Here is a 72,089-nt window from a genome sequence, read left to right on the forward strand (position 1 = left end):
CATTATTCTTAGTCGTTCTTAATGATATCAGTTTTGGCCACATATAAAAACCTAAACTAAACTCGTGCAAGACCGAAACAAGTCAAAAATACCGAATTTTTTGTAAAACCTATTGGAAAATAAGAAAATGAAATTTAAACTAGATATAAAAGTACTTACAGTTTGGTTTCTTGGTCGACAAAGTGAAGAAAGAGAATAGGAAAATGTTGAATTAAAAGGTAGTGAGGCCCAAATTCGGTTCTCTTATTTATACGTAAACGTCGGGAACAAATCTAAGTCATACAATTAGATTAGTTTGAGATCCAAGGGCCCGAGTTAAATATCCCAAACAACAGCAAAAGGTTGACCAGACAACTATCACAGTACTCAAAACCCAAACAGGCGCCAGTGAAGAGCAGACACGTGTCCCATACTCGAGTGAGTATGTGTGCACGATTCCCCATAACAAAAGCAGAAACCTGCTGTGCGTGTCAGACATGACATCATGCACGAGTAGAGACTTGGGGGGAAAATTTTGTATCCTAAAAATACGAGCTGAATTATTCAGCACGGGGTACAACTGGTAGACAAGTGTATGAAGAAAATGTACATATAAAAAATATCTTGTTAACTCTGGAGTGAGCACCTCGGGCTTACTTAATAGCATACAACAACCAGAGAGTCTCTCGATCGCCTCTTACGCAAACAACTTAGTTCGAGGTACACATCGCCTAGATCGCCCTCGTGAATCTCTGAACATGACTCGAGTCTCTTCACATTGGTCCTACTACACCCAGCTCAAGGAGTGTGTTCAGCTCGTGGACACCTAACTATGATACACAGTGAAGGATCCCAAAATACTCGGAGATTCCTTATACGCCTAATAAATGCATAGATTTTATTATGTATTTATTACCCAATATAATGGGTATATAATTAATAGGTAGTTATGTATTTATGTAAATGAGAAGTTACCCAACACTACTACAAAAACTAGCTTTTAGGACACCATTTTAGGGCACTCACTTAAATGCGAGCCCTAATAACATCTCCTAGACCTTTTAGGACACTCAGTGAGGGTCTTTAAAAAATATATTTTAGGACACGCAGTACGAACCCTAATTACTGACGTGAGTCCTAAAAGACTATGAGGAAATTTGGGTCAGTGGAGATTTTCAATGGCACACTTTGAGTGTCCAAAAGAGTATTGATGGCATTCAAAGTGGGCCCTAAAATAATAATAAATAAATAAATTAAGTTTAGCTTTATTAAAAAAAATAATACAAAAATTAGAAAACCCTAAAATTGTACCAGCCCCTTCTTTCTCCTCTATTTTCTTCCAGCCGCCTCACACTCTCTCTCTTTATTTCTCTCTCGCATCCAAGATCTGCTAGCCCCAACGACCACCATGTCGGCAGCCACAAGCTACATGCGCCACCCCAGGAGATGCAGCACGCCACTGACCTCTGATCCCCGCGGGCCCTCCGCCTCACGTGCGACCTAAGGCGTCCAACGAACCCCCGAAGTTGCAATGGTAGCTCATCACAAGCTCTCTGCTATCCATGACCGGCGGCTCTTCGGCCACTGCCTGCCTACATGCACCACCCAGGCGTGTTCCTCGGCCCCGAAAACCCCCAACCCCGTGAGCCCAAGTCGTACGCTCCATCTAGCCCTCTCGATGGTGCCTTCAAAGTTTGATGACTTTGTGGGTTTCCAAAACTTTGTGGGCATTTTCCGACCGCCTCGAGCCACCCTAAGCCAAATGACCACCACCATTGCATTCCTTGTGCTTTGGGTTTCATCACCCAGTAGCTATTTTTCCCCAACCATCACCTTTGAGTGGTGGCACCACAGCCGCCGTCGCTGGAGTTCTGCCGCGGGTCTCTGCCATAAATATTAATTAATTTTTTAATAATTAAAAATATAACTTTTTAGGGCTCACAATGTGAGTCCTAAAAACAATCTTTTAGGACTCGCAATGTGAGCCTTAAAATACTTCACTTTTTAAGGTTATCAAATAGAGAACTCGCACCCCGCGAGCCCTAAAAAGTATTATTCGTAGTAGTGCAAATTTGTAAGTTACCATATTGATGTACATTACCCAAAACTGTCCATGGTAACCTCTTATAAAAACAAGGATAACAGACAAAAAAAGGGATCGACTTTCTATATGTCAAAACTCTTCTGAAATTGTCATAAACAATTTCATCAAGAGTCCTAAGCAGATCAATAAGAATGACTCGTGGACTGGGTATATTTTAACCATTGAACCACGTAAAATCGTGTGAGTATTTTGTGTTCTATCTTTTTGTCATTTCTTTCTATTTGGTTTATTAAAAGTGTAGTCTCTCTATTTTTGGATTTCTAAATCTCTTGTTAGTGCTAAAGCGGATGATTATGTCATGGATATGAGGGTTGAAAGGGTCATAAATGGTTATGAGGATGTAGAAGGAGAAGAGGGTAATGGTGAAGAGGAATTTGTTATGCATATGCCTGATGATTGGGGGGAAAGTGATCAAGAGAATGATGAGTATGATTCTGAAAGTGTGGAGGATGATGAGGATAGTGAAGTTGTTGGCAGTGATGAGGATGAAGAAGATGTGTTGATTCCGGAACGTGAGGAATGGGAACAATTCAGAGATGGGCAGGTTTGGCCAGAGATGATTATGAATTGGGTGACATTACCCAAGTTGAAGTTGAGATGGCCAAAGCATCCCAGCCACACCCTGGCAGCACAAGTAAGGGTTCGACCAACTTTGTAGATGAGCTTGACATGGGAAATGAAAGTCCAGTGTTAACTGATGTTGATTTAGGCCACACACCAAGCCAAACTCAGGTCCATGAAGATGCTGATTTGGGCCAGAGTCTAAGGGAAACCAACCAAGCCCATGAAGAGCTTGATTTGGGTCACACATCAAGACATCAAGCCAAACTCAAGTCCATGAAAAGCCTGAATTGGGCCAATGTTCAAGGCAAACCGAGCATAGAAAGAGTACACAAGTGGAGGTCCAACCAGATGCTGATTTGGGCCAAGGAAACTCTGCTGAAGACAAAGATTCTGTTGAAGAAGAGTATGCCCTAGATGATGAAGAAGAGAGGCAATATGAAGAGAATATTACTGAGCCTAGCCGATGGTGGGGTTCTGTGAACAAAGTGTATGGGCAGGTCCAAGCAGACAACTCAGATGGAGATTATGTGGATGAAGATGAACTGCAGAGCCTAGACAGTGACGATGGTGAAGGTGGATCTAAGAAAAGTAGAAAGCAATTTTTCCTAAGAGATGAATGGGCAGATTTCAAGTTTGTTCTTGGATTGGAGTTTGCTAATGTGAACCAACTTAGAGAGGCTTTAAGGGAATACTTCATAAGTACAGATCGAGAATTTGTATATGCTTTCAACAACTAGACAAAGCTTAAAGCAATTTGTAGAGAACAAGGTTATGGTTGGTGCCTATATGCTCGGGTACAGAAAAGGGACAGCACAACTTTCAGAGTGAACACATTAGCGGATGTTCATAACTGTGGCATTGTTTTTAACAACAAACATATTGATGCACCTTGGCTAGCTAAACATTTCTTGCCTCAGTTTCAAATGAATCCAAATATGTATTACATTAACTTCAAGGAGCTAACCTCCAACACTAAGTTCTCCCGCACAACCAGACATGTTTTTTACAATGCAAAGGCTAAGGCAAAGAAGATACTAGAGGGATCTGTGGCTGAACAGTATGCTGTATTGGAGGATTATTGCAAGAAAATTCTTGCCTTGAATCCTGGGAGCACAACCATCATTAAGAGCAACATAGTGAATGATAGAAGGTTGTGTGAAAGAGTCTACATATGCATGAAAGCTTGCAAGGATGGGTTCAAGGAGAACATAGATACATGGACTTGGTTCCTAAATTTGTTGAAGGAGGATTTTGAAGGACTAGATCATACAAAAATCACTATGATTAGTGATAAACAAAAAAAGGTTTAGGGAATGCTTTAGGTTTTGTATTTGAAGGTGCTGAAATATTTTGTGTGAGACATCTACATTCCAACTTCAAGAAAGAGTTTCCTGGTTTTTTGCTTAAACAAAAGTTGTGGGCATGTGCAAGGGCTACAACACTCGAGGACTTCAAGAAAAAAATGACATCCCTTAAAGAGGTTAATGAGAAGGCATATGACTGGTTAATGAAAAAAAATCCAAGTGAGTGGAGCAAGAGGCATTTTAGGTTTCATGTAAAGTGTGACATGTTATTAAACAATTTGTGTGAAAGCTTCAACTCAGCAAAATTGGATGCAAGGGAGAAGCCTATCATTACCTTGCTAGAAAAGATTCGGTTATGGTTAATGAGTAGATTATGTGTGAAAAGGGAGAGTGTTTCCAAATGGGTGCATCCTGTAGGAAAGAGGGTTAGGGAAGTCATTGAGAAGAACAAGCATGTGGCCAGACACTGTGATGGACCCAAAACGGGTATGTTTAAATATTTATACTCGCAAGCGCACGAATCGTATTTATAGAATAGTTTTCGTGTAAGCACGAGGTCGAACCCAAAGGAGTTGTCTAAAATAAAAAAAGAAAACTATTTTAAATCAAAAGTAATAAATTCTAACCTAGCTCCAAATATTAATGAGTTTTAATGTTATGAAGATAAAATAAAAGATTGAAAAATAAAGCTATTTAAGAGAATAAAAATAAAAGCAATAATGAGTTGACAATAAGTGTTAAAAGAAAAGATTATTAAGATACTAGAATCCACAAAATGTAAGTTTAATAATATTTATTAGTATATTGATTCTCAAGTTTTAGTGATAGTTAAAATAATTCAAACTATCATTTTCCAAGAAAGATTTATAATTTTAAGCACAAATTTCTTCTAAAAATATAGGATTTTTCTTCACTTTTCAAAATTATAATTTCAAAGCATTTAGTGTAAATCAAACTAATGAAATAACAAATAAATCAATGAACATTATTTATAAGGCAAAACATAATATTTTTGTTCTAAGCATGGATGTGTACAATTTAATGACACATCTTACACAAAGAATATTATGTTTATGCACTAATGAAGAACAAAGTGTAAATATGTTCTAACAATCTAAAATACAAGATATTTAAGATGAAAGAAATATGTGAAGAAGAAAAATCCATAAACTTTGTTGTATTACAAGGGAAATCAACATACAATATAAATATTACCTAGTTACAAGTTGCTTCATCATGATCTTAATAATCTTATGAAAAAGATTAGAAGCACATAACTAGAGTAGAAATTACAAAATAAATGACATACATACTTGCAAAATGCTCTTGAAAAACCCAAATGGAAAAGAGAATGGTAGAGAGAAAATGGGAGAAAAAGATGGTAACCAAAACATTAAGCACCCTAAAATGGTCTTGAAATTCCATATTTATAGCCAAAGTGAGATTATTAAAATAATCAATTAAAATTAATTAAATTGATTAGATTAATTAAATAAAATAAATATGGTATGTAGAGGTAAATTATAGGGTGTAATGATGATGTTGTGGTAAAAATGTGTAGACAAAATGGTAAAAAGTTGGCATTTTGTCATAGGGGACAAATGAGCAAATTGATGGGCTCAAGGGGATTTTGGTACGGCTGGGTGCTGGCGCAGGAGGTAGATGGCCGGGGACTTGGGCCGTGTGGTTTGGAGGCCCAATTGGCTTCAAGAGGCGTTGGGCCCAAAATCTGGGCTGGCGTTGATTTGTTGAGGCTCAACCGAGTGAGGTGCTAAACTGGTGGAGAAGCTGCTGTTGGTGGAGTGGCCAGGCGTGGTGTACGGGGCGTGTTGGCTGAAGGGAAATGGGAGAAAGGCAGGGTCACGTGGCTGGAGGAAAAGAGTCAGTAGTGGAGCTGCTGAAGGCAGCTAGAGTTGGGCCGGCGTGGGCCTGGTTGTGAGGCCCAATCCGTGGGACTGAAGTGAGATGGCTTTTTGCCAAAATTTGCTATTTTCTCTTCACAAATGCCACTTTTATTTCCTTTTCTCTTCTTTTTCAAGCATAAAAATTGCAAAGTACATCCTACAAAATAAGTAAATATTAAATTAGCATCAAATATTTTCAATTATAAAATATCTCATATTAAGTTCATGAAAATACTAATTGAAATTTAATTTATTTTGACAATTAAGTTCAATAACATCACATTTTTTTAACTTATAATCTAACAACACAAATTTCAAATAATTAAACTACAACATATTATAATAAAATATCTATAAAAACATATAAAAATCTAGAAAACTACAATAAGACTAAAAAATTAAAATTACATAAAAAATTAATAAGTTAATTAAAAACTCAAGAACTAAGCAACAATTAGCATGTAAAATATGATAAAATAACTCTAATTTGTAGAGTTATCACACTGCCAGTCCACTAAAGCAAACTCACACAAATTCCAAGTACATTTTCGTGACTCAGAGTGGTTCTCTGTGAATTTGGTGGATAGGGTGTGTACTTGAAGAGGTTACCAGTTGACTGGTATACCTTGTGGCAATGTCTTGGCTGCCATTTGGAGCTCCAACTTAAATGTGATGGATTTTGTGGATTCAGCTTACAAGAAAGAGGCTTTTATAGCTCAATATGCTGGTATTATAAAGCCAATGCCATCACCTGATAAGTGGCCAGATCCAGGACAGAATCCTATTCCACCTACTGAGAATGTCTTGCCTGGGAGACCTAAGAAATCAAGGAAAAGAGAACCAGATGAACCTCCTGCCCCCAATGCAACAAAAGCTCGAAGAGTAGGTCAGGCAAACTTTTGCAACAACTGTGGGAAACATGGTCACTTTTGATGTACTTGTAAGAGTCAACCTACAGAACAGGTATTGGGGCAAATTCTATATTCCTTTTGTTTTGATATGAACTGAAAATTACAGCTTATTAATACTAAGGTATGTTGTTTGCAGCCTGTTCAACGGAGAAGAATGGGAAGACCACCAAAGAAAAATCCAGCACCAGAAACTATCAAAAGAAAGAAGAGGAGGGTGAGACAAAAGGCAAGAGAGGCAGCACAAGCTTCATAATCTCAGCCACATCCACAAACCACTAAACATTCTTAGATTAGATAGTTGGAACATTTCATTTTGAGTCCTGACTTTGTTTTAATTAACTACAAAAACCCTTTGTTTTGACATGTTGGCTTAATTTTGATTTTATGTATAAGGTATAACCCTTAAATTGTTGCCAACATGTACTATGTATATGCTTAATCTAACCAAAGACACCACCTCAAACTTGCTGAAAACTGGTTAATGTTGTATTGGTCGTTATGTTGATGTTCAAATATGATGCCTAAGTTATTGATATTATTTTGCTATTATGTAATTTGTTAAATGCACCAATACAACCAAGTGACCTCAACACAATTTAACATAAAATTGTCAATCAAAACACATCAATTTTCACAAACAAAAAAGCAACACAATTTTATTTCAATTCCTTTTTCATTGTTACAACTCATGAGACCATTATATTTGTAAAACTACCACTCTTCAGCAGCAATACTAACACAATGACAACTACAAAATAAAATAAAAAAACAGTTTCCCCCAACTTATATTCAACCAAAGACCACTATTTGGATGAGCACACATTGTATAAACTTGTTTCCCAATTTCCCTATCACCAATATCTACATGTCTCTAATCATTACCCACATTTTCTTCCCCATTGCAATCTTCACCTTCAATTCTTTTGACCCAATCTGGAATCAAACCCTTTCCACCTTGACAAGTTTCTGGATCCACCCAACAAAAAAAATCACACCCCCCTCTGACTGTAATAAGGCAGAAAATATACAAGTTATTTCAGGAACACCATTAAAACCATGAATAATCAAGAACACCAGAAAATTTTAAAAAACTTACTTTCATTCTATAGCATGTTCTAAACCTTCTACCAGGATTTCGATTGGTCCAAAAGGTCCTCAATGCCAACGTTAAGTCACAGTCACAAGTTACTCCATCATACCTCACTGTACCCCTACCCCGATACCTCCCTCTGCTGTGTACTCGACCAGAAGAGCAAAATGAAACTTCACCCTCCATATTCCCAATCCTTCTTCTTCCTTAGCTCTTCTAAAATGGTTCCTTCTTCCACTGTCGACTTCTTCCTTGCAGCCTCTTCGAAAATGACTTTAGGTTTTGGGGGGTAGGTTTTAAAAATAAAATAAAATAAAATAATAATAATAATAATAATATTAATAAAATTAAATTTGAAAATATTTTTTTCTAGTTTTAAAAAATTAAACCTTTGATTAATCTGGAGCCTACACGTGTCCATTATAGCCCACTAACGGAGACCCTATTGATGAAATTGGATAGAATTACAGTTTTAGGATATTTGGGTACTTTACCTGCTAAAAAAAAGATTGGGTCCATACTGGGTATTTTCCCCAAACCTTGGATACTTATGCCACAAATATCCCTTTAACAAAACTTTATTTATAACGCTTGTTGTCATTGGTTGCGAAAACTTGAAAATGTTCCGTATCCAAAAACAATATATAAAGAATCAAAATATATTAAAGGTTGTTTTTTTTTTTTAAATAACAACATTGACTTTTAAAATTTTATGAAAATAAATAAATAGGTATATGTATTGGTATTATTACGTACACCCTTTATATTACTGGTCTACTCATCCTCAATTAATTTTGAGATCGAAACACAAGTGTCTTATCAAATCCCCACTTTATACCTATGTAACCTTTCTTTCTCAGCTCAATCTTTAAAATCTTCTCCTCCAATCTAATATTCATCACACTATCAAATCTTACATGACATCTTGTTCTTCTTTTTCCAAAATCAATTCTAATGATCAACTTCAAGTCTAGTTCTTTAGCCCTCCGAACCTGTCTTTGATACACCAACAACTTGAGTTGAATCAACCTGCTAGAAACCAAGTAAACCAAACACAAACACCAGCAAGCAATTGCACAAACACTACATCAACACAATTGTTAGAGAAATGCTTAAGAAAGTATTGAGAAAAGAGACAACAAAGTTATACAGATTCGGTCCAATATCAACCTACATCCAGTCTGAGTTTCTTTACTATATATATTACAATATACAAGTCTTTACAACACCTCACACCTCCATCTCTCTCCCATTCTCAACTCTGCACAACAATGGCAGAGCAACTCGGTTTGCTATACAAAGTAAACCTTTACAAAACTTTACACTAGTGTACAATCACTCTCAAAGATCTCTCACAACTCAATCAAACTCTTGTTGATTCTTGCGCGCACAAAATAATTTCTCGATCACTTGGAAAATGGTGACTATTAGATATATATGTATTTCAGTTGTATAGTTTCTGTCTTCTTTTATTTTTCGTTAGTTGCGTGAGTTTGTTGCAACTGTTTCAGTAACTGTTTCAGCTATATATACATAGCTCAGCCTCTGTAATCAGACTATTCGATCAATACAAAATCTCTTTTTCTTTTCCGCATTATGGTATCAGAGCCGGAAGGATAAGCCTTCCTTTCGATCCCTCTTCTTCTCCGACGATCCTTCTCCTTCTCCGCCGATCTTCTCTGCCGTTTTCTCTGTTGTTCGTACACTCTTCTCCGGCAACACGTCTTCGAATATGTCTAACACCGGTCAATCCCCATCTCCACCAGATGACCGTGATACATCCGCCATTGATGACTCTCCGCTTCCTCCAATCTCCTCTAACACAAGAACCCACCTTGAAGATCCATCAGATCCGTACTACCTTCATCACTCCGACAACCCTGGAAACATCCTTGTTTCACAGGTTCTTACAGGTCAGGATAATTACTCTTCTTGGAGTAGGGCAATGAAATTATCCATTTCTGTCAAGAACAAAATAGGTTTTCTTGATGGTTCGATTTCAAAGCCTTCCCCAACCGAGACTTCTTTGTACAATTCTTGGTGTCGCAACAACAACATCGTAATCTCTTGGATCCTCAACTCAGTTTCAAAAGACATTTCAGCCAGTATTTTGTACGATGATTCTGCCGCAGAGATTTGGAAGGATCTCCAGGTTCGATTTCAGAGACGCAATGGACCGCACATCTTCAACCTTCGAAAAGAATTGATGAACCTTAAACAAGACACCCAATCCGTGAGCATCTACTATACGAAGCTTCGTGCGATTTGGGAAGAGCTCTCCAATTACAGACCCAATTGTACCTGCAACAACTGTACCTGTGGAGGAATTAAGAAGTTCCAGGAGCATCATCATATGGAATACATAATGTCCTTTTCAATGGGACTCAAAGATTCTTATTCCCAAGTCAGGGGGAACATCTTGCTCATGGATCCCTTACCTGATCTAAGCAGATTTTTTCATTTGATTACTCAGGAGGAAAATCAAAGAAGTGATATCACTGCTGACCCAACTTCTTCAATGGCCTTTTCCCTTCAAAGCAATAGATCATTCACTCAAAGATCTGACTCAACAGCATCCAAACCATATCCTCCGAGAAGAAATAGGCCCTTTTGTACCCATTGTAATAATCTTGGTCACACCATTGACAAATGTTACAAGTTGCATGGATATCCTCCTGGTTATAAGCAGAAATCTTCCAAAGAATCATCGGCAAATCAATTCAATGACTCTAAGGATGACATCGATGCTACAAGACCCGAGCAAACACAGTCCAATTCCAAAGATGTAGCCGCAAATCAATTCAGCACTGCGACCCTCCTGCCTCAACTCACAGCCACCCAATATCAACAATTACTCAACCTTCTTGCTACTCAAGCTCCTGGTATGACTTCTACAGAACCAAAATATTCCTCAGGTAATCAAGAACTTGTGTTATCTACCAATTCTTTCAGACCTGTGCTTGATTCTTGGATTGTTGACACAGGGGCTACAAGACATATATGTTCTAATGTCCATAGTTTTCAATTTCTAAATCCTATAATTCCTACTAAACTCATACTGCCTAATAGTGATTCTTTATTTGTTCATCACAGTGGTTCAATTGCCATTAATCAAGATTTAGTTCTCACTGACGTGCTTTATGTTCCTTCTTTTAAATATAATATTATATCCGTTAGTTGCTTGACCAATCAAGGTTTTCTTTCCCTTAGCTTCAATTCTAATTGTTTCTATATACAGGAGATGCCAACCAGGAGGATGATTGGCACGGGTAAAGCCAGCAATGGACTATACATTCTGGACGAATATTTTTCTAAATCCAATTCATGTTCTCCTTGTCATGTTCTTTCCATTTCTGCATAAACTTGGCATTCTAGGCTAGGCCATCTTTCTAATAAACGATTGCATTTACTTAGATCTGTTTTGCACTGTAATGTTTCTGACTTACATAAAAATGTTCCCTGTTATGTCTGTCCAAAGGCAAAACTTAAGAAATTGCCATTTTCTAATAATAATCATTTTTCTACTCATCCTTTTGATCTTGTGCACTGTGATATATGGGGACCTCACCACATACCCTCTCATTCTAGTTATAAATATTTCTTAACTCTTGTGGATGACTGCTCTAGATTTACTTGGCTCTATTTTTTAAAACGTAAATCTGATGCTTTACAGATTGTACCACAATTTCTTTCATTCATTGAAACTCAATTTAAGTGTGTTCTTAAGAAATTTCGATCTGATAATGCACCTGAGCTAGCCTTCACAGATATTTTTGCTAAAAAGGGCATTTTGCATCAATTCACTTGTGTCGAAACACCTGAGCAAAATGCAGTAGCTGAACGTAAGCATCAACATTTATTGAATGTTGCTCGGTCACTCTATTTTCAAGCTAATGTTCCCATCAAATTTTGGTCTGAATGTGTTTCTACAGCAGCTTATATAATTAATCGCATTCCAACACCTAATCTTCAAAATAAAACCCCTTATGAGATCCTCTATAACACACCTCCTGATTATACTACTTTTAGATCTTTTGGTTGTTTGGCTTTTGCATCTACACTGACTGCTCATCGCACAAAATTCGATTCACGGGCTAGAACTTGTGTTTTTATGGGATACACCCATGGCATAAAAGGATATAGGCTTTATGATTTAAATACCAAAACTTTCTTTATTTCTAGAAATGTGATTTTTCATGAACATATTTTCCCATTTCACAAACTCAATACTTCACATTCCTTTACTGATCCTTTTTCTAACATAGTTTTGCCTTCTCTTGAAGTTACTAATACTCCTATTATTGATTCTTATCATGATAAAACTACTCCTATTACTACTGACATTTTTTCGCAGGATATGCCTTCACCACAGTCTTCCACAGCTACCACCTCTAACAATTTTACTCCTCCTGTAAATGATTCTGTTCTTGATGCTGCTACTGCCTCATCACCTTCATCTCAGCCTTTCCCTAGACGTTCCAGCAGGCCCTCTCGACCACCTGCCTACCTCCGTGACTTTGAGTGTCACTCCTCTATACATACTAAATCTTCTACTCTCTATCCCATCCATAATTATATGTCTTTTTCTAAGTTTTCTCCAAGTCATAAATCTTTTATTTGTGCAGTTTCATCTCAAATTGAACCTCAGACATATAAACAGGCCATTCAACATGACTCTTGGATTCAGGCAATGAATGATGAATTGCAGGCTCTTCAACGCAATAACACATGGACCATTATGCCTCTTCCGCCCAATAAACAAGCAATTGGTTGTAGATGGGTGTACAAGCTTAAATTTCATAATGACGGCTCCATTGAACGTTATAAAGCTAGACTAGTCGCTCAAGGATACTCTCAACAAGAAGGCCTCGACTATTTTGACACTTTCTCGCCTGTTGCCAAGATGGTTACGCTAAAGTTGCTCCTTGCCATCTCTACGATTAAACAGTGGCATACTCTACAAATTGATATTAACAACGCCTTCCTTAACGGCGATTTAAATGAAGAGGTATATATGTCTCTTCCCAAAGGCCTTACTGTTTCTCTTTCTTCTTGTGCAGATCCTCCCCTAGTTTACAAATTACACAAGTCAATCTATGGCCTCAAACAATCATCTCGGCAGTGGTACATGACACTCTCAGATGCTCTTCTCTCCGCTGGTTTTAAACAGTCACAGGCAGATTATACTCTCTTTACAAAGGGACAAGACGACCAGTTCATTGCTCTCCTTGTCTATGTTGACGACATCATCATCGCCGGCCCAAATCTCAAGCTGCTCCATCAACTTCGGCACTCACTTCATGCTCGTTTCAAACTAAAAGCTCTTGGTACACTCAAGTACTTCCTTGGTTTTGAAATTGCCCGCTCTGAACGTGGTCTCTTCATTTCCCAAAGACAGTACACAATCAATCTTCTTGAAGATACAGGATACCTGGGCAGCAAACCTGCCAAAACGCCTATGGATCCAAAGCTGAAACTTGACAACATCCAAGGTGAACCTTTGGCAGACCCCTCTCAATATAGACGCCTTATTGGACGTTTGCTTTATTTGACACTGTCAAGACCTGATATCACCTACTCGGTTCACACCTTAAGCCAGTTCATGTCTGCTCCCCGCACTACTCATCTACAAGCAGTCCACCACTTGTTACGGTTTCTGAAAGGCAGTCCTGGCCAAGGCTTACTCTATTCTTCTACTTCTTCTCTCCACCTCCGCGCTTTCTCCGACTCAGACTGGGCTGCTTGCCCTCTCACTAGGCGCTCTACTACAGGTTTTTGTGTGTTTATAGGCGATTGTTTGATATCTTGGCGAACTAAGAAGCAACCAACAATTTCCAAAAGTTCTGCTGAAGCAGAATACCGTGCCCTTGCCGCCACTGCCAGTGAACTCACCTGGCTGCAATACATCCTAGCTGACCTCCACATTCATTCCTCCACACCCGCTTTTATTTACTGTGATAACCTCTCTGCTGTCCACATCGCTAACAACCCCACATTCCATGAGCAAACCAAGCATATTGAGCTTGACTGCCACTTCATTCGAGACAAAATAAAGGCTGGTTCCATACGCCTCATTCCTGTTCGTAGTTCCCTCCAACTGGCAGATGCTTTTACTAAAGCTCTCTCTTCAACCTCTCTCAATTCTCATATCAGCAAGATGACCGTTCATGATATCCACCGTCCATCTTGAAGGGGGGGTATTAGATATATATGTATTTCAGTTGTATAGTTTCTGTCTTCTTTTATTTTTCGTTAGTTGCGTGAGTTTGTTGCAACTGTTTCAGTAACTGTTTCAGCTATATATACATAGCTCAGCCTCTGTAATCAGACTATTCGATCAATACAAAATCTCTTTTTCTTTTCCGCATTAGTGACTGACTAAGAGGACGCAAGCGAGTATATATAGAGCTTGGGGAGGTTATTAAATTTGATACGAGACATTTTATTAGCGACTAGTGTCATCTTTAATAAGGCTCCACAAAATGACTTGTAGTATTTTAAAAGATTTATCGTGTTTTCTTCACACCATTACTATCTTTTAATATTTTTTTGAAGAACATATATATTTCGAAAGTTGTGGGCTTGGCTATTTGTCAAATGTTTTGCACAAATATATATATATATATATTAATATTATATACACACCGATAATCATCGAACAAAAATTTGGAAATACAAGGTCTATAATAATTAGATACACGATATTCTTAAAGATCATGAATGTATACCTTAATTAATTCTATTATAACATACAAACTAAAGTCCTATATACTTGATCATCTGTTATATATATATATATATATATATATAACTAAGAACCTAGGGACAATCCATGTTATACAATCCATATTCCATATAACTAGAAAATATCACACCACTGAAGAAAGACAAAAGTAGCTAATTAGCTAGCAATAATAATAGGAAAAACATTTATATATATATAACCTTTTTTTTTTTCTTTAATATTTTAAGTTATAGTTTGATTATAGCAAAACAAAGTTATATATATTTTCAAGGCATGTATAACTTGTTGCCACATTTGCACCTCCATGCTTCCGGGTAGTACTCAGCCGTCACCGGATTCCCCGGCGGCACAGGCACGTGGACTGGTTTACACGGCCTACAGTTGCCGCATTTCCACAAACACCGGGGCGGCGACGACCCAATTCCGCTTAAGTATCTCGGAGCCGTCTTCATTAACGGTGGCGGCGTTACCATTTTCTCTGGTGGTTTCTCCGATCCCTGCGAAGATGACAATATTCCAATAAGTAGGACCAGTTTCATTACGTTAAGTCTCACAAGTTTATCACTAATTATAAACATTGTACAACAATAATTTCTTGTTGGACCATTCTGTACTGTGCGCATGGGGCTGCACGCGCACGTTAGTAACTTTCTTTATGATATGATAGCGTGCGGTATATAAAAAAAAACAATGAGCTATTCGATTATAATCTCCCAGAGATGGGCCGCGGACTGTAGAAGAGGAACTACATGTGACGAAAAAAAAATTCTGCCTTCCCAATTTTTTTATCTTTTTCTCACCAATTATTTTAAGAAACTAGATTGATGTATAAGACACAAGATTTATGTATAGTTAGAAAAAGAGAAAATTATAAATAATTTAAATATATATTAAATAAATAAATAAGGTATTTTTAAATAATTGACCAATTATTTTAAGACACTATGGAAAAAAAAAATTATAAATAATTTAAATATATATTAAATAAATAAATGAAAGATGGAGAAAAATAGAAAATTGGGTACAGGTGACAACCCAGCAGTCGTGTTTGCTGTATTTATATATATTGATGATCTGACGGCTTATCAGATCAGTGGAACCATTGGTACCTATGCCATGCGTCTTTTAGCCAGTAATAGTTATTGAGATGTGTGGTAAGAGATAAAAGAAGAGCAGTCAATAATAAAATTATCGTTGCCATCTTTTGCCAATGACAGTAGAATTAAACCCTCATAGTAGCACTGCTCATCATGAAATATAAAATAAATAAACAAAAATATATGTATTCAATTATGAATGAATAGCACTCAATTATGAGATTCAATGTAGATGACACTATTATTGACATCAAATTTCTCTTTGTAACTATTTATCTATAGTTTATGAGTTTTTCACAATGTGTAGTCATGACTTTTATAAAAATATACTTTGATAAGAAGCACTAATTTAAACTACCTGAAAATACGTATGATCAGCTTTGGCAGACATCGAACACCTGCCATCTGCATTGGAAATGAAAGAGAGTAAACAACAGTAGTGACTGGAATGGAGTTTGTGAGGGTTTTTTTTAGCAATATTTGAAATTTTATTGATATTGGCTTAATGGGTATTTTTCAATTTTGACGTTGAGTTACTAAACTAAGGAAAAAAGTGAAGAGTTGGAGTTGGAAAATGAATAATAAGAAAGGAGAAGAGACATATTATTACTCACCTGGGCATGTAGTTGTGAAGCTGATAGAACTGTAGAACAGTGCTGAAATAGTGAAGAGGAAGATGGGAACATAGTAAAATAGAGAAGGTTTAGTACTAATACTGAACCTTATTATTATTATTCTGTTTCTCTTCCACTCCATTAACAAGATTAAAGCTCAAAGTAAAACCCTTTAGAACGAGGGAAGAAAATAAGTTATTAACTAACTAGAAAGTAGAAGGAAAAAGAGAGCTGGCTCTGAAACTTGTGGTATTGCTGAAATAAATTATTGACAGTATATTTTGCCGATTTTCTTTCTTTCTTTCTATGATTAGACTGGGTTTATCACAATCTTCTTCGGTGTAGCTCCGGACTCAAACTCCACATATCTTTCCATGCAACAGTACAAGGTCAAATCAGTACCTAACATATCAAACTCTTTCACCCTTGTTTTTGTGAGATTGGTATTGTACGGCAAAGCAAGTTTGAGAGAGAAGGAGAGAGAGAAGAGGTAATTAAAGAAGGGTATGGTGAATATATGTCTATACGGATCGTCGGTTCCTAAGCCTTTGCCATGTTTGGATCTCGGTCTCTTTTGCAGCCTTTCGTCTCTGTCCTTCAGCTATTCCCAAACCCAGGAATCCTAAAACAACCACTCCTCTGCTACCTTCTGCTCTGCACTCTCAACTGCTCTTCTCTACCCTCTTTTTTTTTAAACCCCCCAGCCTCTTTTTTTTTTCACTTCTTTTGTTGGAAAATAATGGTAGCCCACTTTTTATAACTTCATTTTTTTATTGCTAGAATTGTTTAATACTTAAATGGTATTTATGGTTATTTGATGTTATGCTCAAATACCTGCAAGTTATAACTTAAAACATTTTCACATAATGACTTAGAATTGATACAAAATTGGAATGTGACAATTCTAGGCCATTGCATGCATTAATGATTTTAACAGTTTCACATAATTGCGCTTTTAGAATTATACGTGCTAATGTCATTTCCTTTGTGAGTAAATTGTGGCTCAAACACCAGTCAGATTTCAAGTGATTAGATGCTTTTGGAATATTTTGGTACTTGTATTAAATACATAATGGCATGGTATACAGTTCTCATTCAAATGGACCAAAATTCCTATTAACTCTGTTTTCTTTTGGACTTTTGGGGAAAGTAAAAAGTACATGCATCGCTGGAGTTTCTTGAGAAGGTTAAGAGGGTATTGTAGTAATTAACACTTTATGTCGTGGTGAATGTATGTGTACCTTCGAGTGCACCTATCAATACTCAATTTAATATTTGGTTTGATGAATTTTATTTTAAATTATAATATATCTGATATTAAATTATATAACCCAATATATCAATTCTTTTTACTACTTGATGAAGTCGACTTGATGAATAAAAAATTGCTGCATGACACATTAAAATACTCAACAATACATATGTATATGTGATATTGACGGTACCTTGTATAACTAACTACGTTATAGAGTAATTAGCAGTAAAATCTTATAATCTTTATATTTTGTTATACTTAAATACTAAATCTTTATTTTTTATGGTGAAATCTCACAAACTATCATTTTGTTAGCAAATTTATAATCTTGTTCGTTTTTCTTAATTACTATCAACGCATTGCCACCTCGCCATCTAAATTAATATCACATCATATATTTTTTAATTATTGTAAATTAAAAAATAAAGATATTTAAATTAATTTAAAGTAAAAAAAATCATTTTTATTTTAAAAAATATTTTTCTTTTCTTCTTCTTTCTTTCCTTTCCCTTTTTCTTATTTTTCTTCCAGCTTCTGTCGAAAGGAGCTTTACACGATGGTCAGAGCTTCACACAATGGTCGAAGCTTCACAATATGGTGGAGCTTTGCACAATGTTGGGTAGATGTGATGGAGTTCGCAGGTGGCACTAACACTAGGTAGATCAATAGTGCTAGGTTGTATTTAAGCGAAACAGATCAACGACCATCTCTCAACCTCCCTTTATTTATCTTCATCAATCAGTCTCATTCTTCCTCTGTGTTGTTATCATCTTTTGTGATATGGATTTGCAAGAATTTTTCTTCATTTTTTTTATCTGGGCTTGCAATGAATCTGGGGTTGAGAGGAGGAAAGGGAAAGTGTTTATGAACTGTGATTGAGAGCTTTCTCATAAATCTAGAATTTTTGTGTTGAAATATGGGTTTCATGTGCCTGTGTTTTCATGGGTTTGTAGGTGTTGAAATATGGGATTTTGGTGTTGAAATCTGGGTTTTTGGTACTAGACAGAGTCAAAGCTTGATGGTGGCGAACGGAGGGACGACCTCGTGGATGGTGGCTGACAAATTGACGGCAGCAAGATGACACTACTACAAAAACACATTTTGAGGACTCACCTAGCGAGCCATAAAAACAACTCATGATGTGAGCTCTTACAACTATGTGTGTCCTAAAAGTATGAATTTTTTTTAACAAACACCTCGTGAATTTTTTAGCACATCCATTGCGAGTCCTTAAAGAATTTTTTTTTTTGACATGTAGTGCAAGCCCTAAAAACTTATGTGTGTCCTAAAAATTTGAATTTTAAAAAATCATAAATTCCCTTCAATCCCTCAAATCACTCAATAATATAAAAATAAACACAAAAATCACTCAAATCACTGTCTCTCTCTCCTCGGTTCTTTCTCTCTCCCGAAGCTCCCTCTCTCTCTCCCTCTCTCTAGCTCGTCTCTGCCAAGGCTAGACGGCCGCCTTGTCGTCGCTGCCCATCGCCACGCGCCGCCCCACTCGACGCGCCTCCCCCCGAAACCCCCAACCATCGGAGCTCAGCCCCTCACGCGCGGCGTAAGGCCCTCAAAGGGCTTGTCGAAGTTTCTGCCATTTTGAGTTTTCCCAAACTTTCCGCCCACCTTGAGCCACCACCGCCACTATATTCCTTGCATCTTGGGCTTCAAAACCCACTAAAGAATCAAACCCAATGGCCACCGTGGAGTGGTGGCGCCGCCACTTGCGAATCCTAAAAAATCTTAGTTTTTAAGACTCTCAAATAGATGACTCGCGCCCCCGCGAGTCTTAAAAACTTTTTTAGAGCTTGCTAAAAAGCTTTTTTATAGTAGTGTGGTCTTCCTGTCTGATTGTTCATATGGAGATTGAACACAGAGGAGAAAAAGAACATGGGTAGAGTTTGGTGTGTTCATAAAGCTTGATTTGCAAAATTTAAGAGTTTATTTGGCAAATACTTTTCATCTAAGATTTGATTTGAATTTTGGGTTTTTGTTTATTGCTAAGGTGAGATTTTCAAAATTTTGGGTGTTAATTTTATTGTTCAACTCATGTTTTAGGCTTTTTGAATTTTGGTGTTTATCTCAAATTTTAGTTAGGAGAAGAAAAAGAGTTTAATGTTATTTTTTTATTTGAAATTAAAATGGTTTTTTATTTTTAACTAATTTGAATCATCTTTATTTATTTTTTTATTTAAACTAATTAATGAATTATGACGTGATATGAATTTTAGATGGTCTCGTGGTTCTATGCTAGCATATAACAACATGCAACTAACGAGATTGTAAATTTGCTGACAGGATTGTAGTTTGGGAGGTTTCACCATCATAAATAAAAATTGGGGATTTAAGTGTAATAAAAAGTAAAAATTAGGGGATTTTGCCATATCATTACTCAATTTAATATTAAGTTCTGCATATTTGATTTAAAATTAGAATATACAGTACTCGATATTAAATTACTTTAATCATGGTATGCCGCATCAAGTAATGTTGGATAGCTTTGGTATCCAATAGCAATTCTCTTTACTATTCCATGATTTCATAAAGAGGACAAATGGAGAATAGAAAGTTGCTACATGACACCTTAAAATACCTAACATGCATATGTCTATATGACTATATGAGTATGTGTTATTGATGGTTATTAAATCCAACCAAATATAAGGTGTATTCTTTTCATGTAATGGTAGACACTTTAATCTACCTTATAACATTAATCCCAGAGAATTTGTCTATATTGGCATCATGAAGAATTACCAATCGCTATGAGATCATCGTAGCCGTTAAACTATCCCTGACTGTCTTCTCTGGTAGCAGAAAACAGAAAAGAAAAGAAAAAAAAATTGATAGGAGGATGGCATGGCTAGTTGGATACTGAAAAGATGGTCTGGGCCCAGTCTTGGCTGTTTGTGAATGAAAATACTTAAAAAGATATTCGAAAGGCAAAGAGGTGTGGACAAATTGTCCAAACAAAAGAGGAAGAGAATTGCGTTTGTTTGGTGATAGGTTGTGACTGTGCCCCGTCTAGGACAAAATCCAGTTTTGTATAAACTTAATTTTCGAGATTTTGCCACATTTTTCTTTCATGGCCCAGTGATACTTTTGGGTACACCTCTTCACTTCAACCTTTTCCAACTTTTGTATAACTTGTTCTGCTAACCCATTTTCTTCTTTCTTTCCAATTTGACCATCTCACTCAATAATTCTCAGCTTATTAAACACAATTAATTAATTAATAACCAATTATTCATAAAATTTCCATGACCAAGTAAAAACGCAGGCATATATATTGGCACCAGAAAACTAAATAATTAGCTCCTACTTAAGTTCTATTATAATAACGAGTCACACTAAAAGTCTTAATTCTTGTAAAGACACATAATTGGCATAGTAATATGAAGTTAACAAGGTAATAAAAGCTTGGCCTTTTTTCTAAGAATAGGTAGGGTTTTTTTTTTATTTGTAATTTTGGGAATATATATGTGTTAAAAAAAAAAGATATATGTGAGTTAAATTCGATCGACCACACCTGAAAATGATATTGTCCGGTCCCAAAAACCACAGTTCTTCGCACATGCTCTTCTATATAAATGGCACTACAAACCGTCTGCAGCAGAAAAGGCTACACTTACTAAATCTAACCGATATCAACCGTGTGTCTTGTTTTTTTTAATATATAAATTAATAAATGAATAAAAACATATATCATCATTATCTAGAAAGTTCAATACATTTCTCTCTCTCCCTCTCATGAATAGTCAATAATAAACGAGGGAGAGGGTCCTCTCTATGTTTTCCTTTTCCTATAACACTCATTTTCATGGACAGAAGACAACGATTGATGAATATATATATATATATATATGTATCTGTATATATTCTTTCTGATAATGAATATCAACACAGTCGACGGACCAAAATAACTTATTTTGCTTAATTAATATTACGTTTGATCTATAAATCATAGCATTTTTTATTTTTCTCTCAAAAATGCATTCATTTAGGAATATTTTAAGTGGGTAGAGACAGTTTTGACAACATGGGATTCTTTTATCGTCTAGGATCAAATCAATGATATATAATAATTATAAGTAATTTATAATGACCACTGCTATCTCATTCATGCATGTATGGTCTGGTTTGTGTTATTGTGTATGGAAATTAACGAATACACCAAGCGTACGTGGGTGGCTGTATTTATATTCTGGTTATTTATATATTTTTTTTTTGGTAATATTATAATTATTTGAAGACATTGATGTGAATAAAAAAGGAAAAAAAAAGTAATGTCTGTCTGAGAATTTTGTTGCTATGCTTTTGTTGCTGTTAAGAGATATTAGAGGCATTTCTTATTTCTTAGATAACGACAATAATCTCTGTCTCCCTTATATAGTCTCCTAAATTGTGTTACTTTTGTAGCTCAAAATATATATGATAGTGATCTTACGGGGCCCGAGGGTAGTCATATATTTGTAGGTTACGAAACTATATATATATATATATATATATATATATATAACCTCTCTTAATTTCTTCCTTCGTGGTGGTTATGATTTCTTAGTAAAAAATAAAACTGAGAAAACAAACAAAGAAACAAAGTTTACAGCTTAGTATAATATTTTGTTCGATCGAATATTGTGATCACGGGCTTCGACCATACAATCGAAAGATCTTGATAGTAATATATGCATGATTTTAATTTGATCCAAATAATAGTTAGTATCGAATTATAGTACTAGCTTACTAGGTTCTCACGTCATATTTACACCAAAATTATATAGATTTCTAAATCCATATAAATACTTGTCATTCATTATACAAATTATTTTTATCTAACAATTAAAACATGAGTGTGTTTGAAGATATATCTATATATATGTTATCCCAAAACATATACACACCGTAGGAGGAAGACCATGTATACAAACATATGTACACAGTAAATGTTTCTAGTGCTTTAGAAATAGTATATCATCTATCTATAGATATACAAACATATACACTGTAGTTGTCATTATTATTTTCCATATATGTCTCATTGAAACCTTGTGGGGATCAGGAATACTTGGTCTGAATCGTTTCCAAATTGTTCAACATTATTATTAATTAATAACTCGATCTGACGTTAATCATAAAATAAATATCTGTTTTAGATAAATATTAAAAAAATGGTATGTGATTTGTCCTTATATATATAGCAGAGACAAGTACGGGGTAGTCCTGTTAATCTTTATTTTTTAAAACAAGTTATTTTATTTTAACATCGCTTTCATCAGCTTGGTCATATAGACTACTAGCATAGTCTTGTTTCAATAATATTTTTCTATATTTGCATCTCTACATCTTTGCTGTAGTATTTACTTTATTCTTCCTTATTTTATTAATAATAATAATAATAATTTTTCATATCATATCATACTGAACCTTTCACGTGATTATAAGCCACATTTATATATTGGAAAAAAATTTGGTGGGGGCTTGGCCTTTGCCTCTTCCAGTAGCGGAGTTTATGTATTTATTACGTGAAGAAATTATGTGTTTATGTATTTTTTAGGTGAATAAATTATAATTTAATTTTTTTATACGACAGTGTATATTATAGTTACAGTAGACATCTCAAAAAATTTCAAAAGAATTTAAATAATTTATGATGTTAAAAAAAATTTCAAATAATTTATTTTACGTGTTTTCGGTATGGATAGATTATAATTTAAATTTTTTTATATGATGGTATACAATGTAATTATTTAGAATTCCAGCAAATTTTTTGAAAATTTTAAATAATTTACAGTGCAGAAAATAAGAAATAAGTTGTTTTGATGCTCGTTTTATACGAGCACAAAATACGTTATTTTAAAGCTTCTTTTCGGTATCGTAAATTATTAATAAATTTTTAAAAACTAGTAGAATGTCCTAAATAATTATAATGCACACCATCAAATAAAAAGAATTAGATTATAATATTTTCATATTGGTCGTCCCCTGTATATGGTGATGGCAAAAGTTATTTCCCCACTGTAGTCGTCCCCATTATAATCATCCCCTATATATATTTTTTGATGCTCGAACCCGAGGTGAGGGCAAAAGACATGCCCATTATAATGGTCCTCTCTATATATATTTTTAAAGAACACACATTTATATTTGACCCTATCTTTTGGAGAGATACTGTGTGATTTAAATTCCCTTGTACGTGCAAGTTCAATTCACGTGCATGCTTTTCTTGTATTAATATAGATAGTGATATGATCGACTACATTAATGGCTTATACGTACAATCTCTCTTGAAATATTATCCTTTCCAATTCAAATTTTTTATTTTCTTTTGTTCGGCCATATAAATTTGTTGATTATACAATTCTTTTTGCCATAAAAGAATATTTTTATGACTATGTCATATCATATAAATTTGAACAGTAGTAGGTAATTATTGAAACTGACTTCATGCATATGCGTGACCTGTCTGCTATAAGATTTACATTATTCTATATATATACCATATGATAAAAGTATTGACAGAAAGTGATGAACAATGTTTGCAGCCTTTAACCCCTAAAGGCTTACTAATTGAAAAAGGACCCAGAACACAGTTTTTTTTAACCTTTACAGGGGTTACCTATATATATTTGCTTTGCATGGTCTAATGAAAGAGTGCATTTATTATTCTTCCCCAAAATACAAAACCCAAAATACAAAAAAAGTGATGTTATTTGACATCTTAAGAGTCTCAACACCAAAGTGTTGATACCAAAGTGTTGATGATGTTGGCGGTCAAGGATGTGAACCCCACCAAGGCTCCTGGTGTGGATGGTTTACATGCCTTGTTTTATCAAAGGTATTGGGCAATTCTTGAAGATGAGGTTATTAGCACTTGTCTAAAAATTTTGAACACGAGCAGTGATCTTAGCTGCCTCAACGAGACTTTGATTGTGCTCATACCCAAGGTAAATAAGCCAAAAAGAGTTGAAGAGTTCCGCCCTATAAGCTTGTGCAATGTGATCTATAAAATTATCTCTAAGAGTTTGACAAATAGACTACGAAGTACTTTGGGTACTACTATTTCTGAGGTCCAAAGTGCTTTTGTTAAAGGGAGAATTATTCATGATAATGCCATCCTGGGTTTTGAGAGTCTTCACTGCATGAGGAAGAACATATTTCAGAACGAAACTAAGTTGGCTCTAAAGTTGGACATGGTGAAAGTATACGATACGGTGGAATAGAGATTCATAGAACATATCATCCTCCGTCTTGGCTATGATGAAAGATGGGTGAAGAAAATCATGGATTGTGTTACCTCCGTTAGTTTTGCTTTCCTTATTAATGGAGAAGTTAAGGGCAACATTCTTCCTTAGAGGGGCCTTAGACAAAGGGATCCATTGTCCCCTTTCCTTTTCCTTTTTTGTGTGAATGTCTTCTCTAGGCTCATTGAGAAGGCAGAAGTGGATGGGAAGATGAGTAGGGTTAAATTTGGGGTTGTCAAAGTATCCTTGTCCAACCTCTTTTTCCACGATGAGAGCCTCATTTTTATGGAAGCTAGGGAGGAGGAGTGTACATGCTTCAAGGAAATTATGGAGAAATATACTAAAGCTTCTAGGCAGCTGGTTAACTTTGAAAAATAAAAGATGTGCTTTGGGAAACTAGTTAAAGAACATGACAAAGGGAGTTTAGCTAATATCATGAATTCAAAGTGGTGGATAACTATGGGAAGTATTTGGGCCTCCCCTCTTTTGTTGGGAGGAGAAATAAAGACATTTTTGTTGCCATTAAAAATAGAGTGTGGAACAAGCTCATGGGGGTGGAAAAACCCTCTCTTCTCTGGAGCGGGTAAGGAAGTGGTGATTAAGGCCATAATCCAAGTTATTCCTAGTTATAACATGAGTTGTTTTCGAATTTCTAAGAGTCTTATTAAATGCTTACATGGAATGACAACAATGTTTTGGTGGGGGTCTAATGGGGAAAGAAGGAGGATTCACTAGGGAAAGTGGGTTGAGCTTTCTAAGCCTAAGGAAAGGGAATGATTTAGATTTAGGAATTTGGAGCTCTTTAATCAAGCGCTTCTCGCTAAACACATTTGGAGGTGCAGTAGAAGATCAAATGAGTTGTGTAGTAGGATCTTAAAAGCTTGTTACTTCCCAAATTGCAATGTTCTAGAAGCTAAGGGGGTTCCATGGCGTCTTTTGTTTGGCGAGGCTTATTATGGGGTAGGGAGATCATATTGAAGGGCTTTAGGTGGAGGATTGGGGACGGAAACAACGTAAGATTGTTGAAGGATCCATGGTTGCCTAGACCATCAAGCTTCAAAATCTTCTACAAGTCGTGGCTTCCCCAAAACTTGTTTGTCATTGACTTAAAAAGGGAAGATGGATGTAGGGATGAGAGTTTCATCAATTGGCACTTTAATGAAAGTGATGCAAACTTGATTCTCAAACTACCTAGTGAGGATTGGAAAATAGAGGATAATATTACGTGGCACTATTCTAAAGATGGGGAATACAGTGTCAGCACTACTACAAAAAAAGTTTTTTAGGACTCGCGGGGCGCGAGTCCTCTATTTGAGTGCCTTAAAAAACTGGAGTTTTTTAGGACTCGCGTTGCGAGTCCTGAAAAGTTTTATTTTTTATTTTAAAAAAATTAATTTGTGGGTTTTGAATCCGCCGGCGGGGCTCCAGCGACGGTGGTGGTGGTGATTTAGCTAGTGGTGGCTGGAATATGCTCGGAAAGTTTGGGAGAAACCCATGAACGACCGAACTTCAAGTGCCTCGTTGAGGGCCTTAGGCCACGCGTGAGGTCGCCATCTACGGGGGTCGGGGGTTTTGGGGGACGGCGCTTCCATTGGTCCGGCGCGTGGCGGTGGCTGGAGGTGGGACGGAGGCGTTCGGCGGTGGCACTTCGGGAGAGAGAGAAGAGACTTTGGGAGAGAGAGAGAGAGGGAACCGAGGAGAGAGAGGGAAATATGGGCTGTGTGTTTTTTTGTTTTTGTTTTAATATATAATAATAAAACTTTTGTTAAAAAATTGGAGGCAATTCGAAATTTTTTAAAATTCAAAATTTTATGATACACATAAGTTTTTAGAACTCGCGGAGAATATTTTTAGGACTCGCATGCGAGTCCTAAAAATCTCCAGTTTTTTAAAATTCAAAATTTTATGATACACATAAGTTTTTAGAACTCGCGGAGAATATTTTTAGGACTCGCATGCGAGTCCTAAAAATCTCCAGTTTTTTAAAATTCAAAATTTTATGATACACATAAATTTTTAGGACTCGCAATGTGAGTCCTAAAAAGTCCAGGAGGTGTTTGTTTAAAAAAAAACTCAAACTTTTAGGACACACATAGTTTTTAGGACTCGCTCCGCGAGTCCTAAAACAAATTCCTTAAGGACTCGCAACACGAGTCCTAAAAGGTCCAGGAGACTTTTTTAGGACTCGCATTTATGTGAGTGTCCTAAAAATGTGTCCTAAAAAGGTATTTTTGTAGTAGTGCAGGAGTGGATACAAAATTTCCATGGGAATAAATGAAACTGATGAGGCCTTAGATATGAATCAAACCGAGTCTTGGTGGAACCACCTTTGGAAATTGAGAGTTCCTTCAAAAATCACACTTTTTTTGGAAGGTCTGCCTACTAATCGTGTGTTTTTTTGCAGGGGAGTTGATACTAACCAAGCTTGTTTCTGGTATGAAGGTGGACACATAGAAGACATCGAGCATGCATTGTAGCGATGTCAGAGGAAATTGGAAAACTGTCTCCACCAGGAACTGATACAGTCTTTGATGAACATGTCAAAGATATGCACAAACGAGGAGTTCGAGTTGTTCACTGTCCTAACTTGGCAGATTTGGTATTTGCGAAACAGAGAGGCTCATGGTGTACGCCCACCTGCTGCTATTGACCTTGTGAGCTGGAGTGCCAAGTATCTATCTGACTTTCAGGAAATTAACAGAGGCAAAAGTCACAACAAAGCCCAACAAAAGGTTAGATGGAAACCACCTAATATTGATTGTGTGAAAATGAATGTTGATGCAAGTTTAAGTGAGAAAGAGGGCAGCTATGGCATAGGCCCTATTTTGTGCAACAATGTTGGTAATGTGATCATGGCCTCAAATAAATTCTTCAATAAGCCAATTGGCATTATCACCGCGGAGCTAACTTCCATTTGAGATGGAATTCTTGCTGCTTTCAGTGCTGGTTATCATCAATTTAACATTGAGTCTGATTGCTTAGCAACAGTGAACTTATTAAATAAAGAAGCTGTTGGAACCCATGATTGTGATGGTATTATTCTTAGTATTAAACATATTATTTCTTACTCAAACTGTATCAATATTCAGGTTGTTTCTAGGCAGGCAAATATGGTATTTCATCTATTAGCCAGAAATGCTCTGTCTTGTAAAGCTAGTGCTTCTTGGAATGGGGTTGTACCTCTTGTTACTAGTCATGTTGTTCAGGATGACTTGCCTATTCCTTTGTAATGTTTGAGTATTGTTTGAAAGTATTTCAATTTAAAAAAAAAGTCTCAACACCATATGATGTAACAAAAGTTGATTGACACAATTTAAGATCTAGTCCTACATATTAAAATTTAAAACTAAAATAAATGAACTCAATATTAACACTACAAAAAAATAGTTTTGCTAGCACGTTTTAATGCCGGCAAAAGTCATGATTTGCGCCGGCAAAAATTGTTTGGCTTTTGCCGAAGCATTTTTGAACCGTCAAAGGCTATTGCCAAAGTTTCCTTGGTATTTTGACTTTAGCCGGCGCAATATGAATTGCGCCAGCTAAAGTACTATTTCCTATCGTAATAATGCGCCAGCAAAGGTGGGGCACACTAAGAAAAATTATTTTCCACAATAGGGGAAAACACTTTTGCCGACGTAATATTGCACCAACAAAAGCGATGACCTTTGCGGGCGCAATATCGTGTCGACACAAGTTTAACTTTGTCGGCGTAATATTGTGCTGGCAAAAGTCATCATTTTTTCTGGCATGAATTTGTGTCAGCAAAAGTTAGACCTTTATCGGCGTGACATTGTGTCGGGAAAAGTTTCACAATTGCGCCTGGAAAAGTTTGTGCTTTTTACCAACTCAGTTTTTTTCCGGTGCAATTTTGCACTGGGAAAAGTTATATTAATTTTTTTATTTTATTAAATAGAAACAAATTATAAAATAAAATTATTTATTATCTAATAATTTTAATTTAATAAAAAATTATATTAAATTACATTAATTGATTAATTGTTTAAAACTAAATTAAAAATTTATTTGTACTAAATTAATTAAATTAAAACTATTAATTAGTTAATTGTATCCACTAATGTAATAACACATGAAAAAAAAGTAGTCCATGGTACTAAATTAAAACTATTAATTTGTTTATTATCTCTAATAATCTAAATTTGAAATAAAAAAAATGGTCTACAAATGTTGACTGGCGTCCTCATCCTTGCCCCCATTAGATGCACCGTTGTCATCGTCATCGTCATCGTCTGGTGGCCAGTCTACAGTAAAATCAGGCACCATAGTTGTAATGTCTCAAAATCCCTAATGTGGTTTAATGGCTGGATTAGTAAGTCGGGAGGGTCATAATTATTTTATTACGCCATTAAATGATTATATGCATGTTTATGTGAATTATATTATAATATGATGTTAAATGCATGTATGTGGGTCCACATTTGATTACAGGGGTATTTTGATAATTTGGCCCGTTGAGGGCATATCTGTATATTTTGGTACATGCTTGTGATTAATTGTTGAGGCCACATTATAATGTGGATTTGTTCGAGCTATTCGGCATGAGATGATCTCTGAATATAAATTATCGGTTTGGTCATAACAATTTTAAGCTCGGGGCTCGGGGTGAGTCTTGGGATGTTTCGGTGATTAGAGCGTTACCGGGAATTAAAGGGTAACGGGATAAGAATAATTGGTATTTGAGAATATTGAGAATAGCGAAAATTGGAGAGCGTTAATTATGATTAACGAGATAGGTTGAAAAGGGCGGTTTTACCCTCGGGAGTCTTTAGAAGCTTTTAAATGACCTAGGGGCATTAAGGTCATTTGGCATGGATATATATGATTTATTGGCTGTAGAAACCTGTAGAAAGAATAGAACAAAACAGAGCCAAACTTCCTCCCTCACGTTCATCATTTTCTCTCTTTTCTTCTTTGGAATTTTTGAAGCCAAATTGAGGAATTAAGTTAGGAAACTAAAGGTTTGAGCTTAGGAACTTGATTCATTCATTGAAAGGGATTTAAAACCAGTTTGAGGTAAGATTTTATCCATGAATTTCAAGAATTGCTCTGTTTTTCTTATGGTTTTTAGTCAAGATATTTTGATGTGGTTAGTTGGGAATTCATGGAGGTTTTTGAGAAAATTTTCTTGGGTTTTGTCGTTGGTATGTTGATTGTGTTGTGGTAATACTTGGTTTTGGATTTGGAGAGGTTTGAGTGAGTTTTTGGAAGGATTGAAAGAGGAAAAAAACGAGGTTTTAATGGGAGAAAACAGGGGCTTTGGCTGCTGGGAGGCAATGCTGCGGCGCTTGGGAGGCAATAACGCGGCATTGGGTGAAGGAGCTGAAGGCTGTTGCCTCTGGCTTTTTGGGAAGGGTCGCGGCGCTTGAGGGCCATCTTGGCCAAAAGTGTGATTTTGACTTAGGGATTCAAACCTTAGGCCTCGAGATTGATCCTACTACATAGTTTAGTGGGATTCGATGTCCTGGAGGCTAGGTCTTGGTCCGGGAATATTTCATTATTCATTTTATTGATGGTGTCCCATAATTGGTCATGACCACGTAACCGCTAAGGGACAAAAAGATAGATCATTCTCAAGGGTCGTTCTTATATTAATTCTCACTCGAACCAGAGGTAAGAAAACTGCACCCTGTGTATATGACATGCATGATTGTTGTTGAGGCATGTTGGTTGATAAATGTGGACATTAATTGCATATTAAATGCTTAGCAGAGCTTGCTTACTTGTGTATGGCACTGATTATTCAGGGACGACATTGGTCGCATATTACTGACTTGAGAGTCGGAAACGACATAAGCGCGTCATGAACGCAGGGCCGATAAAAGATTAGATCTAATCGATATCAGTGTTGAATGACTCTGGGAGCATTGATGCTGGACCGACCCTAAGGTCGATGAAATTTATAAGCACTTGACTAGTCTAAGCTAGTTACTCAGAGCCAGAGCCTAAGGCCTAGGTGACAGCTTGTCACATGGCTAGGGAGTGGAATTCCACGGTTATGACTCTATGGTCATGCGATAGGTTATATTGGTTGTAACGCCCTGGTTACCCCAGAACAGTTACGGTGAACCGGAAATTTGACTCGCTACCCGAGTCCTTTGGTTAAAAACGTGCATCTAAGTGTTATTAACAGGCTAAGGTGGAAAACCAATAAAAAGGAAAGGATATATTTTATTTAATACATAAAACTGTTCATGGGCCCATAAAAACATTTACAAGTTATTTACAACTCAAAATGGTCATTACTGTTTCAAATTTACGAACCCGCCAACCTAAGCGGCAAAAATAGGGTAAACCCCTAGTTCCTCTGAGAACTCCTTGGTCGTGGTGGTCAAGCGGTCGCATATGTACACATCACCACCTAAGCTCTCCACTCAAGGCTGGGTGATCTTTTCTTTCCCTTTACCTGCACCATATAGCACGAGCCAAGGCCCAGCAAGAAAACACAATATAGCATGAATATAATATCAACAATGATCATAATAATCATTCAGGACTTTCAGTCCAAAGTAGAGGAGTGACAATTAGAAAAGTCACTAAAGTGGTTCTGTTCCCATTAGCCATGCGACGATAGGGTCACCGGGGCTTAACAAATATGTGAAACTTTCACTAGCTTAAACAGGTTAGGTGCATGATGACTAATCACCAACATAACCTACCTCATGACCATAGAGTCATAACCATGGGATTCCGCTCCCTAACCATGTGACAAGTAGTCACCTAGGCCTTAGGCCCTGGCTCTGAGTAACTAATCTTAGACTAGTCAAGCACTTATAGGTTTCATCGACCTTAGGATCGGTCCAGCATTAATGCCTTAGAGTCATTCAACACTGATATCGATTAGATTTAATCTTCATTTGGCCCTCCGTTCAGGATGTTTATGTCGTTTCTGACTCTCAGGTCAGTAATATACAACCAATGCCATCCCTAACTAATCTGTGCCATACACAAGTAAACAACATCTGCTAGCATTTAATATGCAATCAATGTCCACATTTATCAATCAACATGCCTCAACAACAATCATGCATGTCATAAACACAGGGTGCAGTTTTCTTACCTCAGGTTCGAGCGAGAAATATAATAAGAACGACTCCTGAGAACGATCGACCTTTTGATTTCCTTAGCGGTTACCTAATCATAACCAATTATAACCTCCATTAATGAAAATCAACAATGAAAGGGTCTTAACCTAAACCCCACTCTCGGGACCTCGAAACATGCTCACACGGTGAGTAGATTCAATCCCGGGCCTTAAGGAATGAAACCCCGAGCCAAAAACCCTTAAAAACACTCAAAACACGATTCTAGAGGAACAGAGTAGCACTACAGTGCTGCTCCCTAGTGCCCCAGCGCTATACTCAAAACCCCCAAACACCCAGAAAACATCCTGTGTGGCGCTATAGCACCCTCTGATGGGCGCTGTAGCGCTACCCCCAGACTGATGCTCCCCTGAAACCTCCTTCTTCGACTCCTTCAATTCTAACCCGATTCCAATGCTTCCAAATCCCTTTTTTGGTGCCAAATGAACCCAAAACCCATCCTCACATACCCCAAGCATCACAACCACAAGAACCCTAGCCAAAACTCCCAAAAAAATCAATCATTCAACCTAGAAATCCCAACTGAAAACCAGAACTAAAACAGAGCAAAGCATGGATTTTAATGGCTAGAAACTTACCTCAAGCTCATATTATGATGCTCTTCAATGGTGGAACACACTCCCAAACTCTCAAGACTTACTTCCCAAGCTTGAATCCTCAAGAATGGCTGAAAAATTACAAAGAAAACTGAAGGAGAAAAGGTACGGGAAAGCTCTTGAACTATACTCTGTTTTCACTACCTTTCTACAACCTTAATGGCTTATATCTATCCTAGAGGTGAAAAGACCAAAATACCCCTAGGTCTAATAAGGGTTTCTAAAGGCTCCCGAGGGCAAAATTGACATTTCCCACTTATCTCGTTAATCATAATTAACGCTCTCCAATTCCCACTATTCTCAATAATCTCAAACACCAATAATTCATATCCCGTTACCCTTTAATTCCCGACAACTCTCTAATCATTAATATCACCCCGAGACTCAACCCGAGCCTCGAACTTAAACCTGTTATGACTAAACCGCTAATTAATATTTCAAGATCGTCTCATGTCGAATAGCTTGAACTAACCCACATTATAATGTGGTCTCAACAATATGTCACCAACATGCATACAAATATACAATTATACCATCAATGGGCAAAATTACCAAAACACCCCTGTAATGAAATGTGGACCCACATGCATGCATTTAACATCATATTATAATATAATTCACATATACATGCATATTATCATTTAATGGCATAATTAAACAATTATGGCCCTCCCGGCCTACTAATCCAGCCATTAAACTGCATTAGGGATTTCAGGGCATTACATTGGTGACCTGTTCATCGAGCACCTATCCTGATAAGCTAGTGAAATGATCACTTATTTGTAAAGCCCCGGTGACCCTATCGTCACATGGCTAGAGGGAACGGAACCCATCTTAGTGACTTTTGCGACTGTCACTCATCTGTTTTGGAATGAAAGCCCTGAATGATTATTATGATCATTGTTGATATTATATTCATGCTATATTGTGTTTTCTTGCTGGGCTTTGGCTCATGGGTGCTATGTGGTGCAGGTAAAGGGAAAAAGAAGCTCACCTAGCCTTGAGTGGAGAGCTTAGGTAGTGCTGTGTACATATGCCGCCACTTGACCACCACGGCCAAGGAGTTCTCAGAGGAACTAGGGGGTTTACCCTATTTTTGCCGCTTAAGTCGGCGGGTTTGTAAACTTCAAACTGTAATGACCATTTTGAGTTGTAAATAACTTGTAAATGTTTTTGATGGGCCCATGAACAGTTTTATGTTTTAAATAAAATATATCATTTCCTTTTGATTGGTTTTCCACCTTAGCTTGTTAATAACACTTAGAAGAACGTTTTTAACCAAAGAACTCGGGTAGCGAGTTAAATTTCTGGTTCACCGTAATTGTTATGGGGTAACCAGGGCGTTATAACTTGGTATCAAAGCATGCCAAGGTTAGGGTTCTTGTAGATTGGCTGGGCATGTACACACATCACTGAAGTCAAGCTCGACTCATGGTTTGGTAAATATTTATGTAGATATATGTAAAACTGCTTAAATATAGTATATATGCTTTACCTGTATGCATGAGACACCATGTTAACCTGTGCCCTGAAATATTATATCCTCAGTAACTGTGTGCTAAATAGTACTGAGATTGTTGGAACATACTTATTAGTATTGTTGATTGTGAATTATTATGTGATACATGCTAAGTGCTAAATGCTATAAACATGTATCTGCTTGTATAATTGTATGACTGTGGAATATGATAATTGTCTGCTTGTTCTTGGACCGTAAGGCGGCAAGAGGTTTAGTTATTACTACCTGATTGGCCGTATTGATCATTGTTTCAGCAAGGTATCAATGATAAGAATGAATCCAAGGCAGACAGATGTGTCAGCTGGCCAGAGTGATCAAGGCCAGAATAATAACAATCAGGGTCAAGAAAATGACCAAGGACAGATTCCACAGCCAGCTCTTGTAAACTGGAAGCAAATAATTAGTGATCTGCAGGCTACAGTGTTGAGACAGGGAGAAGAGCTTCGTCTCCTGAGACAACAACAAGCACCTGCAATGGCCAGTGTATCAGAGGCACCTCTTATGTTGGTGCTAGCAGCTGGGCAGCTGCCTAAGGTTGGAAATAAATGGGAGGCTCTTTATGAAAGGTTCAGGAAGCAACAACCTCGAGTTTTTTAGGGCAGTGCAGTCCTGCCAAGGCAAAGTAGTGGATGAGTATGATTACCACCATCCTGGATTTCATGAGGGTGACTGGTAACGAGAGGGTGGCTTGTGCCACTTATATGTTTCAGGAGGATGCCCAAATTCGGTGGGAGGTTATTACCCAGACCAAGAATGTTAATGCCCTGAGTTGGGAAGAGTTTCAAACTCTGTTCAACGAGAAATATTACAATGATGTCATTAGGGCGGTAAAAGCTAAGGAATTCATTAGGCTACTTCAGGGAGGTTTGTCAGTCACTGAGTATGCCTTGAAATTTGATCGTTTGGTAAAATTTGCCATGGAGCTGGTGCCCACTGATGGGACCAGAAGAGAGAGATTTCTGCAGGGGCTACAACCCAGATTAGCTCGTGATGTACGTATTACCACTGTGGCTGGGTGTATTACCCTGGTTGCCCCAGAACAGTTACGGTGAACGGTGGACCGAAAATTTGACTCTCTACCCGAGTCCGTTGGTCAAAAACGTGCTCTAAGTGTAATTAACAGGTTAAGGTGTAAAACCAATAAAAAGGAAATGGAGATTTTCATTACAAACTGCTCTGCAGAGCTAAACAAAACGTTTACAAGTTGTTCTCAGTACAAAATGGTCACTACTGTTTAAAATTTACAATCCCGCCGACCTAAGCGGCAAAAATAGGGTAAACCCCCCTAGTTCCTCTGAGAACTCCTTGGCCGTGGTGGTTAAGCGGTTGCATATGTACACATCACCACATCAGCTCTCCACTCAAGGCTAGGTGAGCTTTTCTTTCCCTTTACCTGCACCACATAGCACCCATGAGCCAAAGCCCAGCAAGAAAACAAAACACTTTTCATAAACATTATCAAATGATTATCATTATAATCACACTGAGCATAAAGCTTTCAAACAAAAGAGTGAACATCACATGAGGTCCTGATAAACCATACTGAGTGACTGGCAAGCAAGTCACTAATTCAAATGGAAGAGTGGCTGCTAGGTAAGCCACTAACCTTCAACAGGTTCTGGTAAACCATACTGAGTGACCGACAAGAATGTCACTGTTTCAAGTGGGAGAGTGGCTGCTAGGTAAGCCACTAGCCTCCAAGCGCTTAATTCATTCATCGACCCTCGGGGTCGGTCTGGCATTAACGCTCTTTGAGACATTCAATGTTGATAGTTGATTAGATATAATCTTGTTGGCTTACGTTAACACGCTAAGGCCGCCCTGACTAATGAGTCAGCTCAATGTGACCAGTGCCCAGTACCACTGCCGTACCTGACTAATAAGTCACAGCTTCACAGTTGATACTAGCACCTTTGCCAAATCTGACTAATGAGTCAGTACCATGCGCAAGTGAGCAACATATGCTAAACATTCTTTATTCAATCCAAGTCCATATTAACACAACCAACATGCCTCATGAATATCCATGCATGTCACACTTGAGGTGCATTTTTCTTACCTCTGGTTCGAGCGGGAATGAATTAGAAAAACAACCCTGAGAACGATCAACCTTTAGATTCCTTAGCGGTTACCTAATCATAACCAATATAACAATTAATAAAATAAATTAATAAATGGTTTACAATCTAAAACCACACTCCCGGGATCAATCCCCCACTCTCGGGATTCTTAATATACTCAAACGGGGCAAAGGAACCAAACCCTGAACTTTAAGGATCATTCCGAGCCCTAAAATAGGTTTGCTGAAAAATGGACTAGCGATGCAGCCCCATCAAATGGCGCTGCAGCCCTATTTCCAAGTCAGAGAGCCCATCTCTGAGCCCTGAATAGCGCTGCTGCGCCCTAAGTGGCGCTGCTGCGCCAATTACAAACCAGAAACTTTCTGGTTCATCTTCTTTGCGATTTCTCTTGAAACCAAACCCTCCAAACCAATCCAAAACCTTACCAAAACACCCAATTCAACCCCTAAACTTCATCTACATCATACCCTCATCAAAACCCAATCAATCTTACACAAAAGCTCCCATTGATTCCAACTATCCACACCAAAACTATAAGCTGAAAACTATAAAGTAAAACAGAGTATGGCTTGTTTTTCATGGATGAATTCTTACCTCAAATGGAATTAAATTCCTTTTCAATGGATGAACCGAGTCTACAACTCCCAAGCTTTGATTTCCTAGCTTGTATCTTCAAATTGGGACCAAAAACTTCAAAGGAAGAAAGAGAGAAATGGATGTACGGGAAGGGTAATTCTTGCTCTGTTTTTCTATTCTGTTTCTACAGCCATCCAAAGCCATATAAATCCAAACCCAAATGACTAAAATATCCCTAGGTCTTTAAAAGTTTCTAAAGCCTTCCCAAGGGCAAAGTTTGTACTTTCGAACCTACACCGTTAATCATAATTAACGCTTCCTAATTCCCGTTATTCTCAAAATTCCCAAACACCAATAATTCATGTCCCGTTACCCTTTTTACTTTCGGCAACGTTCTAATCATTAAAACATCCCGAGACTCACCCCGAGCCCCGAGCTTAATCCCGTTATGACTAAACCGCTACTTTAATACTTAGAGATCGTCTCATGCCGAATAGCTCGAACAAATCCACATTATAATGTGGCCTTAACAATATATCACCGACATGCATCCAAACAAACAATTTACCCTCAATGGGCCAAGTTACCATCACACCCCTGTAATTAAAAATATGGACTCACATGCATGCATTTCACATCATATTATAATATAATCAACATATACATGCATTTTATCAATTAATAACATAATTAAGCATGTATGGCCCTCCCGGCCTACTATTCACGCCGTTGAACACATCGGAGAATTCGGGGCATTACATTGGGGTTACTGTTAGGAGTGTGTCCTAAAAGCATGTAAAGACATTTGTTTTTCTGTGAATAAATAAATACAATGGTTTATTATTATTGTTATATTTAGATTGTTAAATTATTGTTTAAATAATTTTGTAAATATCAGAAAAATTCCATATTCATTATTGAGGATGTGATCTTGTATTAGTACAAGAGAATTAAGATCACATGAATGAATAAAAATAGTCAACAACAACAAATTAAAGTTATGGAATTCTTTAATTGGAGTTGTAAGTACGGTTTACTGAGTATCATAATGATACAAATAATCTAGATTCGGATTATTGATGTGAAAAGACATCTCGGTAAATGTGTTTTATATAATATGATTATATATGACATGGACCGATATGAATTACAGTCTTTATCCAAAAACCATTTAACAATAAAGACTTATCATAACTGATGATCATTTATAGATCAACCTAAATCCTGAGTGTTCATGAACTCATGTTCATGTTTATTAAATCTTTTGATTCATTCGTTAAGGTCTCTTCAAAGAATGAGGCTATTGACTTTTGTTTTGGAGATTTAATATCATGGATAGTTGGGAACATGTATCAACAATACGGAATCTAATCTTTCCTAATGGATCGTATATTAGTTCCCTTAAGGGTTAATTCTGGAACTGAATGATTTTGAGCTCAAATCTATAATTAGATTATAGATTAATTATTCACTAGTGAATTAATGGTACTTAAGGAATAAGAAGTAAATTAGAAAGGTAAAATGGTAAATCTTCCATTCTAATTTATGAACTAATTAATTAGAGGGTTGAACTATTGAAAGATGGTTATATCAATGGACGACTTAAGAAAAGATTTCTGTAAAAGTATATCTATAACATAAATAGTGCAATTCTGAATTTATAGTGGAGTAATATCAGAATTAATAAATTAACTATTATAATTAAAGAGTTTAATTATTTAGTTTCAATTTATTGAAGCTTAATGTTATAGGTCCATGGTCCCCGAAATGGCTCAAACAATCACTGACAAAGGTAAATACAAAAATGGGCAAAAAGGACTTATGTGATAAGTAAAATATTTTTCTATGTATCAAACATAATTATTGTTTAATTATGTGTAATTAATTAATTATTTGATTTAACAAAAATATAATTAATTTTGAATTAATTTATTTTTGGGATTTTTGGTATTTAAATAATAATAAAAATTGGGAAAAATCACATGCCATCACAAGCATGTGGTACATGTGTAGCACAGTGCACAGTCACTGTGCTACACGCATAAGAGAGTGTGCTTAGTCTCTTGATTCCACAATTTTAGTTATTTAAATATTAAATAAATAATGAGATATTTTAATATGATTAAAATATTATTATTTAAACAAAAATCTGATAACTTATCAGTTATTTTGAATTTGTTTAAAATAACAAATATTTTAATATATTGGATATATTAAATATAGGATATCAGTTTTACAGAACGTAACTTTTCAGGGATAGAAAAATATCTAGAAATCTCTCTTAGAGAAAGAGAACAGTGACAAAAAAAAAAGTCATTGTTCTTCACAAAACCTAGGTCGAAACTTTATCAGATCTCATGTGTTGAGAACATCTGATAAATAGTTTTTTGCCTATTGTTTGTATAGCGAGCCCACACTCGTTCTTTGTGTGCTGAGAACATTTTGGAAGATCTTGGTGTGAGATCTCAAGGATTTAGCCATACAAAAAGATAGCAGCAAGGAAGGACCTGAGGTAATTTTTCTATTCTTGTCCTTGATTCAATATATATATATATATGCATGTGAAGAAGTAGATCTAGAAATCTTTTGGGATTAAACTGACAATTTGATTGTTGTTCCGCTGCGTATAATCTCTGATTTGATCAATAAAAACCAACAGTTACTGTTATATTATTTTATAATATAATGTAATATTATATTATTTTATAATATAATGTTTTAGATTAAATAAATGTGACATAGAGTGTCACATATTGTAACATATAATAGAGAGTTACATTATTTGGATATATGTGAAATATTCAAACATGTAACATATTTGGTGTTACAAATTCATCACAAATTTGTAACTCCTAAATATCACCCATTATTGTGTAGATTTGTTGTTACACAATATTGAGATGAATTTCTTAAAGCCATATGAGAAATGGCTGATAGAGATGTGATTTTAACTCCCATATTGTGTATGGAAGTTACAAAATCAAGTGGGAATAAATTGGAACGTTTTGGAAAAAACTGAAAAATTTGTTGCTGAACTTGACTGAGGGCCGCGGCGCCTGGAACATGCACCGCGGCCCTAGTGGCTGACAGCTTCATACAATTTCAGTTTTTATCCAATTTTGAACGATTCCAACAGCCAAGTAACTCCCAAATCTCTATTTTAATTCCATAAAACACTCAATTAATAGTTGGTAACAGCCATGAGGTTGGTGGAATTTGAAATTCAAAGGGTGTCTCTAAACTCTATAAATAGGAGCCTAATGCTCACTTGTAAGACACAACTTTTCTATCCACTAGAGCACTTGGCTAGAAACACCTTGAGGCTTGATTATTCCAGAAAGCATTTCCTATAATCTGTGAGAGATCCCTTAGTGCTTCAGTTAGGGGGAAATAAGCTTTTGGACAAAGGTTTCAAACCTTGTTCAAGTTGGTGATCCCCAACACTCTTCACTTTGGTTGTGTGAGTGAGAGTTTATTGTTTTGGTTCTTGTTCTTATTTTCTTCTATTGCTCTTTCTTATTTTCTTCTTATACCATTTACTTGTTCTTTTGTTTAAAAGTTGTAATCCTTTTATTTCCTTTGTTCAAACACTTCTAGTTTACTTGTATCTTTTTGTAATAAAGTTGTACTTTCTATTTCTATCATCTTACATCTCCTTCTCCTTTTATTTGTATTTTTTCAGTTATAGAGTTGTAACACTTTATTTAATCAATCCTTGTCTATTGTAATATTTTGCATAGAGTTGTAATATTTTCTTACCATTTCCATTGAGGCAATACATATTTTCCTAACAGTTACTACCTATGCACAAGTGGTTGAGAAGGCACTCACAGCTGAGAGTGCAGAGAACAAGATCTGGCGAGACAGTGCAACCAGAAAAGAGTTCAGGAGGACAGGTCCTCCATTTGTGGGTTCTGGTAGGGGTGGAGGACCCAGTGAGCAGAAGAGGAAGGTTCCTGACACCTTCCCAGTTCCAGGTCCTGATAGGCGATCCCGTGGTGTTTCAATGGGTCGTCCAAGTGGTAATGAAGCCTGGAAGTCTTATCCTGAATGCCCTAGATGCAAGAGGCGTCACTTGGGAGAGTGTAGGGAAAGGGCTTGCTTCTCTTGTGGAGCAGTGGGTCATCTTAAAAAGGATTGCCCTAAGATCAAAAAAGAAGAACCCAGAAAAGCGGACAGCTCGGCCCCAGCTCAAGTGTTCGCATTGACACAAGCAGAAGCTGAGGCTTCTCCCTAAGTTGTTACAGGTCAGCTTCTTAGTGCTGGAACCCCTTATAATGTATTGATTGATTCTGGTGCTACACATTCTTTTTTTGCTAGTAGTAGTATTGATAGACTGTGTAGACCCTATGATTTTTATGTTGTGGGGTTTGGAACTTTGTTACCCACTGGGGAGTTAGTGGCATCCAGGATATGGGTTAGATCTTTGCCAGTGACAGTGGAAGGCAGAGTGTTGTCAGTGGATTTGATAGAGTTGGTTATGACTGACTTCGATATGATATTGGGTATGGATTGGTTGGCAAAGTATGGGGCAACCATTGATTGCAGAAGGAAGATGGTCACCTTTGAGCCTGAAGGTGAGGATCATTTTGTGTTTGTTGGTACTGTGCATGGACCTCGTATACCTATGATTTCTGTATTGAGGGCTAGGGATTTATTGCAAGGAGGTTGCATTGGATTCTTAGCCAATGTGGTTGATACCACTAAGGTCGTGCCAGTGAGACCAGAAGATACCAGACTTGTTTGTGAATTCCTGGATGTGTTTCTAGAAGATTTTCCAGGGTTTCCATCGCACAGAGAGATTGAGTTCGTGATAGAATTGGCACCAGGGATGGAGCCAGTGTCTAGAGCACCTTACCAAATGGCCCCAGTTGAGTTGAAAGAATTAAAGGTACAGTTGCAAGAGCTATTAGATTTGGGTTTTATCAGACCTAGATTCTCACATTGGGGTGCACCAGTTCTATTTGTAAAGAAGAAGGATGGTTTTCTAAGAATGTGTATTGATTATAGGGAACTGAATAAGTTGACAATTAAGAACAAGTATCCTTTTCCAAGGATAGATGATCTGTTCGATCAGTTGCAAGGTAAAAAGGTATTCTCAAAGATCAACCTTCGTTCTGGTTATCATCAGTTGAGGGTCAAGGAGGGAGACATACCGAAGACTGCTTTTCGTACCAGGTATGGGCATTATGAGTTCTTAGTCATGTCTTTTGGATTGACTAATGCCCCTGCTGCATCTATGAACTGAGTGTTCAAGGATTATCTGGACCAGTTTGTGATCGTCTTCATCGATGATATTCTGGTATATTCTCAGTCTGAGTCAGAGCATGAGCATCATCTGAGGTTGATTCTACAGAGACTGAGGGAACACAGGTTGTTTGCAAAGTTCAAGAAATGTGAGTTCTGGTTATCTCAAGTGTCCTTTCTTGGACACATTGTCAGTAAGGAGGGGATTAAGGTAGATCCAGCAAAGATTGAGGCGGTCAGAGATTGGCCAAGGCCAAAAAATGCTTCTGAGGTTAGAAGTTTCCTTGGATTGGCAGGTTATTATAGGCGTTTCGTGGAAGGGTTCTCAAAGATTGCTACATCGTTGACTGAGTTGACACGCAAGAGTCAGAAATTTGTGTGGTCAGATAAATGTGAGAATAGCTTCCAGGAACTGAAGCAGAGCTTGATTACAACTCTGATTCTGAGTCTTCCAACAGATCAGGAGAAGTTTGTGATTTATTGCAATGCTTCTCATCAGTGTTTAGGCTCTGTTTTGATGCAGTCAGAGAAGGTAATTGCTTATGCCTCACGTCAGTTGAAGGAATATGGAAAGAGATATCCCACTCATGATTTAGAGTTGGCAGCTGTGGTCTTTGCTTTACAGATATGGAGGCATTATCTTTATGGACAAAAGTGTGAGATCTATACAGACCACAAGAGCCTGAAATACTTCTTCACTCAGAAAGATCTGAATATGAGACAAAGGCGTTGGCTAGAGTTAGTGAAAGATTATGACTGTGAAATTCTGTATCATCCAGGAAAAGCCAATGTGGTAGCTGATGCTTTAAGCCGGAAGGGTCCGGGACAGATTTTTGGTGCGAGGCTGATAGCCAGAGAGTTAGCAGATGATATGACCAGAGCTTGTATAGAGTAGCTGGTGGACCAGTTGGCCAATATTACGCTTCAGTCTACGCTTTTGGAGAGAATCAAGGAGGGTCGGTTGAGTGATCCACAACTGATCATGATTAGAGACGATGTTCTGGTTGGAGCATCCAGAGATTATACAGTGTCTGATTTGGGCTTGTTGAGATACAAGGGCGGATATGTGTTTCGTTAGACACTGCTTTGAGGCGAGAGATTCTGGATGAATCTCATACTACTCCTTATTCTTTGCATCCAGGCACCACGAAAATGTATCAGGATGTGAGATTGTTGTATTGGTGGTCGGGGATGAAGAGGGATGTAGTGGAATATGTGGCTAAGTGCTTGACATGTCAGCATGTCAAGGCTGAGCATCAGAGGCCGGCAGGGTTATTGCAGCTTCTAGATATCCCAGAGTGGAAGTGGGAAGACATCACGATGGATTTCATGGTGGGCTTACCCAGGACTGTTGGTCAGCCTGATTCTATTTGGGTGATAATGGATCGCTACACCAAGTCAGCTCACTTTTTTCCAGTGAGGACTACATATATAGTTTATCAGTATTTAGATCTCTATGTGAGAGAGATCGTGCGCCTCCATGGAGCACCTAGGTCGATCGTGTCAGATCGGGAGCCTACTTTTACTTCCAAGTTCTGGGGGAGTTTACAAAAGGCCATGGGTACACAATTGAAGTTCAGTACTGCTTATCATCCTCAGACAGATGGGCAATCTGAGAGGACGATCCACATATTGGAAGACATGCTGCGGGCATGTGTGCTGGACTTTGGTGGATCTTGGAGTAAGTATCTACCTTTGATAGAGTTTTCCTACAACAATAGTTATCAGTCTACCATTGGAGTTGCACCTTATGAGATGCTATATGGTAGGAAGTGTAGGTCTCCCATTCATTGGGATGAGACAGGTGAAAGGAGATACTTGGGTCCTGAGGCAGTTCAGAGGACCAGTGAGGCCATTGAGAAGATTAGAGCTCGAATGCTTGCTTCTCAAAGTAGACAGAAGAGCTATGCAGATCCCAAGCACAGGAACGTGGAGTTCTAGGTGAGAGATTATGCCTTCCTTAGATTCTTGCCATGGAAAGGGGTGAGAAGGTTTGGGAAGAAAGGCAAGTTGAGCCCTAGATTTGTAGGTCCATTTGAAATCCTGGAAATGATTGGTCAGGTGGCTTACAGGTTGGCCTTGCCACCGGCGTTGTCAGCCGTGCATAATGTGTTTCATGTTTCAGCTCTTCGGAGGTATGTATCTAATGTGAATCATATTTTGAGATATAAAGATCTGGAGCTTGAGCCAGATCTCTCCTTTGAGGAGCAACCAGTTCAGATACTTGACAGAAAGGATAAGGTCCTCAGGAATAAGACGATACCTTTGGTTAAGGTATTGTGGAGGAACAACAAGGTCGAGGAAGCGACCTGGGAGCTGGAGTCAGATACGCAGAGTCAGTATCCCGAGCTATTCAGGTAAATTTCGAGGATGAAATTTCTGTAAGGAGGGGATAGTTGTAATGCCTCAAAATCCCTAATGTGGTTTAATGGCTGGATTAGTAGGTCGGGAAGGTCATAATTGTTTTATTACGCCATTAAATGATTATATGTATGTTTATGTGAATTATATTATAATATGATGTTAAATGCATACATGTGGGTCCACATTTGATTACAAGGGTATTTTGATAATTTGGCCTGTTGATGGCATATTTGTATATTTTGGTGCATGCTTGTGATTAATTGTTAAGGCCACATTATAATGTGGATTTGTTCGAGCTATTCGGCATGAGATGATCTCTGAATATAAATTATCGGTTTGGTCATAACAGTTTTAAGCTCGGGGCTCGGGGTGAGTCTCGAGGTGTTTCGGTGATTAGAGCGTTACCGGGAATTAAAGGGTAACGAGATAAGAATAATTTGTATTTGAGAATATTGAGAATAGCGGAAATTGGAGAGCGTTAATTATGATTAACGAGATAAGTTGAAAATGGCGGTTTTACCCTCGGGAGTCTTTAGAAGCTTTTAAATGACCTAGGGGCATTAAGGTCATTTGGCATGGATATATATGATTTATTGGTTGTAGAAACCTATAGAAAGAATAGAACAAAATAGAGCCAAGCTTCCTCCCCCACGTTCATCATTTTCTCTCTTTTCTTCTTTGGAATTTTTGAAGCCAAATTGAGGAATTAAGCTAGGAAACTAAAGGTTTGAGCTTAGGAACTTGGTTCATTTATTGAAAGGGATTCAAAACCAGTTTGAGGTAAGATTTTATCCATGAATTTCAAGAATTGCTCTGTTTTTCTTATGGTTTTTAGTCAAGAGATTTTGATGTGGTTAGTTGGGAATTCATGGAGGTTTTTGAGAAAATTTGCTTGGGTTTTGTTGTTGGTATGTTGATTGTGTTGTGGTAATACCTGGTTTTGGATTTGGAGATGTTTGAGTAAATTTTTGGAAGGATTGAAAGAGGAAAAAAATGAGGTTTTAATGGGAGAAAACAGGGGTTTTGGCTGCTGGGAGGCAATGCTGCGGCGCTTGGGAGCCAATGTCGCGGTATTGGGTGCAGAGCCTCTGTTTTTTTGGGAAGGGTCGCGACGCTTGAGGGCCATCTTGGCCAAAAGTGTGTTTTTGACTTAGGGATTCAAACCTTAGGCCTCGGGATCGATCCTACTACCCGGTTTAGTGGGATTCGATGTCCCGGAGGCTAAGTCTTGGTCCGGGACTATTTCATTATTCATTTTATTGATGGTGTCCCATAATTGGTTATGACCAGGTAACCGCTAAGGGACAAAAAGACAGATCGTTCTTATATTAATTCTCACTCGAACTAGAGGTAAGAAAACTGCACCCTATGAATATGACATGCATGATTGTTGTTGAGGCATGTTGGTTGATAAATGTGGACATTGATTGCATATTAAATGCTTAGCAAACCTTGCTTACTTGTGTATGGCACTAATTAGTCAGGGACGACACTGGTTGCATATTACTGACCTGAGAGTCAGAAACAGCATAAGCGTCCTGAACGCAGGGCCGATAAAAGATTAGTTCTAATCGATATCAGCATTGAATGACTCTGGGAGCATTGATGCTGGACCGACCCTAAGGTCAATGAAATTTATAAGCGCTTGACTAGTCTAAGCTAGTTACTCAGAGCCAGGGCCTAAGGCCTAGGTGACAGCTTGTTACATGGCTAGGGAGTGGAATCCCACGGTTATGACTCTATGGTCATGCGATAGGTTATATTGGTGACCTTTTCATCGAGCACCTATCCTGATAAGCTAGTGAAATGATCACTTATTTGTAAAGCCCCAGTGACCCTATCGTCACATGGCTAGAGGGAACGAAACCCACCTTAGTGACTTTTGCGACTGTCACTCATCTGTTTTGGACTGAAAGTCCTGAATGATTATTATGATCATTGTTGATATTATATTCATGCTATATTGTGTTTTCTTGCTGGGCTTTGGCTCATGGGTGCTATGTGGTGCAGGTAAAGGGAAAGAGAAGCTCACCCATCCTTGAGTGGAGAACTTAGGTGGTGCTGTGTACATATGCGGCCGCTTGACCACCACGGCCAAGGAGTTCTCAGAGGAACTAGGGGGTTTACCCTATTTTTGCCGCTTATGTCGGCGGGTTTGTAAACTTGAAACTGTAATGACCATTTTGAGTTGTAAATAACTTGTAAATGTTTTTGATGGGCCCATGAACAGTTTTATGTTTTAAATAAAATATATCATTTCCTTTTGATTGGTTTTCCACCTTAGTCTGTTATTAACACTTAGAAGCACGTTTTTAACCAAAGAACTCGGGTAGCGAGTTAAATTTCTGGTTCACCGTAACTGTTTTGGGGTAACCAGGGCGTTACAATAGTGCTCATCTGATTCACCAAAGCACTGAGCAAGAGTTGCTAACAGAGTTGATGAACCTTAAGCTTTTAATTTTCCCTTATCAATGCCTCCACTAGAGGTGACACTTTGTCAACCATTTGTGATGGGGATGAAGGTGTGGCCGCTTTCCGCCAATTTCCTTGAGCCTAGACAACGCACCAAAATATTTCTTGTAGCGCGAGCAGGGCCCAAGGACATCAGTTACAATGTCCATATCAGGAGGGAAGTCATCAGCATGATCGCTAACCAGGAAGCAGCAGACGATGCAGCGGGTGTACTCTGCGATGCTCGACGCTCAGTCATCTCATTCTGCACAATAAAAAAACACACACACATATATATATATATTAGATTTCAATATAACATTGAAAGAAAATGACTAAACAATACGAACAATTCTTAAAGCAAAGTTATTGCTTATTTCTTTTGAAAGTAGTTCTTTATTATCTATCTGCCAACACCACATCATTAATGGATGCAGACCAGTGATTGGAAAAACATGCAAGTAATTTTATTTCGGCATGTGGGAGCAAATGGACTAAGTTATTTGAGCACGGTAATCCATATCTGAATCAAAAGTATGCAGATATTGCTGATATATATGCTAAGAGCAGTTCATTCCTGGGGGAATTTAAGTCCCATAAAGTTAGCCAAGAACAATTACATGATGCGTTAATTCCCCAAGGAATAAACCGCTCTTAGCATATATATCAACAATATTTGCATACTTTTGATTTAGATATGGATTTTCACGACCAAATTAACTTAGCCCATAAGCTCCCATATGCGGAGACAAAATTAGTTACGTTATTTTTCTAACTTGGTCCACAACCATTAATCATGAAGATATTGGCACATAGATCATATAGTTTTAATTATTATTAATTTAATTAATAATTAATAAGAAACTACTAATTGATACAAATCAATTAGTAATTATAATTTATTAATTATTTACTAAACTTTTAGTTAAATGATAATGAATTTTTAAATTAATACACACTTTAATAGAGTTTTAAGGTTAGGCAACATTACATATTTCCTCCTTCTAAGACATGAGGTCACCCCACACTCCATGTAATAGGTATCACTCTATGAGTCAATGATCTTTCTGCAATGGGAGGCTTGGGGAAGTGCACCTCATGCCACCCAAGCCTAACATTATGCCAAAGGGACTCACCCTGCCTCATCACATCGATAAGTGACGAGACCTTATGTAACACTATGCCTCATCCAAGGGTCATTTTCTTTTCCTATAATTATGATGTAATACTCTTTGCACAACACACAACAAATACACAAGTTCGTGCTTAAGAATTAGAATCTTTCCTTTTCTACTCTCTTGAAGGAAAACATTCAACTTAAGGAATCTTCCTATGAGAAGTTCCTCTCCATCTCTACTTACAAGCAAAAGTGCCTCCTAAAGTACGCTCTTTTTTTACTCCCCACAATTAACAACAACTGACCCCCAATTTCAATACTAGGCCGAAGAGAGTTGGAAGTTCAATATGCACCAACAAGTCTTTTTTTTTCCTTTATGTAACTATATGCTATGATTGGTTAAATACAATGTGAAATTGGTTAGGCACGAAGAGGTGCAAAATCATTACGATTTCACAAAGTCAACATGTGAGAGTTGACTTTCAGTATAGGCATTTATAAATCATTTTTTTGGGTCCAAAGTATTTCTTTGGAGTATATAAGAGTACCCAAAAATTTTGGGAGCATTTGAGGATGTTTTGAGACAAGTTTTGGAGCGCCAAGTTAGTGGCATCTGGATGCATCGCCTATGGGAGGCGACATGTCACTTGGCCTTGGAAGAATGGACCAGGCGCCTGGAAGGAGGCGCCTGAGCCGTCCGTACGATTCCATACAATGACGTATTTTGGCTCCAAAATTCAAATTAAAATTATCTAACCTCATTGGTTGAGTCTAATGAGGTTCCTATACTATTTAAAGGTTTCATTTGAGTTAATTGGTAACTTGATCACTCACCTCTCTCTCACTCTAAAACCCTCTCTCTCTAGCTCTCAAGATTACTAGTTTTCTCCAAGAAACTCATCAAGCATTGCTTGACTTGCATGAGTTTCAAGGTTTTTTAAATCCCAAATCTCATTCTACTTGGTTGAAGCTTCAAGCAATAAGGGAAGGCTTGAAATAGAGATTTTGGACAACATTATTCTTATTGTGTATAAGCCTTAGATGTTCCCCAAGTTTGAAGATTCAAGTTTCTGAAAATAAAAGGTTATATCTCTCTAAACCCCAACTTTGTATTTTTTTTCATTCTATTGTGTTTATGTTGTTAGTATTGATGATTAAATGTTTTGACGTTCATCTTATAATTATTTAATCACTTAATCCTTTATAATCAAGATTTGCATTCATACCATGAACATGATTCTTTGATTATCAAGATATGCATTCATACTTTGAATAAGGTTCTTAATTAGCATCTAAGGTTTGCAATATTGAATTATTCCTATTATGCTTTGTTAATTAATAAAGTGTAAAGTCATAAATTCCCAACAATATATACTTATATAATCTAATTATACTTTGTAACTTATTGATTAATGTTCTTGTAGTTGATTCTCATATTTAGCTGCTATTTTTATGGTTTAGTACTTTGTTATGAATATTGCTAGTTAATTTATATTATGGTTACTGATTTTGGTTTTGTTGGTTCTTAGTGTTTGCATGTTGTTTAGGTTTGCCTAGTAATTTTAGTATTTATGTTTCTAATTTTTTTTCTTGTTTAGCAACCTGTTTTTATATTACTGAAAATATTTATAATGGGTACTATTGTGTTACTACTTTATTATTTAGTAGTTTTCAAACTTTTCAGTCATTGCTAGTTTAGTAGTTGGTTGATAAAAATTTTAGTTTCTCAGTAATGATTAATAACAATTTTAGTTTCTTAGTAATTGTGGATTGCTTGTTGAAATGTGGTTATTGGGTTGGTAATTACTTTCCTATTACTAAAATATTAGCAATTAGCTATTGTGCTTATTATCTAAAAATATTAGTAATGGTTACAATTATGTTACTAGTTTATTGTTAAGTTACATTGAGGTTGCTATGTGATTTTGCTGTGTCGTTCTGCCAAAGCCTAGTGAAGATCTTATGTCTATAAGGTTGCATTGAGGTGTGAAACATTGAGACACAATGTGAGCTCTCGAATTGCTTTGACATTATAGTTGTCAAATTTAGTCGCGATCGTGATTCTCGTTTTGAATTAGCATCGCAACTTGAAAAGACTGAGCCGCAATGTAAGTACTTGCACCTTTTTTCTCTATTTGATTTTGTTGTAAACTAGTGACTTGTTATAATTGTGAAGCTAAAAAAACAAATAATTGGTTACTATGTCGTGATTTCTAGATTTTAGATGAAAAAAATAGTTTATATTCAAGATTTAATCCAACATCATTAGTAAGCCTTGATTCTTTTATTGGAATTCCATATTGGTTGGTTTTGATTTTAGATATCACACAATTAATAATAATCACAATCGATTTTCAAACAAAATTGCGTAAAATTACAAGCTGTCATTGCAATGCATTCTTGATCCAAATTCTCAAAGTAAAAGAAGATGACTGTGATAAAGTTAATTACAAAGTTATTCAACCTACAAAATTAAAGATATGAATTTTGCCATTATTATTTTCAGAATATGTATATATATTTTGAGAATATAAATATAGAGCATTGATAAGTTCATTGTTATATACATATATATATATATATTGCAAATTCTTTCGTATTTGGATGATGCTAATTTGGTGTTTTAAAAGATCTTCATTTTGTAAGTTTTTTATATTTAAACTAAGTTGTAATTTTTGTTGATAACACTGATATATTTGATGCAATTTTGGTTTAAGAATTTTATTGGCTACAAAAAGAAGTTTCAAGATGAAGTTGAGATGTAATTCTAATGTGTTTTGAAGTCTCTAAGCATATATGGTGATGTTGCAGTGAATGAAGCTTGAGTAGAGGCTTACAAAATCAAGAGAAGTGAAATTTGGAGCGTTGGTTGCTACTAAAAGAAGTGGTGGCCACGACCTAATTACAAGGAATAAGGATTTTGGAAACAGCAAGTTTTGGCCGGCGAGTACTTCTTCAAGTAGCGGCCAAAATACGATTTTTAAGAGAAACTATGCACTGGCCGCGGACACTACTTTTCCAGGCCGTGACTCAAGGCTAAATCAAGCACACTGGCCGCGACAGCCACTTTTCCAGGTCGTGGCCAATCAACGCGGTTTCAGTTTCTATGTTATTTTTAATTAGAATTTTAAGAGGATTATAAAGAGTTTTAGGGCTAAGGTTTCATAAGTTTTTAATTACGAATTCTAGAGATTAGAATAATAGAGGAGAGGACAACAAATTTCCTACATCAAACTAGTTTTTCCTTCTTTTCTTTAAAACTCTTTAATTTCAATTATGATTATGTTATTGGTTATGTTTGTAATTATGGAGTAATCTTCTTTTAGGCTAAGGGTTATTTCAAAACCAAAAACATGAATTCTTAATTCTCAATAATGAATGTTATTTCTTGATTTCTCCAATGTTAAATTGTTTCTATTCTTCTATGATTAATGTTATGGATTATGTGATATCTTGTTAGATGGCCAACTAATTAGGATGTTTCATTGTTCTACTATCATCTTATAATTACTATTCACCTAATGTTTACCGAGTTTTTCGGAAACGAATACAAACAAAATAATAAAAAGATAAGAACTGTAGAAGTGCAAAAATATAAATAGACAAATAGGTTTTTTACGTGGTTCAGGCGTTAACGAGCCCTAGTCCACGAGTCGATGTTATTATACTTGTAGAGAATTACAGTAAAATGGCTGGTGTACAAGAACCTCACAAACTCACAATGTTTCTCTCGGGTTCTCTTGAAGAAGATGAAGCTAGAGAGATTTTGGCAAAGTTCTTGCTCTTTAATCTGTTGGCCCTCTCTCCTATCATAAAATGAGGAGGTCTTTATAGCTAGGGTTTTGGATTAGGGTTTTACTCTGCCCCCATGAGTCTTAATTACACCAGCCGTCAATAGGGGATACAATTACCGTGGTAGCATGGCTACCAGGCTCTACGTAGGTATAATTACATGAAAATATGGGGAATGTCAAAAGGCAGCCGTCTTTTCCAGGCTGTCAGCGGAACAGTAGGCGAAAAGGCACTTTTAGGCGTGCTGGGATGTGTGCGGCCTCGACCTGTCAGGCGTGTCAGGCGGGATCCTGTGTCAGGTGAGTATCATTCCAACTATGCCTCCTCCGTGACTCGACCGCCTGGTCTTCTTCTGTGCGAGGCACGTAACTGTATTCGCGAAGGTAACCTGAAGAGCTTCTCCTGAAAGGACCTTCCCCGAAGGATATCCCTTCGGGAGTCTGGGAGAATTGACGAGCTTCCGGGTCGCGGTTGCTTGAAAGAGCGTGCTAGACACTAAACGGGAGAGGCGAAGCCTTTCTGTCCATCCGCGAGCCCTGGTCACCCTTCGTGAAAGACTTTGATAATTCTGCTTCCCCGAGGCTATCCATCTAAACGCTATCCGGAAATCTGGATAACACCTAATAATTTAGGGTTCTAAGTGTATGTGATAATTTACAATTGATAGTATTGTCATAGGTATTATTGATTGCGATGAAGTTTAGAACCTAGGTTAAACGAATTATATGCTAAATTGATTTGTTGCTTATATTAACCTATCTCCACATAAATTAATGTTATTCCTAGGTTAAATAGATTACATGCTTCATGGATTTATTGCTTGGTATAAAGATTTAATTATTGAGCACTTCACCTTGATTAATTGTAATTGGGAGATTGAGATAATTGACTGCTTCAGCGTTATCTACATAATTAATAATTTAATTGGGAAATCATAATAATGTTTATTATTGTTGGTCTTGAATGATTGTGGAGGGTGGAGAATGACTCTTAGCTGTTTCTTTAAATCGTTATGTCAACTCATTATTGCTTTTATGTTTATGCTATTTAAGTTTCAGTTTGAATAAAAGAATCCCTTCTTAAATTTTCGTTGTAAATTCTTGAATAATAATTTGAACATAATCCTCGTGGGTTCGACTCGTATTTACCGTTATACTGATATAATTGGTAATACTGAAAAGAAAATAGTAATTAAATTTGACACGGCACACGACACCCCTCAAATGTTTGGTGTCGTTGCTGGGGACTATTGTTATTCACTTTATTATTCGAATTTATTTGTTTGCAACTATTTCGTTTTTACTGTGGAATTGTCAGGTGTATTGTCTAGTGAAGACAATACGCAAGATTGACTACAAAAAAACAAAGATTATGTAACGCCCTACTACCCAGAGACTGTTACGGTGTGTATTTTAAACAGTGCTAAACTCGCTAGACAAGTCATTTGGTCATAATCGTGTAACTAATTGTGATTACGATTTAGGGTTAAAAAATTTGGTTAAGATACAACGTTTACTATATACATTGGGATCCCGAAAATATATTATAAAGGTTAATTACAACAAAATATTTACAACCAGCCGACCTAAGCGGCAAAATAGGGTTTATCCCTAGTTCCTCTTTAAACCCTCGGCCGTGGCAATCGAGCAGCCGCATATGTACACATCATCACCTAAGCTCTTCAACTCAAGGATGGTCCAGCTTTCTTTTGCCATTACCTGCACCACATAGCACCCGTGAGCCGAAGCTCAGCAAGAAAACTCAATATGCTCATGAACAGGTAATAACATGTTACTAAATCATAATAGGCATGCCTAGAAATAATAGCCCTATTCATGCATGCAAATAAGTCCAAATAATGATTGTGGGCCCTGCCCTTTGTATAGATGATTTATGGACCTGCCTTTTGTATAGATGATTTATGAGCCCTGCCCTTTGTATTGATGACTATCAAGTCATAACGAGAATAGACGGCAAATCTGTCCATATAAAATAAGTGACTCAAATAAGTGACAATTAAGTCAAGCAATGGGGTTCCGTACCCTAATCAAATGAGTGAATATCACTTTATGATTTTGGTAATCATACTGGGGCTTATAGCCGTAATCAGATGAGTGAGTCACACTTTGGGCTCCGTACTAATCAGAAAGGTGACTGATGAGTGAGTCACACTTTGGGCTCTGTACCCTAATCAGATAGGTGACTAAAGAATCACACTTTGGGCTCCACACCCTAATCAGATAATTGACTGATGAGTGAGTCACGAACTTGGGCTTAGCACCCATAGCCATGTGACGTTGCAGTCACCTGAGCCTTTTGGCCCTGGCTCTAAGTAACTAGCCTTTAGACTAGACAAGCGCTTTTAATTTTCATCGAATTTGAGTTCGTTCAAGCATTAATGTTCATGATGATCCATTCAATGCTTATGTCGATTAGATCTAATCATTTCGGCTTGTATTGAACACATCAATGTCATTCTTGACTCTTAAGCCAATACCATACGACTCGTGCCGATTTCTGACTCATGGGTCAGTGCCATACACAAGTAAGCAATGCAACCAGGCATATATTATATGTCAAATATCCAAATGTAGGGCATTCAGCATGCTTACTTAACAATCACTAGCATAATTATGATCATGCACATTTATAGAGACTCAAGTTCCAATCAATCTTATATTCAATATTCATGTCATGCCCTAATCACATGTATCTCATGCATCACATGCTGGGTGCAGTTTTCTTACCTTTGGTCCAAGCACAGGTTACCAATAAACAAGCCACAAGCACGATCCCGTTTCCAAGCCCCTAGCGATAACCTAGTCACATCCATAATATAAAACCTCATCAAAATGAGTAAGTAATAAATTCTTCCAGACCCAACCCAAGCCTCCGGGACGTCGAATCCCACTCAACTGGGTAGTAGGATCGATCCCAAGCCCTAAGAGTTAAATTCCCACGACTAAAAACCAAATCTGGGAAAAATTTCCCATAAGCGTCGCGGCCCCCCAAACCATATGCTGCGGCCCACCTCTAGACAGAAGCCAGCCTCTTCTCTGACTGTGCCAAGCGCCGCAGTGCACTGATCCTATGACGCAGCCCAAAACCTGTGTTTTCTTCATTTTAAAACCTTCCAAAAACCTACCCAAACATATCCAAATCCCAAAATCAAAGTTCCCAAACATCCTCATGATCCAAAACCAACAAAACCCAAGCTTCAACTAATTTAAAAACTCATCAAAACACAAAATCCAATTCAAGCTTAAAAACTTAAAACTTAAAACTTGGATTACCTCCGATTGAGTTGTTTCCCAACTAAATCCTCCGACTAAAAAGCTTCTAATCTTCCCTAGAACCACTATGCCTCAATCCTTGCTTGAATCCGAGTCCTACAACTCAAGTTTCCTTCTAAAATGTGATTGGGTGTCGAAAATGGAACTTTGAGGGAGAGAGAACGTTCTGAACGTTCTTTTTATTTATTAATAGGTTACTTCAAGTTTAAGTAACCTCAAGAAAATCCTAATGCTCGAGGTCCCGAAAACGCTCCCGGGGGTAAAATAGTCAAAACTCCCATAATTTCCCCCTGGCCTCACTAACTCCCAATTTATCATCAAATATTTATTCCCATTACCCAATATCCCGGTAATGTACTAAATACCCCTTGACTCACTCTGAGTCAAGTATAAATCTCATTGTGACTTTCCCACTAGCTTGCTTCCTAGGATCGCCTCGTGCTGAGTAACCCATGCATAACCAAATAATAATGAAGCACCACACACATATCACATATATGCCAAATATGCCCAAAATGGAAAAAAATATGAAAATTGCCCAATTAAATAGAAGTGGGCCCACATGCATATTTAATACACCTAAACATGCATATCTAGTCATATTATGATATAACTTACATAATCATGCATATAATCATTTAATGACATAATAAATCAATTATGGTCCTCCCAGCCTCCTAATCAAAGTCCTAAGCCCTTATTAGGAAATTTGAGTCATTACAGATTATCTTGAGCCATCTTCCGTGTCACACTCTTCAAGAACTATCACTGATAATCCACTATTTCAGTGTCATTATCAACGTGTAAAGTCTGTTAAAGAGTCATTATCGTTTGACAACGAATCTGATTTTGACGATTCAGTTCGATCTTATAGAACTATGGCCCAGCAAAGGACGTTGAAAAAGTTGGCAGCGCCGGATCTTGACTAACAACCACTTTGCATCCAGTATCCACCTTTGGATGTAAAGTTTGAGTTCAAGTCAGGCCTCATTCACTTATTGCCCTCTTTCCATGGGTTGGTCGGTGAGGACCCGGATAAACATTTGAAGGAGTTTGATATTGTCTGTTCTAGTATGAAACTTGCTGCAGTGACTGAAGAACAAATTAAGATGTGAGCTTTTCCTTTCTCCCTGAAGGATGCAGCTAAAGAGTGGTTGTACTATCTTCCACCTGGTATTATTGAAACCTGGAATGGTATGAAGACTGTGTTCCTAGAACGATATTTTTTAGCATCTAAAGTTGGAAGCATCAGGAAAGAGATATGTGGTATAAGGCAATATATAGGGGAGTCATTGTATGAATATTGGGAGAGATTCAAGCGGTTGTGTGCTAGTTGCCCTCATCATCAGATAAGTGACCAACCCCTAATCTAGTACTTTTATGAAGGATTACAATCACTGGATAGGAGTATGATTGATGCAGCCAGTGGGGGTGCACTAGTTGATAAGACTCCTGCTGCAGCCAAGAGCTTGATTTCTAATATGGCTGTCAACTCACAATAATTTGGCATTCACCAAGATCCTAATCCACCACCAAAATCAGTTAATGAGGTGAGAAATTCAAACGAGAACTAACTTGGTTATCAATTGGCTCACTTAACTGCAGTGGTACAACAACTTGCTTTTGGCCAACAGGTGTGACCATGTGGAATATGTTAAGTAGTGGGGCATGCTATTGATACTTGCCCTACTCTATTTGAGGGAGAGATTGAGGGTGTTAATGTTGTAGGTAATTTCCCAGGTCAATTACGCTAGATGTACTATGAACCTTTTTCACAAATATATAATCTTGGCTGGCGTGATCATCCAAATATTCATTATGGGAATCACCAACAAGCTGCTCCATAGTCTACACCTATTCAACCACTTGGTTTTTCTCTTCAACAGCGATCTCAACAGAACTATGCACCTAGAACTATGCAAGCACCACACATTACTCAACCACCGAGTACAAAACCCTATATTGAAGATTTAATCAATGAAATTGCTACAATTATGCTTCAGTTTCAGCAAACTACCCAAGCATCCATCAAAAGTTTGGAGAATCAAGTGGGACAACTAGCGACATCATATAATAGGTTGGAAGCTCAATTTTCTAATAAATTTCCTTCACATCCTGAGAAGAATCCCAAGGAGAATGTAAGTGCGATAACACTACAAAGTGGTATACAATATGAGCCACCCACACAACCTTCATTGTCAGCTACAGTGCAAAATCAAGTAGTAGACAACTTCATCCATGATGAACCATCAATGCAGAAAAAGTCACATAAACCAACTATGCCTACCTATGTCCCTCGTCCACCTTTTCCAAGAAGATCAAAAAAGTTTAAGAAAGAGGAAGTTGACAAGGAGATTCTTGAGACTTTTTGCAAAGTTGAGGTAAACATTCCATTACTTGATGATATTAAATAAGTGTCACGTTATGCTAAATTTTTGAAGAAGTTGTGCACGAATAAGAAGAAATTGAAGGGTGATGAAAAGATAAGTGTGGGGGAGAACGTCCTTTCTGTTCTCCAAAAGAAGCTGCCACCAAAATGCAAGGATCTTGGAACCTTTACAATTCCTTGTATGATTGGGAATAAAGGATTGAGCGATGTATGATAGATTTTGGAGCATCAATTAATGTCATGTCATATTGATCATATGCTTATTTAAATCTTGCAAAACTAAAGGAGACAAAATTTATTGTTCAACTGGTCGATCACACTAATGTTTATCCTTTAGGGGTAGTTGAAGATGTGCTGGTGAAGGTTGATGGCCTTGTCTTTCCAGCAGATTGTTATATACTTGAAATGGGGGATGCATCAATACCCAATCTGGCACTGGTTTTATTTAGGGGGCCATTTTTTATGACAACAAATACAAAGCTGGATGTTAGAGCAGGAACACTGACAATGGAATTTGATGGTGAATTTATCAAATTCAATGTGTTTGATTCTCCTGGTAAGATCAGAGGGAATGAGACTTCGTTGAAATACCCAACATAAAGATCTTAAGAGCAGCATTCAATCAAGCCAACGACGTTAAACAAAGCGTACTTGGGGGAGTTTTCTTTTCCTTATCTTTTGTTTTATTTTCATTGAGGACAATGTACTATTTAAGTGTGGGGGAAGGGAACAATTTCATTTTGTCTGTTGTTGGATTTTTTTTTTCTCTCTGTTATTTTTTCAGTTTTTCATTTTTTTTATTCGTTTGTGTGTTTTCTTGTGTTGGTCTTGTTGAACGTAGTAGTCGATGATAAGAACTATGGATTGTATTGAATGTGATGCTGGGTAATGATGAATTTTGTATGATTTGTGTGCTTAACCCATGTGTGATTGCTACTTAAGCTTGAGCTTGTATTTTGGAATTTATGTACACAATTGATTTTACTTCTTATTTGTATTGGAAACAATTTTTGCATGTTGGAACTTTAAAGTGCTTATCACTCTAGAAAGCATTGATTAATTATTTGGGGCGAAATCATGAGTACACATAGTTAGGGAGATGATTAAGGCAAGTTCTTTTGATCGTTTGAGCCTTTTAAGCCTACCCTTGATTTGTTATTCCATATTTTTCTATTTTTGAGCCATAATGACTGTTCTTTTCTTCTATGAACCTAGAATCTAGACCTTTGCAACTTTGAAAATCTTAATCCTTTCTTGTAACCCATTGCACCATAGTCATAAGTGAATGTTATTTTGTGGGATGAATATTATAAATAAGGGAGGAAAATTATGTAATGGTTCTTTTGTTTGGGTTGTGCTGTGAATGTAAAGGGTCTCCTATTTCCCTGTGAAATGTGAATTGAAAAAAAAAAAGAGTTTGCAATGAATTTATATATAGATATTGCAAAAGAATAAGTGTGGGGGAAATAGTGAGATCAATGTGAAAAGAAGAAGATAAAACATTGTTTTAATCTAGATCTGTATGAGAAGTTTGTGGGAAGATCTAAAGATTAGAAAGAAAAAAATGCTATGGTGTGAATTGAGCCTAAATATAACTTTTTCATCTACCTCTAACCTTAACCTTACATTACAAGCTTATAAAGACCTTTTGATTCTTGGTTATGTGTATTTATATTAGTGGAGAATAATTTGTCAATGTCTATGGAGTGAATGTTCTTTCATGAAAAGTATTTTCTATACAAGAGACACATATATGCAGGGATTGATTTTGATACATCTAAGTGGGTAAGATTGATTGTGAATGAGGTTATAAAGATTGAATTTAAGTATTGATTCACCCTGGGGTTGAAATTTTAATGAATATGGAATTTGGATTTATTTTAGCATTATATATTTATGTGATTCTCTGAGACAAACATCACTTTCAACAAGATTGTTGCTTAGTTGAGTCTAGTTTATTTTGTTTGATGTTATTTTTATTATTATTTTTATTTTAGTTTTAGTTAGTTTATAAGGGACTAGCAAAGTTCAAGTGGGGGGAATTTGATAAGTTCATTGTTATATATATATATATATTGCAAGTTTTTTCGTATTTGGATTATATTAATTTTGTGTTTTACGAGATTTTAGCTTCATTTTGTAAGTTTTCAACATTTAAAGTAAGTTGTATTTTTTGTTGATAACACTTATATATTTTATGCAATTTTTGTTTAAGAATTTTATAGGCTACAAAAAGGAGTTGCAAGACAAAGTTGAGATGTAATTCTAATGTGTTTTGAAGTCTCTAAGCATATATGGTGATGTTGCGGTGAATGAAGCTTGAGTAGCGGCTTAAAAAATCAAGAGAAGTGAAATTTGAAGCATTGGTTGCGGCTCAAAAAAGTGGTGGCCGCAACCTAATTACAAGGAATTAGAATTTTGGAAATAGCAAATTTTGGCCGCAAATACCCAAGTTGTGGAAATTCAAGCAAAATTAATGAGATTCACACATCTATGCTTCTTATAATTAACAATCAATGAAGCCAAAAAATATTTTGAAAATAAAAATAACAAGACCATAATAAAAATTCGCCTACCATTAATAACCACTACCAGTGTGTTCCAGAATTTGGTCAAAGATTTGGTTCAGACATATAATCAAACACTTGGTACTCAACACATAACTACATTACAAGAGACTTCACTTCCACTCTTTCTCATTCCTATTTCCAAAATCAAACAATAAATCAACTACTCTATGACTTCGACAGCGACACCAATACTTAAAACTGAACAAAAAAATGATAAATTTACCATAATCACAAAAGGAAGACCTACCCAACTCATGCGAGAATCCACACCAACACAACGCCATTATAATTAATCAATTTTATAGACCCCTCTTGTTCACAAGAATTTAAACGAATACATCCAACCACAACACTAAAACCCATTAGAAACCAAGAATGCAAACTCACAACAAAATACTTTTAGGGGCACTATATTTACACCCCAAGAATATATAAAGACACCCCATTAATTAAAAATTAGTTCATTTTTAAAATCATTTCTAACACTTATTAACAATTTTTTTGACATTCTTTAATTTCTTTTTTTTTTGTTGATTTCAATAATTATATTATATATTATTTTCATCATTTTTTTAAATAATGCATATTTTTTTAGAAGAAAAACTCTTATTTTAACAAGTTTTTTTTATATTTTTTGTTTATTGTTTTATTTAAATATTTTAAAAATATATTATTTATATGTATTTTTTAGAATATGAAAAAGAAAAATTTAAAAAATATATATAATATATATTAATTTTTAACAAAATGGGGTGTGCTAATTAAATTTTGGGATGCAAATATAATGCCCTTACTTTTATCTTAAGTGTAAATACAACTGACCAATCAAACTAAAATACACGTATACCCCCCCAACATGTTCATAATTTCAAAATAATAAAAAAATTAAGAAAATATTATAAAACTATTAAGAATACTGAAATATAAAGTATAAAGAAATAGACAGAGTAATAGAGAGAGATGTAAAGAGAGAGTGAAACTCTTGTATGTGTTATTTCAATGGGGGAATGACCCTTATTTATATAAATAAATAAGCCCTAAGGAAATCAGGTAACTACTCTGAATACAATAAAGAATTAATGCTGATATTTTACTTTGGATAACCTAGTGATTCTTCATTATTATGGACATCCATATATATTATATTTATAACACTCCCCCTTGGATGTCCATGAAAACTGACTCATTAAAAACCTTGCTAGAAAAACCTAGTAGGACAAAAACTTGGCCAAGGGGAAAAGAGTGCAGTGTATATTTACTCCCCCTCATTTCAACGCTCTTGAAGATCCTTTAATTAATCCATTATGATCTTATGTACCATCTTTTCGAACATTGATGTTGGTAATGACTTTGTAAATAAGTCTGCAAGATTGTCGCTTGATCGAATTTGATGAACATCAAATCACCACTCTTTTGAAGATCATGTGTGAAGAAGAACTGCGATGAAATGTATTTAAATCTATCTCATTTAAGGTATTATCATTTTAGTTGAGCAGTACATGCATCATTATCTTTATAGAGAATTGTTTGTATTTCTTTATCGGGTGATAATCAACATGTTCCTCAAATATGTTGTTTCGTTGATCTCAATCACACGTTTTCCCATTGCCTCATGAATTGCAAGTATCTCGACATGATTTCAAGTTGCCTCGTTAAAAACTTTGTCAGGAAAACCCAGTGGGAAAAAACCTGGACTAAGGGAAAAAGAGTGAAACACGTATATATCTCCCCCTCATGTATATATCCATGGTAACTTTAGTGATCAAATATCTCATATGATTTTTATTGTAATTATAAATCACCATAAATTATCTATGATCACGTATTTACTATAACTCTTCTAGAGCATATATGTAGAGTGGAATATGAATAATTATCCAGCATATTAAATCAATCATGTATATAACATTGTTCATTATCATATCATATCAACAATGTTATAATATGCATCATATTTGTGGATATTCATTATCTATGACTATGTTCAATCCAAAATTTGAAAGTTAAATATGATCACATGAATGAATATATTCGATAATATCAATTTTCATTTGCAATAAAGATGGTACTTCGAGACCATATATTCGTTGCATCTCGTTACATGTTCTTTAATTTCTACATCAAGTGATCATGTACACTATGATTCTGTAATGCCCTTGTTACTCCAAGACCATTACTGTGAACTTTAAACCGTGCTTAACTCACCAAACGAGTCATTTGGTTATAAACGTGCATCTAGGTGTCATTAATAGACTAAGGTGAAAAATCTCGATCAAAAGGAAATGATATATTTTATTCAAAACATAAAATTGTACATGGGCCCATAAAAACGTTTAAAAGTTGTTTACAATCCAAAATGGTCATTACAGTGTAAAAGTTACAACCCGCCGACCTAAGTGGCAAAAACAGGGTTAACCCCTAGTTCCACAAAGAAACACCTTGGCTGTGGTGGTCAAGCGGCCGCATATATACACATCGCCACCTAAGCTATCCACTCAAGGCTGGGTGAGCTTTTCTTTCCCTTTACCTGCACCACATAACACCCACAAGCCAAGGCTCAACAAGAAAACTCATTACTGCATGTATACAATATCAATTGATGATTATGATAATCATACTGGGCTTGTATCCCAAATCAAATAAGTGAAGATCAATAAATATTCTGATAATCATACTGGGGCTTGCAGCCCAATCAGATAAGTGACTATTAAGTCACACATTGTGCAGGTGACTAATAAGTCAACCTCTAAGGATCTGTTCCCTGTATAGATGACTAATAAGTCCATCTCTAGGGTTTTACTCCTTAAATAGATGGCTAATAAGTCCATCTCTGGGGATCCGCTCCCTAAGCCATGTGACATGTCGGTCACCATAGCCTTTTGGTTCTAGCTCTAAGTAACTAGCCTTTAGACTAGACAAGCGCTTTTGTTTTCATTGAACTTAAGGTCGGTCAAGCATTTCATGCTTATGATGATAATGCTTAAGTCGATTAGATCTAATCTTTTCGACTTGCATTAAACACGCTAATACAGTTCTTGACTCATAAGTCAATACCATACGACTAGTGCTCAGTACTACTGCCGAACTTGACTAATAAGTCACAGCTTCACAATCAATACTAACACCATTGTCATTTCTGACTAATAAGTCAGTACCATTCCCAAATAAGCAAGACTGCTTAGTATTTACAATGCAATCAATGTCCACATATAGAGCATTCAACATGTCTCATCAATAACCATGCATGTCACATACTGGGTGCAGTTTTCTTACCTCTGGTTCAAGCGAGAAATAATAAAAGAACGACCATTGAGAGCGATCGGTCCTTAAGTTCCCTAGCAGTTACCTAGTCATAAAAAATATGGAATCTCATCAATAAAATAAATCAAAAAGGTTTATAATCTAAAACCTCGCTCCCGGGACCAATCCAGTGCTCTCGGGACTCCCAATCCACCCAAACGGGGTAGTGGAATCATCCCCCGAAACCCAAAGTCATCCCGAGCCTTAAAAATAGGTCTTGCTGAAAATGACCTAGCGTTGGGGTGCTACTAGGTAGCGTTGGGGCGCTGCCCCAAGTCAGAGAGAACCCCATTCTCTCATCTGCCTAGTGCTGGGGTGCCACTGATAGACCAAAAAAATTCTGGTCTTCTCCCCCGCGATTTCCCCTGAAAACCAAGCTTTAAAATCAACCACAAACATCACCCCACCTATAATTTAACCCCAAAACTTCATCCATACCTTAACCTCATCAAAACCCAAGCACACTTTCTCAAAAACCTCATTGAATTCCCAACTATCCAAATCCAAAAATCTCAGTTGAAAACTAACTCAAAAACAGGGCATACAAGAAAAAACATGGCTGAAAACCTTACCTCAACTTGAATCGAATCCTCTTCAATGGTTGAAATAAGGTCCTAAGCACTAAACCATGATCTCCTAGCTTGAATCCTCAAATGGAGTTTCAAAAATTCAAAGGAAGATGAAGGAGAATGGTGATCGTGAGAGAGGAAGGAAAGACACTCTGTTTTTGCTTCAGCTTATGTCCTTCTACAACTTTCTAGTTTTAAGTATAATGCATGGTCAAAAGACCAAAATTCCCATAGGTCATATTTATTTCCTTAACAGCCTCCGAGGGTAAAATCGTCAATTCTTCTCTAATCTCATTAATTATGACTAATGTCCTCCAATTCCCAATATTCTCAAATACTAATAAATCATATCCCATTACCCTTCAATTCCCGGTAATGTACTAATCATCAAATTACCCCGAGACTCACCCTGAGCTCGATAAATAACCCCGTTATGACCAAACCGCTAACTTGCATTCAAAGATCGTCTTATGCCGAATAGCTCGAAAAAATCCACATTATAATGTGGCCTCATCATAAATCACCAACATGCATGAAAATATACAAATATGCCCTAAATGGGCCAAATTACCAAAATACCCTTATAATGAAAAGTGGACCCACACGCATGTATTTATCATCATATAATAATATAATTCACATAAGCATGCATATAATTATTTAATGGCATAATAAATCAATTATGGCCCTCCCGGCCTTCTAATCCAACCATAAAACCTCATTAGGGATTTTGGGCATTATAACTATCCCCTCCTTACGGAAATTTCATCCTCGAAATTTACCTGAACAGCTCAGGATACTGATTCTGCATATCTGACTCCAGCTCCCAGGTCGCTTCCTCGACCTTGCTATTCCTCCATAATACCTTAACCAAAGGTATCATTTTATTCCTGAGGACCTTGTCCTTTTTGTCAAGTATCTGGACTGGCAATTCCTCATAGGAGAGATCTTCCTCAACCTCCAGATCTTCGTAACTCAAAACATGAGTCACATCAGATACATACTTCTGAAGAGCTAAAACATGAAACATGTTATGCACGGCCGACAATGCCAGTGGTAAGGCCAACCTGTAAGCCACCTGACCAATCATTTCTAGTATCTCAAATGGACCTACAAATCTAGGGCTTAACTTGCCCTTCTTCACAAATCTTCTCACCCCTTTCCATGGCGAAAATCTAAGGAAGACATAGTCTCCCACTTGGAACTCCACGTTCCTGCGTTTGGGATCGTCATAAATTTTCTGTCTACTCTGAGAAGCGAACATCCGAGCTCTAATCTTCTCAATGGCCTCATTGGTCCTTGAACTGCCTCAGGACCCAAGTATATCTTTTCTCCTATCTCATCCCAATGAATGGGAGATCTGCATTTCCTACCATACAACATCTCATAAGGTGCCACCCCAATGGTAGACTAATAACTGTTGTTGTAGGAAAACTCTATCAAAGGTAGATACTTACTCCAAGATCCACTAAAGTCCAACACACATGCTCGTAGCATGTCCTCTAATATATGGATTGTCCTTTCAGATTTTCCATCTATTTGAGGATGATAAGCAGTACTGAACTTCAATTGTGTTCCCATGGCCTTCTGTAAACTCCCCCGGAACTTGGAAGTGAAAGTAGGGTCCCGATCTAACACGATCAACCTCAGTGCTCCATGAAGGCGCACGATCTCTCTCACATAGAGATATGTGTATTGGTCAACTGTATATGTAGTCCTCACTGGTAAAAAGTGAGCTGACATGGTGTAGCGATCCACAATAACCCACACTGAATCATGTTGACCAATAGTCCTGGGTAACCCCACCACGAAATCCATCGCGATGTCCTCCCATTTCCACTCTGGAATGTCTAGAGGCTACAATAACCCTGCTGGCCTCTGATGCTTAGCCTTGACCTGTTGACATGTCAAGCACTTAGCCACATACTCCACCACATCCCTCTTCATCCCAGGCCACCAATACAATGATCTCACATCCTAGTACATCTTCGTGGTGCCTGGATGCAAATAGTAAGGTGTAGTATGAGATTCATCCAGAATCTCCCATCTCATAGCAGTGTCTAACGGAGCACATATCCGACCCTTGTATCGCAACAAGCCCATCTCAGACACTGTGTAATCTCTGGACACTCCTGCTAATACATCCTCTCTAATCTTGATCAGTTGTGGATCACCCAACTGACCCTCCTTGATTCTTTCCAAAAGTGTAGACTGTAGCCTAATATTGGCCAACAAGCCTACCACCAACTTTATACCAACTTTGGTCATATCCTCTGCTAACTCTCTGGCTATCAGCCTCGCACTATAAATATGTCTCGGACCCTTCCGGCTTAAAGCATTAGCTACCACATTGGCCTTTCCTGGATGATACAAAATCTCATAATCATAATATTTTACTAACTCCAGCCAATGTCTTTGTCTCATATTCAAATATTTATGCGTGAAGAAGTACTTCAGGCTCTTTTGGTCAGTGTAAATCTCACACTTCTCCCCATAAAGGTAATGCCTCCATACCTGTAACGACCCAAATTCGCTAATAAGGCTTAAGGACCTTGATTAGTGTGCCTGGAGGGCATATTGGGATTTATGTGTGACTTTAATGAGTAAAATGCATGGTTATGATTTAAAGCATGTTATATGACTATTTGACTATTTGAGATGCATGACTATGTGTATTAGTATGCATGTAGGTCCTGATTATGTTAGAAGGGCATAATTGTAATTTTGGCCATTTTGGGCATAAATGTATTGATATGTGCTGATTGTTGAGACCACATTGTGATGTGGATGTATCTGTGATTTGTGACTCGAGACGATCCCAGAGAGCAGATTAGCGGAAAAGTCCAGACGAGAATTTATACCCGGCTCGGGGCGGGCTTGGGGGTATAAACAGGAATTTAGAGAATATATTGAGATTAATTTTGATGATGAGGAATACATATTTGGTGATTTATCAGGTATTGGGAAGCAACAGGAAAATATTATAGACACTTGAGGAATTAGCGGGAATTGGGTAAAATGACTAAAATGGCCCTACATGGACAAGAGAGTTTAGAATTAATAGGGAGGGCATTTTGGTCAATTGGCTTCTTAGAGATAAGTTTATTGAGGCTTTATATACTTAGTGGGATTGATAGAGAGAGTGAGATGGCTGTGGAAAAGAAAGAAAAAGGAAGAAAAAGAAAAAGAGAGAAAACAGAGGGGTTTTTCCAAATGGGGCAGTTTGTGGATTCTAGCACCATTTCTCTTCAAATTTCTTGGAGAAAAGCTCAGTGGAGAGCTAGGATAGGCTGAGCATCAAGGATCCTAAGTTAGACTTGAAGATTTGGCAAGGGATTAGCAAGAACACATCAACTTTTGAGGTAAGTTTTTAGAGTTTTTAGTTCATGGGTTTGGCTGGTTTAAGTTGTGTAATTAAGCTGAATGATGGGAACTTTAGGGGAATTTCTGGGCAAGCTTTAAGGAAGAGCAAGCTAAGGAGGTCTAGGAATTGAATCAAGGTTGAAATTGCATCAACGGTATGAATTCTAAGCCTTTAACTTTGATGTTTGACTGAATTTCTGGGTTTAGGGTTAATCATGGTAAATTTTGTGATTTGGGATGAATCTGCTTGGGTTTTGAGGATTTTGGATGCTTGGGATGAGTGGAGAGTGTTTATAAGCTTGATTTTGAGTTTGGTAAAGATTTGGGGAAGTTTGGGTTGAGATTGGATCAAAGAAATCGCAGAAAAAGAAAATGAGGGTTGCCTGCCTGCAACTAGCGCTACAGCGCTAGTCTTTGGGCACTGTAGCGCTAGGCCCTGTTTCTGGGGTGGTGTGGTTATGCTTGTAGCGCTATAGCACCCTCTTTTGAGCGCTGTAGCGCTACCCTGTTCCCAGAAAGGGGTTTTTGGGTTATTTTTAAGGAATTTTGACCTAGGGTTCGGGGTTCGATTCAACCATCTTGTTTTGTGGATCTAGGACTTCCCGGGGGGCTCGGGATTGGTCCCGAGGCTAGGTTTTCGGACTTGAGGTTCGGTGATGAGTTTGACCTATGGCTGTGTTTAGGTGTGCGCTAGGGCTCGAGTGGGATCGTGCTCAAGGAGTCAAGTGTTGAAAGCTATCAAATTGACAGGTAAGAAAACTATAGCACCCGTAGGACAGGGCATGGGCCCATAGTGTGATTGCAGGGCACGACCCTATATTGCATTACATGTTAGGGTGCAGACTTAATTGAATTGATATCAGGGCACGACCCTAAATTGCATTACATGTTAGGGTGCAGACTTAATTGAATTGATATATGTTTGAATGTTATTTGAGTTATGCTATTTGTGATTATAGTAAGAATGAATGGCAAAGGAGCCGGGAACGGCAAAAGAACCGAAACGGCAAGGAGCCGAGAACGGCAAGGGAGCCGAGAATGGCGAAAGGCCGAGAATGGCAGTGGGGCCAGAAGTAACACTTAGCACGTGAAGTGCTGGTAGACAGGGTAGGACCCCAATGGATACAGGGGATATCCTTACGGTGAGGACCGAGACCCCAGGCTTAGGTAATGCCTCTGGGACGGCATGGCCGTGTTTGTTTAGTTTGATGGAATACTCATTTATCTGTGGATAATCTGATATGCTAACTATATAATCAGCATATGTTATATACTGTATGAGTTTTCTTGCTGAGCTTTGGCTCACGAGTGCTCTGTGTTGCAGGTAAGGGCAAAGGTTGAGTCAACCAGCCATGAGTACGGAGAGCGTGAAGCGACGCGTACATGTTTGGCCTGCCCGATTGCTTTAGTTGGGGGTTTATTTGAGAAATGGCTGTAATAATCTATGATTTTAATAATTAATCGACTGTAATCTTATTTTAAGTTGTAAATAGTTTTCAAACCTTATTTTGGGATCCCAAATGTTAAATATTAGAAGTTTTCAATGAAACAACGCATTTTTAAATATTACAACCTTAACTTTTGCTTAGTCACACTTTTGTTTTAAAAACCTCGGTTAGCGAGTTCATTGCACATTTTTCGTTTTAAAACTCACTCAGTAACGACTCTAAGGAAGTAGGGCGTTACAACTTGGTATCAAAGCGAGCCAAGGTTTATTGGTTCTGGAGATTGACTGAACATGTATGCTCGCTGTCAGTGACAAGCTCGACTCAGGGTTGGTTGGTATGATTGATTGACATGTTTGAACATATGTTTGAATGCCCTGTTTGCCTGCTTATTTATTTGGAGCATGAGGAATGAGTTGACATATGCATGAGATACTGTTGGGGCTGGGCCCTTGACTATTGCATGTTGAGATTAAAGTGTGCTGAATAATATTATTATGCATGTGGATGAATATTGGGATAATGGTTCGCATATTGAGTTTATGTGGTTAATTGTTTAAATTGAATTCGTATGTAATATCCGTTTATTGGCTTATATGAAGCATGTTGAGACTTGAGTATGCTTAGTGGTGTTAAAATCTGGTAGCTAAATGTATATCATTGTGGTTTTGGCCTAAATATGCTTTGTGTATGCATGATAACTGTGGTTATTTGGATCTAGTTGTGGTTTGGTTCAGAGTATGAACCACAGAGCTCATGAGTTTGGTCAGTATCGGCAGATGAACTCGAATTGTTTGTTCCTAGAAGGGTTAAGTGGACCTGATATTGTGTTGAAGGGGGATTCTAGATAAAAGTTGGAGTTAGAGATCTCCATGTATCCCCGAAAGCTGCAGCAAATCATCACTAGTGTGTGAGTAAGCTGTGGAATTTAATAGTTGAGATGGAACAGAAGGATACCGGACTTCTCTGGGAAAATAGCTGATTTATATGTTTTAACAGTAAGGTTACCGGTGTTGGTATTATGAGAGTATGGACAGATAAGGGTATTATATGAAAGTCTTAAAGGGTGTTATCCTCTGGTTTTGAGGAAAGTTCGGGTTGACAAAGAATTTATCAGTGGATGGGCAAGGTTAATTCCACCCTTGGTTATAAGGGGATGAGAGCCCATGACTAAAGGGTTGTGTTAAGTATTGCGCTAAAGGGATGCCTGGAAACGGCACTTGGGCTGAGGCATTGGCGTGCTGGGTTGGAAAGAACCTAGATGATGAATTGATAGAAGAGGTTATAAAGACATGATCTGAACTATGGAGAATGGAGGCCTTATAAGATTGGTTTGGAATGATAAAGTAGCAACAGTGTGAATTTATGGGCTTTGCGAATTGAGTAATTCATTTCGGGAAATTGATATGGATGGATGCAGTTGAAAATGATGATGACCCATTTAAGGATTTAAAATCTGAAATAGTCTAAGGTATTTGTGCCTCTCTGATGTGTGTACTCACTATCTGTATGGGGACAGTAGAGAGGGCCATGTTGTTCGAAGAACTAATGAATGATGTATAGAGCATGAGTGCTAGAGCTGCAATAGCAGTGCTTCTTTTGACGGATTATAGTAAGGATAGATTTTCGGTAATCAAAGCAGAAGAACCCCGAAAAGCTTGATAGTTCTTAGTTTTGCCAGAAAGGGGGGAAAACCTGATTGACTAGATAGCCGTCAGGATAGTGATGGAAATCGGTGAAGTTATCTGCTATGCATCGGAGGCAGGAGATGCCACCTGGAAAGGGGTCAGGTGAGAGCATGACTTCTACATAGAATGACTCGATATGTGAGGATGGACTTCCCATGGTGAGGGAACAGAAAACTAGAATGCCTCGCTACATTCGAAGTTCGAGGCTGATTCCTCGAGGATGAGTATTCAACTGAATGGTTTATGCTTTGGTCACGTAACGGACTGGAAGAACTCGGTGTCGAGAATGTTCCGAGAGGGAGTTAGACATAGAGAGTTTTCCTCATGGGTGCTATATGTGAGGCTGAAGGTAGTAATACTTATTGAGAAGAAATTAGAAACTTCTGGCAGATGGATTGGGATGCAAGTGATCAAGAAGTGCATAGTAATAACAACAGAGTTTGTCTTATGGGAGCCTCAGCATGAGTCACAGTGAGAGAGTTAATCAATTAAGAAATAACCATGGATTGTAGAGGATATCATCTGGAGTATGTTAATGAGACTGAGTGGAAACTGAGCTGACCAGTGGGAAAATTATATGGGTATGTAAAGAAAGATTGGGGGTACTTCAAGGTCGGACTACAGATAGGATTGGTATCAAGAATGTTGTCAAAGATGGTATTGGCTGACAGAAAGATCTATTGAAGCAATCGAAGGAATTTGACCCTAGAGTAGCCAGAGCGTTATACTGCGGGGATTGTTAGCATCGTTGGGTTAGAACAAAAAGTACAATGTTGGATACAAGATGGGATGATGTCTCCAAGAGTTGATCTATGACCTGGTTATTACCAGCTGGGAACCAAGGATAGAGACATTTCATGAAATTTTATTTTGCACCGGGTAGGGTGTGAGGAGTTGGTAACAAAGATTCTAGATTGGTTTAAGCTACAGCAACACGGGTAAGTTCTTAAAGTGGAGAATACAAGAATGGTATAGGCAAGTCCCCTTCAAGTTCACAAGCAATATGTGTGGATTACTCCCAGATGGAAAGGGAGAGCAAATGACTATTATGCGGAAGACGTTAGTACTAAGGGCAGAGTCACAAGTAATGCTATACGAAGAATCAGTTTGGGTTTCATTAAGAGTGCTCCGAGTAGAACTACAAGAAGAAGGGACAGGTAAGAAGATTTGATCTGAAGCCACAAAGAAGCTAATGAAGAATATCTGAAGAATATAAAGCATAATAGGACTTGTAAGCGCGTCATCTATCGCATAAGTATCTCCGGAGACAACTACATCAGAGATGAGGAGAACAGTAAAACTTGAGGTTAGCGGAATGAGTGGTGTCAAGTCAGGAAAATTCAGAAGACAAGGTAAGAATTGATTGGTATCTGGCGATGCTGGATTATGTGTGTGATATGGTTAAGTATAGAGTGATAGCATAAAGGACCTGATCCATGATGAGGATATGGAACTGTGGGGGTGCATCATAGATTGGGCACGCCCAGGCGCAAATTGACGTGAGGATGGATCGAACCTTGCGGGAGGTGAAAGAATGGATCATGGTTGATATACTTGGAACGTTAAGTCGACAGTTGTGCATATCATAAGGTACTTAAGTGTTGGGTATTAGTAAGAAAGTTAAAATTGAGACCCAGATGTGGTGAAAAGTAACAGACGGGTGATCGGTGTTTGAAATCCTCGTTTGAATGAGGGGAAATTTAATTGGAGGCGGAACTCCTAGCTGGGAGGCGTGTGTCATTCAAGGATTAACGCTATAAATTGTAATGGAGTGGACAACGCAACGACTGAGATTGGCATCGC

At 37.3% G+C, this 72,089-nt stretch overlaps 3 protein-coding genes and 1 non-coding gene across 4 annotated transcripts; 2 read left to right on the forward strand and 2 right to left on the reverse strand.

Moving 5' to 3' along the window:
* Positions 1-4,109: 4,109 nt before the first annotated feature.
* Positions 4,110-7,019, forward strand: LOC133791793 (uncharacterized). The gene is made up of 3 exons (XM_062229709.1): positions 4,110-4,437; positions 6,460-6,746; positions 6,873-7,019. Exons 1-3 carry the CDS (start codon positions 4,110-4,112, stop codon positions 7,017-7,019), a joined length of 762 nt encoding a protein of 253 aa, XP_062085693.1.
* Positions 7,020-14,530: 7,511 nt separating this feature from the next.
* Positions 14,531-17,136, reverse strand: LOC133789682 (EPIDERMAL PATTERNING FACTOR-like protein 6). Its single transcript, XM_062227458.1, has 3 exons — positions 16,313-17,136; positions 16,057-16,103; positions 14,531-15,098 (listed from the first exon to the last, which is right to left on the reverse strand). The coding sequence occupies exons 1-3, from the start codon at positions 16,452-16,454 to the stop codon at positions 14,868-14,870; spliced, it is 420 nt and encodes a 139-aa protein (XP_062083442.1). The 5' UTR covers positions 16,455-17,136; the 3' UTR covers positions 14,531-14,867.
* Positions 17,137-56,206: 39,070 nt separating this feature from the next.
* On the reverse strand, positions 56,207-56,313 carry LOC133792816 (small nucleolar RNA R71). Its single transcript, XR_009874289.1, has one exon. It is a non-coding gene; the product is annotated as a small nucleolar RNA R71 (small nucleolar RNA).
* Positions 56,314-56,878: 565 nt separating this feature from the next.
* Positions 56,879-57,951, forward strand: LOC133791794 (uncharacterized). Its single transcript, XM_062229710.1, has 3 exons — positions 56,879-57,343; positions 57,404-57,559; positions 57,637-57,951. The coding sequence occupies exons 1-3, from the start codon at positions 56,879-56,881 to the stop codon at positions 57,949-57,951; spliced, it is 936 nt and encodes a 311-aa protein (XP_062085694.1).
* Positions 57,952-72,089: the final 14,138 nt, after the last annotated feature.

This window comes from Humulus lupulus, chromosome 7 (assembly GCF_963169125.1).
Source record: "Humulus lupulus chromosome 7, drHumLupu1.1, whole genome shotgun sequence".
Taxonomy (NCBI): Eukaryota; Viridiplantae; Streptophyta; class Magnoliopsida; order Rosales; family Cannabaceae; genus Humulus; species Humulus lupulus.

Excerpts from the sequence above, each read along its gene's own strand:
- LOC133791793 (XM_062229709.1), top strand. The coding sequence starts at position 4,110 with ATGACATCCCTTAAAGAGGTTAATGAGAAGGCATATGACTGGTTAATG. Across the intron at positions 4,438-6,459 it reads CTGTGATGGACCCAAAACGG|GTTACCAGTTGACTGGTATA; the intron begins GTATGTTTAAAT and ends GTACTTGAAGAG. Across the intron at positions 6,747-6,872 it reads AAGCTCGAAGAGTAGGTCAG|CTTATTAATACTAAGGTATG; the intron begins GCAAACTTTTGC and ends TGAAAATTACAG.
- LOC133789682 (XM_062227458.1), bottom strand. The coding sequence starts at position 16,454 with ATGGAGTGGAAGAGAAACAGAATAATAATAATAAGGTTCAGTATTAGT. Across the intron at positions 16,104-16,312 it reads CTTCACAACTACATGCCCAG|ATGGCAGGTGTTCGATGTCT; the intron begins GTGAGTAATAAT and ends TTTCCAATGCAG. Across the intron at positions 15,099-16,056 it reads CTGATCATACGTATTTTCAG|GGATCGGAGAAACCACCAGA; the intron begins GTAGTTTAAATT and ends TCATCTTCGCAG.
- LOC133791794 (XM_062229710.1), top strand. The coding sequence starts at position 56,879 with ATGCAAGCACCACACATTACTCAACCACCGAGTACAAAACCCTATATT. Across the intron at positions 57,344-57,403 it reads AGACTTTTTGCAAAGTTGAG|AAGTTGTGCACGAATAAGAA; the intron begins GTAAACATTCCA and ends AAATTTTTGAAG. Across the intron at positions 57,560-57,636 it reads GGAATAAAGGATTGAGCGAT|GAGACAAAATTTATTGTTCA; the intron begins GTATGATAGATT and ends GCAAAACTAAAG.